General features: G+C 36.5%; 3 protein-coding genes across 12 annotated transcripts; 2 read left to right on the top strand and 1 right to left on the bottom strand.

Moving 5' to 3' along the window:
* The first annotated feature begins 19,899 nt into the window (after positions 1–19,899).
* On the top strand, positions 19,900–30,088 carry LOC104238646 (uncharacterized). The gene is made up of 20 exons (XM_009793066.2): positions 19,900–21,378; positions 22,218–22,421; positions 23,191–23,295; positions 23,394–23,459; positions 23,568–23,732; positions 23,945–24,019; positions 24,098–24,252; positions 24,777–24,912; positions 25,008–25,077; positions 25,169–25,296; positions 25,436–25,492; positions 26,499–26,684; positions 26,789–26,881; positions 26,985–27,070; positions 27,156–27,222; positions 27,310–27,376; positions 27,481–27,617; positions 28,065–28,156; positions 29,071–29,137; positions 29,502–30,088. The coding sequence occupies exons 1-20, from the start codon at positions 20,149–20,151 to the stop codon at positions 29,664–29,666; spliced, it is 3,351 nt and encodes a 1,116-aa protein (XP_009791368.1). The 5' UTR covers positions 19,900–20,148; the 3' UTR covers positions 29,667–30,088.
* Positions 30,089–34,286: 4,198 nt separating this feature from the next.
* Positions 34,287–61,815, top strand: LOC104238647 (uncharacterized). Of its 10 annotated transcripts, none has more exons than XM_070160008.1 (9): positions 34,291–34,375; positions 36,737–36,887; positions 37,991–38,063; positions 38,677–38,782; positions 39,005–39,136; positions 51,776–52,261; positions 52,371–52,439; positions 52,519–52,591; positions 61,474–61,815. In XM_070160008.1, the coding sequence occupies exons 3-8, from the start codon at positions 38,016–38,018 to the stop codon at positions 52,581–52,583; spliced, it is 906 nt and encodes a 301-aa protein (XP_070016109.1). In that variant the 5' UTR covers positions 34,291–34,375; positions 36,737–36,887; positions 37,991–38,015; the 3' UTR covers positions 52,584–52,591; positions 61,474–61,815. The 10 variants fall into 10 exon arrangements, with proteins under 10 accessions (XP_070016111.1, XP_070016106.1, XP_070016109.1 ...); XM_070160011.1 differs by having other exon boundaries at positions 38,954–39,136; positions 52,202–52,261; XM_070160003.1 differs by having other exon boundaries at positions 38,954–39,136.
* Positions 61,816–62,657: 842 nt separating this feature from the next.
* LOC104217593 (tubulin alpha-5 chain) lies at positions 62,658–66,610 on the bottom strand. The gene is made up of 5 exons (XM_009767880.2): positions 66,404–66,610; positions 65,092–65,306; positions 64,796–64,995; positions 64,011–64,519; positions 62,658–63,238 (listed from the first exon to the last, which is right to left on the bottom strand). The coding sequence occupies exons 1-5, from the start codon at positions 66,514–66,516 to the stop codon at positions 62,926–62,928; spliced, it is 1,350 nt and encodes a 449-aa protein (XP_009766182.1). The 5' UTR covers positions 66,517–66,610; the 3' UTR covers positions 62,658–62,925.
* Positions 66,611–71,773: the final 5,163 nt, after the last annotated feature.

Below are 71,773 nucleotides of genomic sequence, written 5' to 3'. Positions count from 1 at the left end.
TTGCGACAAGGAAATAGGACGTTTTTAAGATAAGACAGAGGAATGATGAGATGCTGATGAGATGCTAACGGAGTTCGCATCCCGATTTCAAATGGAGCGAATGGAATTAGTACCGGTCCCGGATGATTGGGCAGTATAAGCTTTTATGCAGGGGTTGAATGAGCGGAGTTCGATCATTTCATGACAGTTGAAGCAAAATCTGGTCGAATATCTAGCCGTGACTTGGGCAGATGTACATAATTGTTACCAGTCGAAGATCAGGGTTGGAGATGACCAGCTGGGAGCCCCCTCGGGCTCAGTTCATCCAAATAGATTGGCGGTTAAGTCCCCAAGGGATACATATAGGGAACCAAGATCAAATAGGGAACGATATCAGCCATATGTCTCGGATCAAAGAAACAACGGTTCGGGGCGCAATCCTCCTTGGAACGATCGGAGAAGCGATCGAGGACAGAATTATCAGGGACTAATAAGTAAGCATGGTTTTGATAAACATACTGATCCCGCAGAAGTACCTCGGTTGTCAGAGTATAATTTCAGTATAGATGCATTGGGGATCGTGTTAGCTATTGGAAGAATCAAAGACACCAAGTGGCCCAGGCCTATACAAACCGATCATTCTTAAAGGAATCTAAACTTGATGTGCAAATATCATGGCACACATGGCCATAGGACTGAAGACTGCAGGCAGCCGAGGGAGGAGGTAGCTTGATTGTTCAATGAAGGTCATCTTCGAGAGTTTCTCAGTGATCGAGCTAAGAACCAATTCAAGGAAAGAGATGCAAACAGAAAAAATGAGCAAGAAGAACCGCAACATGTAATTCATATGATTGTTGGCGGTGTCGATGTCCCACAATAGCCTATATTCAAATGTACCAAGGTGTCGATCACCATAGAAAAACGGACTCGGAGTTATGTGCCCGAGGGCATCCTATCATTCAATGACAAGGAAGCGGAAGGCATATCTCAGTCGCACAATGACGGCCTGGTAATTTCTATTTGTTAAATAAAGTTCAAATCAAACGTGTTCTAGTGGATCCAGGTAGCTCAGCAAACATAATCAGATCGAGGGTCATAGAGCAGCTCGGCCTACAAGACCAAATTGCACCTGCATCTCGAGTCCTAAATGGCTTCAACATGGCAAGCACAACAACAAAGGGGGAGATAATCCTACTAGTGAACGTGGTCGGGACCATCCAAGATACAAAATTTCATGTCATCGAAGGCGACATGAAATACAATGCACTATTCGGGAGGCCGTGGATCCAACACATGAGGGTAGTACCTTCGACCCTTTATCATATGATAAAATTCCCAATAGTGGATGGTGTGAAAACGGTTTACGCAGAACAACACTTTGCAAAGGAGATGTTTGCAGTCGATGAGGTGACACCGATACCAGTTCCTTCGACCTCGAAAAAATCGAGCACCAAAGATAAGCAGGAGGTCAAATAGCAATCATTGCCCTCAGCCTCGACCGAATCGGGTGAACAGGAAATTGAAGAAGAAGAAGAAGAGGATTTCCTTACTCCTCGAACTTTCGTTGTTCCCGAAGAGTCAGATGCAACTAAGTCAACGATCGAGGAACTGGAATAGGTCATACTAATCGAGCACATGCCCGAGAAAAAGGAATACCTGGGAGCGGGGTTAACCTCCCGAACTCAGGAAAAAACTCATTCAATTTCTTATCGATAACATGGATTGTTTTTCTTGGTCCCATTTAGACATCACATGGATCCCACCGGAAATAATAACACACCGACTAAGCCTCGACCCCAGGTTCAAACCAGTAAAATAAAAAAGGAGGCCCCAGTCCGAGGTGAAACATGCATTCATAAAGGATGAGGTAACTAAACTTCTTAAAATAGGGTTTATTCAGGAGGTAAAGTACTCTGAATGGTTAGCCAGCATAGTTGTAGTCCCAAAAAAGGGGAACAAGCTGAGAATGTGCCTAGATTATAAGGATTTGAACAAGGCGTGTTCGAAAGACTCTTTTCCGCTGCCTAACATCGATCGCATGATCGATGCCACGGCTGGCCACGAGATCCTTACCTTTCTCGATGTCTACCCCGGGTACAATCAAATTCAGATGGACCCGGTGGACCAGGAGAAGACCTCGTTTATCACTATGTTTAGAACATACTGTTACAATGTAATGCCCTTCGGGCTAAAAAATACTAGAGCTACATACCAACGCCTGGTTAACAAAACATTCAGGAACAGATAGGTAAATTAATGGAAGTTTACAGTGACGATATGTTGGTTAAGTCCCAGCGCAGAGGACCATTTAACTCATTTGCAGGAAACATTCAAAATCTTTAAGAAGTACACTTAACCCAGAAAAATGTGCATTCGGGGTCGGTTCGGGCAAGTTCCTCGGCTTCATGGCATCAAATCGAGGGATCAAAATCAACCCCCACAAGATCAAGGTTGTTACACCCCCTAAGTTTAACAACCTTTATATATATGATATGGTATTTTGAGTGGAACATTTTTGCAAAAAAATGGTTTAAAAAATATGATTTTATATAGTTATTAATATTACTACTTTCGTATATGTTCTAAATTATACACATAATATGAGAAAAGTTTATGAGATTTTCTTTATTCTAAAGATATGAATTATTTTTTTCACAAGAAAAGAAGGTTATCCTTTTTACCATTTTAAGAACTAAGTGTACGAAAATTTGTACTCTTTATATGAGATTAGGAAAATTATAAGTTGAGAAAATATATATATTTTTACATGGATGTTTTAATAAAATAATAATATATGTATTTATTTTATATGGTACCACATGACCATGATAGTAAGTTATATAAAGTGTATTAAAAATGAGTAGTATTTTAAATAATTTTTGAGATAATTCTTAATTATGCGAGTAATTGATTAATTATCGGATAACTGGATATTACCTAATTAATTAATTGATTATAGGATTAGATTAAAATCCCCACCCCACCCATCCCCACCCCCACGTGGCAGTCTTACCTCATGGGAATAGTGACTCTTAAAGTCATTTTATTATGTGGCAAGCTTAGAGATGAGAATGACATAACTGGAAAGAAATGAATGGTCAATTGAAAGAGGACGTGATTTTTTTTCTCATGCACATATTCTTCTATTTGCATCTATTAACGAGATATGCTTTGGACACATTGCTTTTGGCGATCATTATTAGCAAGGTACTTTTCCAATTGCAAGAGAAATGTTGAATAACACTTGCAAAATATGTGGCCATAGTTATACTATTTCTTCCCAAAGGAAAGAATGCCTTGTTAAGTTTTTCTTCTCTGTACTATATATAGATAGCGCATTTCATAGATGGATGTCTGCTGTAGTTCCTACATAGAAAGAAGCAGTTCCTGACTTCCTGTTGGTAGAGTAGGGTCAGCTGATAGAAATTCATACGAGATTGCACCGCGTAATAACAACGGGATTTTGCAATTCTAAAGGAGTACGTGCAGCCTTTTTCAAGAATATTATATGAATTTTTTCCTACTCCAGATATGTTAAGGCTATTTCTTCTTTCTTTTGGCATGATCCAAGTAACGATACGTAAACGTAATGATATTCCATAAGTGGTTATACTCTTAACAGTTAAGGATGTCTATATTATTTATTCCTATAAAGTGATATTCAAGCATATCTAAATATGTTCCTAAGTCTCTATTGAGGTATGTGATAGAGATGTTAATATTTATAATATAGTGATACATGCATCTTCATGCATTTACCACTGTGCTATGACCGGTTGGGCAGTCATGGCATATTCATTTACCACTATGCTACAGCCGGTTGGGCAGACATGTATCTTCATTTACCACCGTGCTATGGCCGGTTGGGCAGACATGCATCTTCATTTACCACCGAGCTATGGCCGATCAGACAGTTATGCATTTACCACTGGACTATGGCCGGTCGGGCAGTTACCACCGGTTGGGCAGTTATGCAACATTATTTACCACCGGTTGGGCAGTTATGCATCATTATTTACCACCGGTTGGGCAGTTATGCATCATTATTTACCACCGGTTGGGCAATTATGTATTTACCACCGAGCTACGGCCGGTCGGACAGTTACCACTAATCAGTTGGGCAGTCATGCATCATACATATGGATAATAGTCTCAAAGAGAAACATTATATATACGTAAGTATAATACGTATGCATATACGATGATACTTTAGAGATTCAGATTGATTCTTCTATATCTTTAATTAATGTTGAGTTATAGTTTGAACATCACGTTAGCACTAATCCAAAATGAAATTATATGACTTCATAGTCATTTTCTTTGTGGCTCCTCCTCCGTTGCGTTAATATCTATCCAAAAATTAAGGTCTCTTTGCTGCAAAAGTAAGTTTTCCTTTCTCATCAACTTCCTTAAATTGTGAGTTACATAAAGAGTTGTATTATTTTATTTATGGCTGAACTTTATCTTAAGGAATGAGCGGCAACGTTTTTGTGCAAGCTCTTAATTGAAAGAACACTACTATTCATTTCTTTCAAAGTCTAAGAGACCTAAATGAATAAAATGGTCACAAAACCTTTAAGTGTTTTAATGGTGTGGCTCACGTTAGTTGCCACCTTGCAATTTAATTCAAGAGTCATTTACTTTGAATATGGGGCCGCCACATCATACTATTTAACACTTATCCAATATATCTCCAATTAATTAGGTAATGTCTCATTACTCAGTAATTAACTAATTACCCGCATAATTAAGAATTATCTCAACCTACTTAAAATGCTATTCGCTTTTAACGTACCTTGTACACCCTGCTATCATGGTCATGTAGTACCTTGTATGACACTAGTCCATAAATATCGGATATTAACGATCGGCCTGTATTTTATCCCAATATGCCAAACTTGGACGAAAAAATTATTCTCTTTGACTTGCTTCCCCCCTCACCATCACGAATTTACTCATCATTTGTTTAAAAATAGCATAATCCTTATAATCTCCAAATAATCTTTTTCATTGGGCTAATGTCAATTACCTTATGACAATTCAACGTACAATACTATAGGGTGCAACATCATCGTAATTTAATACTACAAAGCACAGACCATTATGCATTTAAATAATATCATGAAATTAACTTACGTATTTTTTGAGACCCATGAACAGACGATAGAATAATAAGACATACGGGAATTCAAGAACATAGGCACCTCTAATACTTCTATGAATAGAGTCATTTATAGAAGTTGTGCATTCAAGAACATATGGGAATTCAAGAACATAGGCATTCTCAACTATAGAAGCTGAATATATAGCAGTTGCCTCTTGATGTGCTCAACTTCTGTGGATTAAACAACAGTTGGAAGACTTTGGAGTATTTCTCAGACTGTGTGCCTCTCTTATGTGATAATACAAGTGCACTCAACATGGCAAAAAATACATTTCAACATAAGAGGACCGAACACATTGATGTACGTCATCACTTCTTCATAGACAATGTTGAAAAGGGGCTTATATGTATGAAATTCTGCAGTACTGAAAATCAAATTGCAGATATATTTACCAAAGCCCTAAGCAGAGAACACTTTGAGCAAAATCGTCTGCCACTGGGTTGATAAGACCCAATTGAGAACTTGGTCCCTCAATGATTGACTATGAAAGAAATGTTTAGGTAAAATTAGCTAAAAGGTATTTTCTGGCAAAGTCTAACTCATCTCTATACCATTACAGGTAGACACGCTTGATAATTACAGCGCAAATAAGCAATTGAGGCCGCATACGCTAGTAAAAAAGGCAAAGCTTACATATACAAGATTAGTCAGGGAACCTGGTTCTCCTCACACAGGTTAGTAGCTTCTTTATTCTCTCATGCACAATTCTGAACGATTAAAACAAATGCCATATCATCAGTATATCAGTTTTTCTTTTTTGGTTTTGTGTCATTTGAACCCAAACGACTCACCCGTTATTAATTGGCCCAACTCCCTAAAAATTGCCGCCTTTTCTAACCGGTCCTTCTTTCATCATAAATACATCTATCACTGTCATCACACTCTTCACATCAACACTTCAAAACCTGTTTCCTCTTCTTTCTCTCTTCAGTTCACCATATCCTCTCTCTTCTTCTCACCATGGCTGAAAATCAAATAATCTCTAGTGTTCCAAGCAACACCCCCACTGAGTCCTCACCAGTTGAAACATCAACACTAGACTCCTCTTTCCATACTACTGCCATCCAAAACCCTAGAACAAAGCCACCCCCAGATTCCATCTCCTCTCCCACTCAATCGAGTTCTGATTCTCAAAGGAGTCTCAAAATATTGACTCCTAAAATATTTGTAGCCTAGAGCTCTTCTCTTTCTTCGTCAGAAAAGAGGGATGAAACGAGTACTGCTGAGAATGAAGAAAATCCGAAAATCTTTTCTCATATGGAAGAAAGGTCAAAGGCAGATCAAACTGAAGGGTTCGAAAACATTGACTCAACAAAGACTACTCTTGATCCCGTGTCCACAGGTAACACTCCTACTTCTCCTGAGTTTCCCATGGATTTACAAGAAAAGGAAGCTATAGAAAATATGATGTCCATAGCTAATGAAGGGGTTTTGTCGAAGAAAGTGAAGATGGTCTTAAGACTCGGGGGAAGAGTCTGAGACTGTTCGAGAGGGTAATCAGCTTGTGCCTGTTGAACTACCAGCACAGGAAAGTGCTACTGAGGAACCTGCTGGAGGACGTGATCCCTCTTCGGATGATCCAGCTCAGGGGCTCTCTCAGGAACCCTAGGTCGGTGCTGACCCTACTCCCTCTCCTCATTTAGATGTTGAGCCTCTAAGTGTGGTTGTGCCTGAGATAAGTCTTGTGTCTGAAGAACAAAAGGAGGATAGTGAAGTAGATTCTGATGATTTACCAATTGCTAGTTTGCCTAGGCGTAGACTAGTTGTTGATGAAGAGACAACTCCTAAGTGACCCACAACAAGGTTGCAAAAGAAGGAGCTCTTGAGTCTGCGCTTAAGAACAGTCAAGCTAAGTCAAGTAGAAGAAAATTAATGAAAGATGGCAAAGTTTAAATGAGAAGATAGTGCCTGTTGTGAATGTGGATGAGGAAGAAGCCGAGGAACCTAGTACTTTGACTAGGAAGTTATCACAAAAGCATGGTCTCCTCAAGCCAAAAAGGGGATATTCTGTGTCTGCTAAAAGACTGACTAAGTCTGATGATGTTGTTGCTACTAAGAATGTGCTGAAAGAATTAGGTGAAAAATCTGTATAGTTTGATAAAAAGGAGAAGAGTGTTCGCAAAACTGCTAAGAGAAAAGCTGATACCGATGAGGAACTTGGTTCTTCAAAGAATGCCAGAGTTGGTGATCCAGAGGTATTGAGAAAGAGAGATGAGAAGTCAAAAGGTGTTGTGGGGATGCACATTTGCTCCTGATGTCTTGGAGGGGGCTGATATAAGACAGTTGGTTGAGATTTGTGAGTTCCAACAATGGACACACTTGTTCACAAGTGATGTTGCTAGGGTATATGAGGAGGAAGTTCAAAGTTTTTATGCCGACTTGTTCAAGGTTGAGGATGATAATTGGTGAATGAAGTTGATATGGTAATGGACTCTGCCTTGTTAGGGTCTATTATTGGTGTGCATGCTAATGGGATGTCTAGTGTTCAGGGAGCTTGTACTCAAAACTTCAGAAACACAATCTTGAAGGACAAAGCAGTTCAGCTGGGGGAACGGGTTCAGAAGAAGGCCCTCCTTCCTGTATGCCAACTGCTATTTGAGATGGGAAACAAAGTCTTGCTACCTCGAGCTGAGAGAAAATATATCACTTCTCGTGCAGACCTGTTCCTCATGGAAGCACTAGACAACTTCACTACCATCAATCTGTATGGGATCATGATAGAGCACATGAATAAAGTGGTAGACTTTAAAGATGGTAATTATGGGTTGCCGTATGGGTTCCTTCTTACCAAGGTCTTTGAGCACATCAAGGTTCCTCTTGGACCAGTTAAAGTGGGAACCAATAAGCAAAAATTTTAAAAAGTCACTCTTGAAGAATGTGAGTGTATAGAGAAATTTGGAGGGGTTCGAAGCACTTCTACCATATCTCAGTTGATAAATGCTCAAAACAGTGCTTCTACTGAGATAAGGCAATTGAAAGCAAGAAATGATATCGTTGAGACTCAGTTAAGTCAGCTGCAAGAGGCACATGATTCCAGTAGCTCTCAAAGCGAAGAGGTTGCTTACCTGTCAAAGGAGAACGCTGAGCTTAGGAATCAAGTAAAGGACCTGAAAGAACTGCTCAATGAGCAAATGTGAGCAATGCTCGAATGGATTTAGTCCTCCAACCCATTTCCTCTAACTCCAAGCATTCTCCTTCCAGTGCTCCTTAACTATTGTCCCCTTAGTATCCAGTCTATAATCTAGTTTGTGGTTAAATCTCTCAGCGTCAGTTCTTATAATGATAACTTGTGGTATTTTTGTTGATTGTTCTAAATTGTGGATGTGGTAGTAACATTGAATCTGCTCCTGCTGTATAATCCAAATTATATTAATGCAAGCTTTTCCCTTTTTGTTGTATATACCTTGTTTTTTTGCTATGTTTTCAGTCATGATTGTGTGCACATAAGTGGCATGAGTTAACTGAAAGCTAGACTTCCTTCTTGCTTAAATTTCCTATTACCAATCTTTTTATAATGCCAAAAGGGGGAATATTCTTGAATAATAAAATAATAAAATACAGATTCAGGGGGAACTCACTCAGGTTCCCGGTGCATTATCAGAATCATGTATAATTGAATAATAATTAAGGGGGAGCGCTGAGATTTAGGGGGAAACTCAAGGTCTTCCTGGTTTATTGTCTGGTTCTATGTGGCTCTTTATGGGATTTTCAATTATGAGTTTGTCATCATCAAAAAAGGAGAAATTGATAGGTTACAAGTATCTTGGTCATAAGTACTTTGTTTTATGTTTTGATGATCTAACAAACTTACTATCAAGAACCAGATAAGGAACCTGTTACACATTCTCAAAACCTTAAGATCACAAGGTTCCAGCTTGGGATATGGTTAAACTCTTCAGAGTAAAAGGAACAGCTGAGGGAATAGGTCCCTACCAGTTCTCGAGGTGACTGTACGAAGTCAACTCTCCAGCTGAAAAGTTGTTGCCTGTACACGCTACAGTACAGGAACAGTGTTGCAGTCAAATTTTTGTGGAAGGTTTTTTACCTACCTTGCTTACCTCATTGCAAGTGATGTCACACATGTATTTATTAACATCAACGAATGTAAAACAATCACTTGAACACTTAGAGATTTCACTTAAGCTCTCAAGTGATCATCCAACAAGCAACTCTCAAGTGCTTAAAGAACAAAGAACAAAACAACTACGGACCAGTTCCCACATCAAGTTATTGTATATCTTTAGTTGAGTTGTAACTTTGTTAATGTTCTTACTTGTAACTCCTACTTAGCTTACTAAAAAGCATTGTGTCGGAAACTCTTTATAAATCTTAAACCTTTGTGTTTGAGTCTTGGCTAGAGTTAGTCGAGTTGTGAAGTCTTTGAAATAGATGTATTACAAAGTGGCTTGTAATAGGTGAGTTACAAGTTATCCAGGGATTAAGAGGTTAATTCCTAGGTTGCATAGATTGTAATCTAAAAGTTGCTCAGTAGTGAAGTTGAAATCCTACAAGGGTAGGTCGTAATTTTTAATCCCGTTGAGCTGGAAATTTTTCACGTAAAATTTCTCTTGTCATTTATTTACTGCAGTGTGCGTGTGTTATGTTGAACCCAATAGAGAACCTGGTTCTCTATAGAGTTTGGTGGACCCTTATATTCTATCAAACTCAATAGTCGGTTAGTCTACTCCAGTACCCCAAGTTATACTTAAATATAACACTTACCTTTCACTTATTATATCTAGACTTATTGACGGGGTAACTTTGCCTATAGACATACCAAGTGAATCGTTATACTAGGCTTAATCGAAATAAAAAAATATAATACGACCGTCATTTCATGGAAAACGAGTGTCGGAAAATATGACAACATCTAATCCAAGCCCAAGATACCTTAAGTAAACCATGTTAAGTTATAACCAGTTTATAAGTGTATTACAACTCTGAATATTACGCATATCCAATAGACTAGTGGACAATAGCAAACTCTCATACTTGGATCGAAACCATAAATGATAGATCAACACTGGCATCTCATTAATATATATATATATTTTTTCCTGTTCCTCAATAATATATTTTATCGAACGCAACGTATGTTAACATAAATATGCAGCTAATTACTTTTCTCGATGACTGTTACGTCATTTTTTTGGGTACTCAAACTTCCTTTATAGTTCATATGTTTTTATCAAGAGTGTGGGACTCTCAATACACCATATCTTACCCTTATTTTAACAACTAATAAGTTTCATACTCAACCTCTTTCTGTATTGGTGCATTAAGCCTTATGCTTAAGTCTTATTTTTCTCTCACAAGCTGAAATTTATCGACACTCACTCACTATAAATTTGTATCACGTAGTGCCACTATCAGGCTTAAACTCAATGTACTTAAATTATATAATCTTACTCTGCAGTCACACTTATAATATCACCATTATAATATCAATAATTCTATCAAATCCCTTTTTTAGGCATTAAAATGAGAACTGTATAAGTATTCTACCAATCCAATAGCCTAGACGTGGCTAAATTGTTACACTTGTTAGTTTTCCGCTCAACTCCTTCCTCTCCTGATCAGTCTGAAAATAGAGAATTGTATCCACAATATCAAATTTTGAATAAGTCACTTTTACGCAAAAATTATAACCTTAGACCACTTTATAATAATGTCCAAAATTTTGACTAACTCCCTATCTTCTTTAAAAAAAATTGGAGGTTTCAATAGAAATAAAGTTATCCCAAGAATAAAATTACAACCTGGACATTCTCAGTTGCAACCAATGCACCGAACATTTCATATACTCAAGGTCGCTCTTAGTCGCACATATGATATTAAAAACTTTCAAGTCAACTATGTCGTCCAGTAGAGGAGGATATTTGTGTCATGGCCTTGTGTGAAAGAGGCATCCAAAGTTTAAACTCGATAAAACTCAACACACAAATAAGGAAAGAAAAAAGGGAAAACATTCTAAATGTTCAGTAGTCTCAGGGTCATAAATATGGACGTCTACATACCCATGAACATGACTCTATCAAACAATGCTCCATGACCCAGAACTTAAAGCATATGCTCTAATACCAGCATTGTCACGTCCCAAACTACCCCCTAGACGTGACTGACACCCAGCTAATACTACCTGCTAGACGAACCATACTTTCATACTTTAGCCATTAATTTGTAATATTTGATTAATTAAATGAGTATCCAAACAATCTGATAATTAATTATGAACAACTAATATCTCAAATATTAAATTAAAACTTTAGCCCAAATCTTATACTAGACCACGGGGCATCTAAGAGAACTATAAAAGGCATCATATGAATAAATGATAAAGACTCCTTTGGCAGCCTCCACGAACAATGAGGCGGCTCTCCTCAATAACCGGATCAACTCTAGAGAACTCGTCAGCTACTAGCTCCGTCTTTACCAATAGTATCTGCATAGACATGCAGGTAAGGAGTGAGTCATATAAATATAACCTAGTAAGATCCTCGACCCGCCGCTCTAAATACCTCTGGAACAAGTGTTAGAAAATACAAATATACTACAACAAAAACGATAGAGTAAATATGATAATTATACAATAACACAATATGTAGGTATCTACAGAGCTAATAATAGTTAACTAACAAGAACACACCTATCTCAACCCACTACACACTAAGGGCTTGTCATAACTAGATCTGTCAAATGGGCTGGATCGACCCTCGAACTGGCCCATATAACCCATTAAAATTGACCTTTTAACTAGCCCATTACCCACGAAACCCTAACCGGACCAACCCATTAATTTAAGAGGCCTGGGTCGGGCTATAATATTTTGACCCACTAAACTGGACCGCACCCGAACCGATAGCTGACCTAAGGGTCAACTGGCCCGGACTAGGTCACGCGCACACACACACACACACAAATATATATATATATATATTCAGACAAGTGGTAGAAAATTGAATCCAAATATTGAAGAAAGAATATATTACCATACACTATGAGGCGTCTTGTCGAAATAGTCGAATTCCATATGTTTCTCAAGTTTTAATATTAATAAAGTATGATTTTTCTTTCATTTTTATTCTAATTGGCTTCAAAGATATGTAGTAATTTCAAGTTCGTATATATGTATAAAGTTTAATTTTTTTATCATTTATTAGTTTTAACCTTTTTTAATTAAATTGAATTTGGCCCATTAGGGCCCGGGTTAAGGGGTTACAGGTTACTGGTCCAGGTCGGGTCAACATGTTTTGATTAATAGGTCAAATTCGGACCAGCCTTTATAAGAAAGTGAATCGGACCAGTTCGGTTATGGACCCACGGTCCAAGAGTCAACGGGTTCGGTTTCGAGTCGGGTCGACCCATTTAATAGGTCTACCATATGCTAAAAGGGAAGTAGACAAGAAAATAAATCTCCAGATTCATTAATATAAATAAACAAATTCATACATCCTTTATTTCTCACTCCCTCTCTCACTATTAGCGTCGGGCTGATCTACTCGGCTGACGACAAAATCTTCAACAGTATTACTTCCATTACAGAAAGGATAATTAGTTCGAGATTCTGTGCTTGCTTATATACACTTTGAGTTTTCCCTTTTGGAGTTCCAAGGGAAAAAGTTGTGACCTCCATTGTAAAAATCCCCTGCAACATTGCTTAGTTTGCTGTAGATTTTGACTGCAAAATTAGTGTTTTGCCGTTTATTGGTTTGGATCGATTCCTCGTCATCAATGGCAATATCTACAAATGTAGAGTTTTTTTCTTCCTCGAACTCTGCGGCGAATGACGTTGGTGCTCTGCCCATCACCTCATTCCACGCTCGGGAATATCCTCAGATTATCTTAAAGTATTGAGAAAATGCAGTAGGTAATCACCGGCGAGAATTTTCGGTGGTCGGAGGTTGTTGAAGAAGCTTTTAAAAATAATAATAATTTCACGTGTCACATTGATTGGTCTTGTTTTGCCATGTGATGTGGTTGAGACTCACGCACAATGTTGTTGTGAGAGGTTCTTAATTAAGTGTTCAATAGATACGTTTTTAACACACATTAAGTGCTCAATAGGAACAAGCTTTAGTTAGAGTGTCCAATTAAGACACAATTTCAAATACTATATCAGCTTGTCTTTATGGTTGTTATGTATCCCTTAAATAATGTATCATATAATATTGTATTGTATTGTACTATATCGTTTGATGTATAAAAATATTTTGATATATTATATTATTTGTCGTTGTTTCATGATGTCATGCACCAACAATATAAAGAATAAATTTGCAATATTATAAAGAAAAAATAGGATACGAGATAGAATTATTATAAAAATAAGTAGGGTAAGGGAAAAAATAAAATAATTTAATAATAAGAAAGAGCAAAATGAGAGGAAAAAAAGGTAACGATACAACTACACCAAATTGATTGTCTTATACGATACAATAAAATTTAAATAACAATCAAAACAAATAATATATTGGTGAAATGACTTTCTGGCCACTTAAACTTGTATTGATTTGTAAAGCCGATACATGAACTTATATTTTTCCCATTTGAACACTTCAACTTGACGGAATGAATACTAATAAATATTTTCTGTTGAACGTGTTCTCCGATCACTCTAACATGAATGCCATGTCACATGTTTGGTCTTTATTATATGACATGTGGATTTGTGGGTCCTTTATTATTAGAAAAAAATTAATCTTTAAAATTTTTAAATTTTTTTCTTTCTCTTTTTTCTCAATAGTCCACTAACAACTCCAAACCTCAGTCATTTTCAACCACCACCATCTTCTTTGTCACGACCCAAATCGGAAGGCCGCAACGGGCACCCGATGCCTTACCCAACCGAGTACCAATATTACGTATCTTTCTTATCATACCATCATGGGTAAATGGGTCGGAAGGGTTGTCATGATATAACTAGAATAAAACATAAGGGAATACTTGACATAAGACGACCCAACATGTAATACAAACTTATACATGTGACATGCTGTCCTATAAGACCAAAATGAACACTGAACATAGGCCGATAAGGCCATACAATCTTTCATATACATGACATCCGTCTACAAGCCTCTAAGAGTACATACACATTATAAATGTCGGGATAGGGCCCCGCCATACCAATCAATACATGTCCAAATCGTACTAACTAAATAGGCAACTCCGGAGCAAGAGGAGTGCACCAACACCTTCTGTTGAGTTGATAGTCTACTATGAGGAATCTCATTCCTTTCATCCTTTTACCACATTCCTCATTTACTATTCCATAGTTACCTCTTCATCTTGGCATTTTTTCACATCTTACTCGCCTTGCGGTAACGTCTCTATACCGGGGATAATTGAATTTATTACGCACAAGGGTGACACTTAGTGTAACTGGCACACTTAGTCCCTTAAGCTTAACTCTGCTCCACGTGCTTCCTTTAGGGAAGCATCTTCCTGAATGATCTTTAAAGGTTATTCTTTTGTTGTCTATTCTATTATTGTCGGAATATCTCTGAAATTCTCATGATATCAACTATTATAAAATCCTTCAGTCCCTAATTCATGTTCGATTTTTATTATCTTATTTACTATCCCATACTAAATTCTATTACTGCAGGGGTCTAATTTTTCCTTCTGGTAATCACGTTCGAGTCACCAACTCAGTTCTCGAATGAGGATATAGCCTTTGGCCTATACTCTTTTATTGTCTCAAGGCTTTTCACCTCTTGTCTTTTCCTTCACTAGACTATAGACTATATCATTCTGTCATAATTTGGTTTACCATTATAATCCATTTATCACATCTTACTCATAATGTTTCAATTACTCTCTTCTTATTCTCCGACTAATATTTATGTCTATCACTTTATTCTGATAACTTAAACAAAACATTATTTCAATTTTAGCTCCCCTTGCTTTATCCACTGACTCTTTAGGTCGCCTAACATTCTCTCTTTACTAGGGACGGGAGCCATACAAAGGTAAATATTTATCCCTTTTAGGATTCCAGTGCCAATCTTCTAAATTTTCCACAGACATTCTAATATTCATATCTAAATGTACTATTCTAGATTGCACCATCGGGGTGATTCACAAGGAGAACTATTAGCACATTTGCAATATCCTTCAGAAATGTTAGCTAATGATAATGATCCATCTACCATTTTAGGTTACTCTAACCCCAACTGGATCTTGCTATCCCTTTCTTCTCTTAAACTATATTTGTCAACTCCCATAGGGCATAACTGAGATGAGTGTGGCCAATTGTACATACCTTTGTTAATGTTGAAGGTAACTCAAAATGCTTATATTTCTCTGCTTGAATTGAAATATGATAATCTTCATTAGCTGGGTACCTCGTACTCTTTTTTCAAGTTCCTTCTTTTACTTATTGAAACTTGTATCCACCTCCTGATTCTCTCGTCTCTCTTTACCATATGGGTGGATAGATATTCATGCCTTGGAGCTCCTTATCAAGAAGCTCACACATCTTAGTACACACATGATTTGCTGAACACCTTACATTTACTCATCATAAGCATGATGCAAAATCGAGTTCCTCTAACTCAGCTATTCCAGAGCCACATTCAATCTCTTATCAACTATCTTTGTGGATGTAGGTATCGTTGTATTACGACTAAAGTCAAATTTAGAAGTTTGAATTCTTACAACTGAGCTTTACCACACGATCTAGAATAAGGAGAAATAGTGACAATCCTAAATGCCCTATAGCCTCCTGCTTATAAGTGCGATGTACAATACACCTATAAATAAGACTTTACTAGACACGGCTTGTAGACTCTCTAGGACAAAATTGCTTTGATACCACTTCTGTCATGACCCAAACCGAAGGGCCGCAACGGGCACCCGATGCCTTACCCAACCGAGTACCAACATTACGTATCTTTCTTATCATACCATCATAGGTAAATGGGCCGGAAGGGCCGTCATGATATAACTAGAATAAAACATAAGAGAATACTTGACATAAGATGATACAACATGTAATACAAACTTATACATGTGACATACGATCCTATAAGACCAAAATGAACACTCGTATACTGAACATAGGCCGACAAGGCCATACAATATTTCATATACATAACATTTATCTACAAGCCTCTAGGAGTACATACACATTATAAAGGTCGGGACATGGTCCCACCATACCAATCAATACATGTCCAAATCATACTGACCATATAGGCAACTCCGGAGTAAGTGAAGTGCACCAACACCTTCCGCTAAGCTGATAGCCTACAGGGAGGAATGTCAGCCTGTCTATCGAGACCTGCGGGCATGAAGCGCAGCGTCCCTGGTTAAAAGGGACATTAGTACGAATAAAGTACTGAGTATGCAAGGCAGAAAAGCATAAACAAAAACAACAATGTAAATGAGAGATAGAGGAGATACAACCTTAATATATGAGTGCCTTTAGGGCTACTGACGCGAAATGCATAATACATATATATACGTAAACTTTTAAAAACATATGCATATGTGCGCATCATCATCATCATATCGTATCGGGCCTTAAAGAGGACTCAGTAAAAACATACCCGGGCATCATAAGTCTCGGTAGAATCGTACTCAGCCATGTGGAGCTCGGTCAACCCAACTGATCAGTGGTTGCACAATAGGTGTCATACCCGGCCGAATATAGCGCGACTTGGTAGAGTAAAATAGATACTACTCCCTCCGGTTCACAATAAGTGACCAATTTGCTTTTAGCACACCCATTAAGAAAATACTAAAATTCTATACAAAAATACCTACTATGACTAAACTATCCCTAATTAAACATTTAATGTGAGGAGTAAGAATTTTGTTTAGGGATATGTACATAGGGGTTATTTTTTAAAAAAAAATCGAATTCTTTCTTGATTACATAACTGGACACTTATTTTGAACCAAAATAAAAAAATAAATCGGTCACTTATTGTGAAACGGAGGGAGTATATATAATGCATGCTAGACTCATAGAATCATGTTCTAAAACCTTTCGGAGTAATTTAAGGTTGTTGCACCTTCGATTAACATTACGGACATCCATACCCTCAATATGAACCTCAGTAGGATTCAAGAATCATACACACCTGCTTAGAATAACTTTATAAGGAAAGAACAACATGGACAACCTTAGTTGCTAGGAGTAGATCCGTTATGAAATAGCGTATTCATTTCACTTTAGATCATGCCAAAAGAAAGAAGGAAGCGCCTTAACATACCTTAAACCCGTTGGGTCCTTAATACCTTCCAAGCAACTCTGCAAACAAGTCAACTCAATCTATCATAGTATACGGAGATTCAAAATCAGTGCTGAGCCAAGGCTAAGTCTGTAACTTAAGCTAGTAGCTCATTTATGTAAATTCGAGCAGCATATCCCCTATAACAAGGGTCTCCTCCAATACCATATACCAACAACAACAACCAGAGAAATCCATCAATATATAAATATCAATAACAAGACACCATATAACAACAACAAGTCACAACTACTTCACGACGAGCGTCAAACTCCGATTGTAATCCTTATAACCCATATCACCCTTTATAGATTACTTACATTAACTTAACAGTATCATTAACATGAAAATGAAGTCATTCATCAATGATTCCATCCTTATACCATATATATATAACAAAGGAAACATCCCTAAACTCCAACTATCTTCAATTAGTAACTTTATTCACTAGTTCATGTCTTCTCCATCCATTTAACTTAATCAACATCAAGATAACCTTAAGCACATGAAAGAACACAATACACATACCTCGTACAGTAACTTCAAGTCTAAATTCAAGTTATATTTAGCTTACAACAACCCTCAATGGCAATACAACACCATAGAAGTGACTTAAGCTAATCCAAGTATTATCTTGTAGTTTATCATCCTAACAACTTAACCAACATACAAGCAAGCTTAAGCAAAATTAGTAGGCTGTTATACTCACCTTATCCAGTAACAACAACTTGGAATTTCAGCCAAACACAGGCCACAACAATCCTCAATGACAACACAACTTCTCCACTAGAACTAAGTTTTGATGTTGAAATATGGTGTAATCACTTTGCTATCACTTGAAACACTTGTGGTATATGTTTAGAAGGGTTAAGAGAAGTTTGGAGATGGAGTTGAGTTGAAAATGAGTTAAAAATAGGCGTCCAAATCATTTATAAAGTGAAGTAGGTCAACCACCGCCTAAGTGGGTCCCATTGGGAACTGCTTGCGTGGTATCGCGAAAACACAAATATCTCTCTACTCTAACATCATATCGATGAACGGTTTAATGCATTAGAAACTAGATTCGTAGATCTTCAATTTGGTAGGTAGATCACCCCATAATTCCAAGTATGTTTGGAGAAAAGCTCAGCTACATTTGACCTAATTTTCAGCAAATCTACGAATGTAACTTGTGATGACCTTTGCCAACTCTTGTTCCACAACTTGCTTGCCTTCAAAACGTAGCAAATGACTATCATACGACTAAAATAACTCATAGCATAACCTCCTTATTATGTTAAGAATCCGAGTCTCACCCCAAAGTACATGTTATAAAATTTCAAACTTGTTGACTTTCGACGAAACTTATTTTCTTCAATTGGTTTAGCTTCTAAGCTTTCCAACCCTCTTAGTACTCGTTATTCATGATCTTAAATATGTGTAACCTCCCAGGTAACATGATTAACTTACTGTATTTGCTTCCAAATATAATCTCATTTCCGAGCTTACATCAATGGCTCATGATGTATTCTCACATATGAAAACGTCGGGTGTAACATTCTTCCTCCTATATGAAAGCTTCGTCCAAACAACAATATAACCTACTGCTCTTTTCTGCTTTGACAGCCTGTGTATATAGCATGTGTTATACAGACATTATTCACAAGGTAGCAATGGATGACAACTTCAGAGTACGGGTGGGCATGGTCGTCGCCTCTTTGACTTTGACGGCGACGACGCCCTCCTCCAATTTGAGTTCTCTCTGGTGTTTAACCAACGACGAGATTCACAAAAGGGAATGGGACAAGTCCAGTCTGATCTGGAAGAGCTCAGTGAAGACCAAGAAGAACCAGATGATGCTGATGAATCGAATATCCGGTCTTGCGTTTCTTTTTCCAGTAAATCAACGCATAACAATTTGGACTATTTTTCGATTTGTGCTTGCCATCCTTGTGCATGAGCCATTTAGTGAATGAGGAAGAGAAAGGAAAAAAGAAGCGGGAAGAAGAGGGAAAGTAGGATAGAAAATGAAAAAAAATTATAGGATTGAGGAGTTGCTTGGGAAGATGAAAGAGGTGGGAGGGGAGGGGAAAAGAGAAGGTGAGAGAGAAAGGTAATTTTTTTTCTTTTTTCTTTTCCTTTCTTATTTATATTTTATTCTATTTTTAATATTTTTAAATAAAAGTAAAACTATTCATGCGCCTTGGCAGCACGATTTGCATATAATTTAGCCATGTCAGCCGTGCCACTTCCACATAGGCTTGGTCAATGGTTTAATGTGTTTATTAGTATTCATTCCGTCAAGTTGAAGTGTTCAAATGAAAAAAATATAAGTTCATATATTGGCTTTACAAATCGAGCAGAAAATTACTACACCTAATATATTTAAAGTAACAATATGATATAATACAACATGTACCAACCATCCAAATTACGTATTCATATTACGTACAAAACCCTTAATATAGTAACTCAAAAATTCATATTAAAGAATAAGAGAAAGAAAAAGAAGTAAAAGAATTCAAAGGCAAAAACCCTCCAAATTCTCCCTCTCCAATTACGAGCTGTTCGCCGCTATATATCCATTGCGACACACACATCTCCGCGTGCGAGTGTGTGAGAGAGAAACCCCGAATTTCACAGAGAAGAGCGCCACCACTCCTCCATAGCCATTTCCATAGCCATAGCCCATTGGCTGTAGCTCTCTCTCCTTCTCCCTCTCACTCTCTATTCCATCATCTCCGTCAGATAAACCCTAATTCTCTCTACCTACAGCCTGCGAAGTCATGGATTCCGAGTCAACTCAGTATCAACAAGCCCAGCTGGCGGCCATACTGGGAGCCGACCCGGCACCATTCGAGACCCTAATCTCCCACCTCATGTCCACCTCCAACGAGCAACGATCCCAAGCTGAGTCAATCTTCAACCTCATCAAGCAGAACGATCCTAACTCACTTGCTCTCAAACTCGCCAATCTTCTCACTTCCTCCCCACACATCGAGCCCCGTGCTATGTCCGCTATCCTCCTTCGTAAACTGCTAACTCGTGACGACTCCTTCATCTGGCCCAAACTCACCGAGTCTACTCGGTCCGGTATTAAGACTGTCCTCCTCACATGTATCCAGCGCGAAGAATCCAAATCGATTATCAAGAAATTATGCGACACCGTTTCCGAGCTCGCTTCGTCCATTCTGCCGGAAAATCAATGGCCTGAAATGCTGCCATTCATGTTTCAGTGTGTTACCAGCGATTCACCAAAGTTACAGGAGTCTGCATTTCTGATATTTGCTCAATTAGCACAATATATCGGTGAGATTTTGGTTCCATATATAAAGGATTTGCATTCGGTGTTCCTGCAGACACTGAATAATTCCCCGAATCCGGATGTGAGGATTGCGGCATTAAGTGCTGTCATCAATTTCATACAGTGTTTATCCAGCTCAAGCGAGAGGGATAGATTTCAGGATCTATTGCCTTCTATGATGAAAACGTTAACCGAGGCCTTGAACAGTGGTCAAGAGGCTACAGCACAAGAAGCATTGGAGTTGTTGATTGAATTAGCAGGGACTGAACCTAGGTTCTTGAGGAGACAGCTGGTGGATGTCGTAGGGGCTATGTTGCAGGTAGCTGAGGCGGAGAGCCTAGAGGAGGGGACAAGGCATTTGGCAATTGAATTTGTGATTACCTTGGCCGAGGCGAGGGAACGTGCTCCAGGAATGATGAGGAAATTGCCGCAGTTTATTAGTAGGTTGTTTGCTATTTTGATGAAGATGTTACTAGATGTTGAGGATGAAGCTGTTTGGCATAGTGCTGAAGCTGAGCATGAGGATGCAGGGGAAACGAGTAACTATAGTGTGGGGCAGGAGTGTTTGGATAGGTTAGCTATTGCATTGGGCGGTAACACTATTGTTCCTGTTGCTTCAGAACAGTTACCTTCTTACTTGGCTGCACCCGAGTGGCAGAAGCACCATGCTGCTCTCATTGCCCTTGCTCAGATTGCTGAAGGTTGTTCTAAGGTACTGATGAGATATTTGTTTCCATTGTTTATTTATCTTAAAAAGAGTTAGTCTAAATGAAACGGGCCTGAATATGTACTCTACATTCTGAGAAATATTTATCCTCAGTATATGAGGGATGAGAAAAGAAAGATATATTCATATACCCGACTAGTTGATTGATATTTATTGAGGACCTTGTCTTAATGACCTTAAAAACATTTTCACTGAATTTGTGGCAGAGTTTTGGTGCTTTTTGATGCACTCTAAGTGTATGCGTGCATCTACATTTTTGTTGTCCTACATACCCTATTATCATTACTGAATGATCTGCTTCATGTCATTTATTGCTTTCACTCATTGGCCATTGTTGGTATTCTTCTCATTACTGCCTAAAGCTAATCCTGTAAAGAATTGCGTTTTACTTTGCGTGTCAAAATGGTTTTTCTTTGACTTATACTTTTTAAAACATTTTAAACTTTTTTCAACCATGAAAAACTGTGCTTTGAAGAACTTTTTTTGATTGGTATATGCTTTGGAGTATTTTAAATGTAGTTTCCAGATACCTAACCTTTTTTAAGAGAAAAAAGAGAAGTCAAATAAGTTATGTCTGAAATTAAGCAATGTTGACCTTGTACTCCAAAGCCTGCCATTCTTTTTGGGACGAGTGGAGTATTTTTTATAATCTAACTACTGTTGGTTTGTTGGACTGTTACCTGCTGTGGTGCTCGTCCAAGTGTTTATTTACAATTGCTGGATTGCATACTCAAGCATTGTTTGTTTGTTGGACTGAACACTTCTGCTTACTCTTTTATGGTTTTTAACTTGTTATCTTTGACGCTGTGCCTTTCCTGTAATAGGTGATGATTAAGAATTTGGAGCAAGTGGTCAACATGGTTCTCAATTCTTTCCAGGATCCTCATCCTCGAGTGAGGTGGGCAGCTATTAATGCAATTGGCCAGTTGTCAACCGACTTGGGTCCAGATTTGCAAGTTCAGTATCATAACCGTGTATTGCCAGCACTAGCGGCAGCTATGGATGATTTCCAAAATCCACGAGTACAGGTTTGTGTTGGTGGCATGGTGACCCCGTATTAGATTCTGTAGCTTTTGTGAAAATGGGTCTTCAGCAGTAGCAGAACATAATATTTGACACATGGGAATTGTTTTTTGTTTCACATGTGGTTGGAGGTCTTCAAATGGTTTGATTTCATCCCTGTTTGGTTTTCAATTGTGTTGCTACATCTACTTAAGAAAGAGATATTACTTTAGCCCCGGGCTTTGGTCTAGTGGTAAGAGCACATCACATCATGTGTGGGTTAGGCACATGTCTTGAGTTCGCACCCTTCCACAGACAAAAGCATGGTATTTAAGTGGAACTGTGTCGGGGATTTCTCGGTTATAAAAAAAGAGATATTACTTGAGTATATTTGGTTGATCATTAGCGTGGTCATTTTTTTGGTTTGATCAAATTTAGAATGATAGATTACTTTGTTATTTATATGTTAACCTTCCTGATTAATTATTGAGGATGATCATTTCTTTTCTCCAAAAATATATCTTCCTACACCCAACTATGGGAAATGTGGATCAATCACTCAACTTTGTGATGCGTATATCTTTACACATCTAGAATGTTAGATGATGCTTTTAAATAAACTTCTGAAATAATGTAGTTTTTGGTCTTGGCTTTTTAATGGTACACTGCATTTCCAATTATTTAGATATTTACTCTGAAGTGACAAGGGTGTTTAAGGTACTATGTTAAGTGTTTGGCTTAGATGCATGCAACACGAGCACTAATTTTTCCTTTTGCAATTTGGGATATTCACAGGCACATGCTGCATCAGCTGTCCTCAACTTCAGTGAGAACTGCACGCCAGAAATTCTGACACCTTATCTAGATGGAATAGTTAGCAAACTTCTTGTGCTTCTGCAGGTATGACAAACAAGAGAACATCATATTATATACTCGCTATTGAAAAGTTCAAGAGATTCATGATTTCTTTTTCCTTTTTAATATCTTCTGAAACACAGAATGGCAATCAAATGGTGCAAGAGGGAGCATTAACTGCTTTGGCTTCCGTAGCTGATTCATCCCAGGTGTTACCTTGTTGTGTTTTTTTTATGAGTACCTTGTTGCAGTTACTCTGTCCATTATATCTTGAGTTCAGTTTGGATGATAATGGCTAATACATGATGTTTTAATAGGAGCACTTCCAGAAGTACTATGATGCTGTAATGCCGTATTTGAAAACTATCCTTGTAAATGCAACTGATAAATCTAATCGCATGCTTCGAGCCAAAGCCATGGAGTGCATAAGTCTGGTAGGGATGGCTGTAGGCAAAGATAAATTCAGAGATGACGCAAAGCAGGTCAGTATGAGAATATGAACGTATGGCCATGATAAGCTTCCTGCCATGTTCTCCAGTTTTAACTTGAGATAGAACTTTCTAGTTTTATATGGTTAGACACATCTGTTAGTGCCCTTATAGATATGTGGCTTCATTCGTTTTTTATCCAGATTGGTCCAATTTTCAAAGCATTATACCATAGAGCTTATTCTTAAAACTTTGTATTCATTAAGGTTATGGAAGTGCTTATGTCATTGCAAGGATCACAAATGGAGACAGATGACCCTACTACTAGTTACATGCTACAGGTATGGGTACATCACTTGGTTTTAAATCTGGGAGCTTCATCTTAACGTGGTCACACTACATTTTTTGTTACATTGTAGGCTTGGGCCAGACTTTGCAAGTGCTTGGGACAGGATTTCCTTCCATACATGAGTGTAGTCATGCCTCCTTTGCTTCAATCTGCTCAACTAAAGCCTGATGTGACCATATCATCTGCAGATTCAGACAATGAACTTGATGATTCAGATGACGATAGGTAAATCTTTTAGAATGAAGTTTGCCTCCTATTTAATTTAGAAAGTTATTGACATTCCTCTAAGTTCTGGTAATTATTATATTCAATCTTGTATAGATTTTTTTTTTTGGGGGGGGGGGGGGTTAGAAGTGGGAATTGGCAAATAATGTGCCATATGATACTTTGGGCTTATGACTTTCTCATGTAAAATTGCTAATTACTTCCCCATGCCACTAAATATGGTATATGCATATCCCACGTTTAGTATAGTTACCACGAGGGTTATTCGCACCAGTTTGTTAAAAGGTAACAGAGTCACTGTAATACTAAGATGTGATGCTACTGGTGGATTCTTTTGCATCAAATGATGTTTTCTTATGGAATTCGATTACAACTGTGACCTTTTCTTACTTTCATTAGTTTTATATAGAATAAACTTTGAGGACATTGTTTGCTATGTTAGAACTTTGGTTTTATGGATGGCCATGTAGTGGTTTAGACAATTAGAGTTTCCCAAGACTTTGTCTAAGTTTAATGTGATGCAGCATGGAGACCATAACTCTTGGGGATAAAAGGATAGGCATCAAAACAAGTGTCCTAGAGGAGAAGGCTACAGCTTGTAATATGCTATGCTGCTATGCTGATGAGCTAAAGGAAGGTTTCTACCCGTGGATTGACCAGGTTGGCATCATTAATTACTTGGATGTTTTATATGGCATTGAGTGAAGTCTTTTGTTGCATTTCGAGTTAAACAAGTATGCTGATTCTTGAAACAGGTCGCTCCTACATTAGTTCCGCTTCTGAAATTCTATTTCCATGAGGAAGTCAGGAAAGCTGCAGTTTCGGGTGGGATTCTGTTATATCTTTTTTATTCTGCTCTAGTTTGGTTATCTGTAATTTTTCCAATTACTGAAATGATACTGTATATTGGTTATAGCTATGCCGGAGCTGTTACGGTCTGCTAAACTGGCTGTAGAGAAAGGGATTGCTCAGGGCCGAAATGAGTCCTACGTCAAGCAGTTATCCGACTACATAGTACCAGCTTTGGTGGAGGCTTTGCATAAGGTTGACTTGAACTTGTTAATTTTTTTTTATTTTTTTTTTGAGATTTGTTGTGTTGCTTTTATTTTTGCTCTCGGAAATGATTATGGTACTTTGGGTTTGGATTGCTAGTTAGTAACAATTCTGCTTCTATCCATTACAGGAGCCTGATACCGAAATATGTGCAAGTATGTTGGACGCATTGAATGAGTGCCTACAGGTTGGTTATTTTAAGATTGTTCTTTCTTTGATGCCAGTAACTGTAACTTCTATCGAATTATTGGTTTGCTTTCATTGAACTTTTTCTTTTTTCTTTAAATACTCAATATAATAATTTAGTTAACCATTACAGCTTAAGTTCTCGTCAGATCCATGCTTGATATAGCCTTTTTTCCGATTTCAGTGGCTTTACGAAAATCCCAAAAAAATGGCGCTCACACAGTAAATTATATATTCATTGTGTATCATTCTAACCTACTAGTACACCTTTTCCCGAGATTTGAAATGAGGCAGTTAGCAAGGTTTAATTGGGATATTGTACTTCAAGCAAAAGAAAACCACTTCAACTCTTACAGAAGAGGGCTTCTGTTCCAGCAGAGCCTCCTTTTTGAGTAAATCTGGAGTTATCTAGCAGACTAGCACAACAGCTGTTGCACTTGAAAACTACGTTAGTCTGGTCACAACTAGAAGTTGGTGGCATTAGCAGAAGGCATGGTGGAGCAATGTTGATAGACTTCCACTGGTCTTTTCTGGATTATTTGGAATGAAAGAAATAGAAGGTTATCTGATCGATCTATCAACTATTAAAAGATATCTATTCCAGTTATACTTATGGTGTAAAGAAAGAAACACTTGTTAGTTAGGTTGATCTAATGAATGACTGGTTGAACCATCTCAGCAATTTGTACATATTTTTGACACCATTTTGGCGCGTGATTACTTGAAGATTCTGCTTTGTCAAAAGAATGATGTAGACTTAACAAATTTCCTGTTTATTGATAGTCTACTTTGTATAAAGTGAGTTATAGTTTATATGAGTTGGTCATAAAACTTGAGAGAGCTATAAGACGTCTTGGGGAACAATTAATTACTAGAAGCCTGGAAATGGTTGTTGAACTTGCACTTCCAGGACCTAATTATGTCTTGAAACATATATGAATTTGCTCTTACTCCTTGGATGCTTTATATTTCAATCTTATTATGAATTTTTCTCTGGACTTCTTCAGATATCTGGACCACTCCTGGATGAAGGGCAGGTCCGAAGCATTGTGGATGAGATAAAGCAGGTCATCACGGCCAGTTCAAGTCGAAAGAGAGAACGGGCAGAGAGAGCAAAAGCTGAAGACTTTGATGCTGAGGAGAGTGAACTGCTCAGGGAGGAAAATGAGCAAGAAGAAGAAGTATTTGACCAAGTATGTTTGACATAAGATTGAAGCTCAAGAATGAGTGGTAGATAAGTTTATCGCTATACATGTCTTTCACATTTATCAGGCTTATCTTATTGAAATCTGTATAGGTTGGTGAAATATTGGGTACACTGATCAAAACATTCAAGGCAGCTTTCTTACCCTTCTTTGATGAGCTCTCATCATATCTAATGCCTATGTGGGTAAGTATCTTGCATGGTTTCCAATGTAACACTTGCAAAGTAATTTCTTTTAATTTGGTTAAATATCTCATTTGTATTAACTTCCCCTCCTGCATCTATTAAGGGCAAGGATAAAACAGCCGAAGAACGGAGAATAGCAATTTGTATCTTTGATGATGTTGCAGAGCAGTGCCATGAAGCAGCTTTAAAGTAAGTCTATTTTCTGCAGGTTGTCTTTAATTGGAGCTATTATGATGTGAATTTAGACGCAACTGTTTCCTCCTTTGCGATCTAGGTATTATGACACATATCTTCCTTTCCTTTTGGAAGCATGCAATGATGAGAGCCCGGATGTCAGACAGGTTTGTGTATGCTAAATGGTTGTGGCCTACTTTAGACAATTTGAAATGCTAATTCATTTATCTGAACCCCATTAATGTCATATCCAGGCTGCTGTATATGGACTTGGTGTATGTGCAGAATATGGTGGCTCTGTTTTCAAGTCTCTAGTAGGAGGTATTGTATGGTGTTGGAAACCTTTCCTTTTTTTCCTGGAGCAGTAGGGAGGGCGGCATGTGTAATGTGCTCTATTTTAACTTCATTTCATTACCTTAATTCAGAGGCTCTGTCAAGGCTCAATGTTGTTTTAAGGCATCCGAATGCTCTACATCCTGAGAATGTAATGGCATATGACAACGCTGTTTCAGCATTAGGGAAGATATGTAATTTTCATCGTGATAGCATTGACTCGGCCCAGGTATTTTTTCTGTAAATCCTAACTTTATTTTGTCAATGTGCGTGCAAATCCTACAATTTTAGCTAGGTTATGCTTGAAACAAATTGTGCTTGGATTGAATGGGTGAGGCGTTATTATTCCATTTTGCAATGTGTCAATGTTCAAGCGTTCGGAACACTTCTAATAACTATTTCAGTAAGAGTAGAAACTTTAAATCTAATCTAATTGGTGATTGGACGGCACATAACTTTTTTTTATAAACAATTTATGTTGCTTTTTAGTGAGAATGGAAAGCAAGCAACTTCTATGTTCCATCAATCACATACTTTATAGTTTCTTTAGTCTTATTCGCTTAACTTTATACAAATTTCTTTAATTTTTCTATAACACCAGCCTTTGCTTGTTGTTGGAGAACCTTGTAATGTTATTGTGATTTTTTTGATTCTCACACCAGAGACTTTTTGGCAGGTTATTCCTGCTTGGTTGAATTCCCTGCCGATAAAAGGTGACCTGATCGAAGCCAAGGTTGTTCACGACCAACTTTGTTCAATGGTCGAAAGGTATTGGATCGGTTTGCTGTAACTTGTATCCTGTTCATAGGTCATGGATCAAAGATGTCAATCAATTTGTTGGTGGTGTTAAGCTATAGTTGTCTTGGGTTCTGTGAACTGATGGGTTGTTTCACTTATTTTCAGCAATTGTTTAATTGCTCCACATATTATCATTAGTTCCATCTGATCCAAATGTGCATATATGCAAATGAATTGAATACAAAGTCATGGGGCACTTGGTCGGAAAACTGGTGTAACTTTTTTTTGCAATTCTGTAGTTTGTTTTTCAGGCTTCAAAAAAATAATTCTAATTTGAAAACCCTGAAAGGCTACTTTCAACCAATTCTCCAACCAAATGCCAATAATCTAGTTTTAGCCAAACATAAGATTTGAGCAGCATTTTAATAATGGTTAGGAGTTTAGCATTCTAGTGGAGCTGCAAAGACATTTTTAGTTTGTTTGTTACTTTGTTTAGGTCCTATGAAGCTTCTAAATACATTGAATAGCTACTCAATTTTTTTTTCTTAGTTGCTCTGGATTCTATTCTAGATGCTACTCACATATGATGTTTTATTTCACAAGTAGCATAGTGGAAAGCGGACAAAACGAGCTGTTCCCATAGCGTTACATAGGTTTAGCTTAGCCCTTGCTAAGGATTCAATCCAGGGACGCTTGGGACCATCTCTGCTAATAAGGTTTAGTTTTGATGATAAAATATTTGTCAAAGAAAATATTCCCTCTAATAAAGTTGGAGTATATTAACCCTTTCCTCATAACATTTGTAAGTCTCTTTGAGCTATGGCTGTTTTATCGGTCAAGGTTATCTTGACCTGCTTTGACAGCAGTCAATCTACTGTTCCTCTCTGTGTCAGGTAGCTTGTCATCTAATTCTTTATGTTTTTATCATATTTTCCTGCTTGCAGGTCAGACAGAGAGCTTCTGGGTGCCAACAACGAGTACCTCCCAAAAATTGTTTCCGTTTTTGCTGAGGTTAGCTATTTACATTACCCGTTTAGGTTGATACTTGTCATCAGAAAATAGCATTCTTCAAACAACCCCAATTCTGAACCAGTAGTTGTTGGATCAATTGTTCATTTGAAATTCAAGGATGATGCTTATCCTATTTTGTTTTCTTTTTTCTCTTTTGGATTCTTGTTTTCTTTGTTTCGGTTGGTAGTGGAGCGATGGAAACATCTTTTTCAGTCTCTCTTTTGATACTTCACCGATAGTTGTCTTTTGTTCAAGTTGTCTTTCACCCTCTGTCTATGCCCATTTTTTAGATAGATGATTGAAAATCAAGAATTTTGTTTTTATTGGCCATTGCCATGTTGTAATGTGATTTTTTTCCATGTAGGTTCTATGTGCCGGTAAGGATCTGGCGACAGAGCAGACTGGTAGTAGGATGATTACTCTGTTGAGGCAGCTTCAGCAAACACTACCACCAGCCACCCTGGCTTCAATATGGTCATCCTTGCAGCCTCAACAGCAGGTAGCACTGCAATCAATGCTATCGTCGTAATGCTGTGGAAGCTAACAAGCTTTTCTCCAATACGATGAAGCTGCCGGACCTGTAGCTACGTGTGAATCAAATATTTGATACTCCATTCTTTCTCATTAATGTCATTCATTTGGGCTTGAGTCTGTGTCGACTTGCTGTTGGTTTGGCAAAGTATGCGAGCAAAGTTGGAAACCTTTATATTTTGTCTGTAGAATGTGTATATTAAAAGTTTTGCGGTTGAGTCTTGCTTCAGTAAGGATAGGAGCATTAATGAACATGGTTTGCGAGAGGTTTTATTGGTCAAATGTGTAAGGTTCAAGGGCTGTCAGGGAGACTGCACTTGTCACAGTTTTGGTCCAGTCATCTTGTTTTCATTATACATTTTGATATTATGAAAGAGTACATTATAAATGGTGATTCATTTGTTGCTTTGTTTGTGATTATTTCATGCCTTTATCAATCTGTTTATTCTTCCTAAAGTTATATGTGAATACCACTTCAGCTGTACTCCTGTTACAGTGCCTTGCATTGCTGTTGTAATACATGTGAGACAATCGGATCATTTGCAGCCTGCCCTACGTGTGAGAAATTGAAGGCAGTGATTGGAATTGCAGAGGTGGTTACTTGCCATAAAACTCCCTATCAACTACCGTCTCGACTCTTTAGTTTTAAATCCTTTACACAGTGCATTGTTGTGTAAAAAATGTGTAGTTATGTCATTGGCTATTTGGCTTGTAATAGGCAGTAGGCTGTGTGAGGGCAATGTTGAGGGGACTGGGAAACACTGCACCATTTTGGTGCAGTCAAAGGCTTATTTAATTTGCATAAAAATCTGTCCCTCTAGTCTATTTGACGTTATAGGCTTCACCTGCTATTATTTTAGGCATCTACTCTTAAATTCTTGCGTTTGTCATATGAAGGGTTACTACATGTTTACTAGAAGGGTTAAGATATGTATGCTTCTTAAAGTACCATAGAACCTTCAGTATCCTATGGTTGAAGGCTTAGCCTTCAGAATTGTAATATTTTTTGGTATGTTGGAAATTAGACTCGTTTCATCCTTGTATAAGATACGAACTTTTCTTAAAACATGAATAGTAGAAATAGACAAATACTAACTATATCTGTTGAGAGCTACCTTGGAAGCCAATTAAATTTGTCACCACATGTGCTCTAAATTTCATAATTCACATTGAATTCTTCATTTTCACTCACCAAAATTACTGTATAGCGTCTTTGAGAGCGTCAACCTTTTATTTTCACTCTTCGTTGTCAGTTCATAATTTATTAAAGGCAGCCCACTAATCAAGCAAGTCATTATACGAATTTTTACCTCATATAACAAAGGTTAACACCTCATTTATTTTAAATAAATATTATTTTAAAAAAATTATATTCTATAGATACCTTTTAAGGTTTATAGCAAAATATTTAATTTTGGTTACCTCCTAATCCTAAGCCACTAAATACACTAATCAGTTACACTAATTTCTTTCTCTCTCTACTTTGATACATCCCATTCTCTTCCCCATCCCATTAAAATTTTCGATCTCCTCCTCCTTCCACCGGATTTGTAAAAAACCCACTTCAGAAATTGCTCCGGCTCCCGCATCCGACGACCGCAACGGCATATTCCTACAGTACGTTTTTACTTCCGGATCCAAAATCAAACCCTCCAATCTTAAAAATCAACCCTACAAGTTTCAGTCCATTTTAAGCATAATAAACAAATGGGCTTGACGAACTAAAGTTATGGAGAGTCTTTGTTAGATTTCAACACGATGAGCTTTTGGTCTCTGCTTCTAATGTTGTTCTTGCTGATGGGTCTTCTTTTCCTGTTAATATATGTTAAGGCTTGTCACTGTCGTTTTCCTTCCAATTCTCCTCCTAAACTCGTTCCTCACTGCTGTATAAATTTGTTCCACTAGCCTCGTGAATATCGTCCCTGTTAATTGAAAATATTGAGATATGGATGTTGTAGGATGATTTTCTGTTAATATATGTCAATGTATTTTCATGTATTTCATTGTATTAATTGTAATTCAATGTATCTTGTTGTATTCCATGTATTTCATTGTATTCACTGTCTTTTTTCTCATTGCATTTCAATGTATCCCGTTGTATTTTATGTATTTCATTGTATTCACTGTCTCGCTATATGCCATAAATGTATTCATAATTATTTTTAATTAATATAATTTATGTATTCAGATGTACTATATAATTTCTCTGAAGATTGCTATATTTTTGGGGTATTTTTCGGTTGAAAAACTTTTTTATAACTGAAAATACAAAATTTGTGTGTTATAATTGAGTTTGTTGAGTTATATTAAGAGTCTATTATATTAATTGATTCACTTTCCCTTTTAAAAACAGTGTAATCCCCTATTTCACGTCGTCAATACAGTCGAATACACTCGAATACAACAACTGATTAGCTGGACTTCCCTGATTCACTCCTATTTTTGCTATTGTATTCATGAATACAATAGCTTAAATACATCAAATACATCTTATAACCACATAAAAGGTATCTATAATCCGTAATATAACAAATGATATCTATAGATGGTTAATTACTACTAAAAGATAGTGCTTTATGAAAATTTTCCGTCATTATATCATGATGTGGTTTGGCGTGGAAATGACACTAGGTAGCCACTTTTAGGCATGTTGTTTAAAATATATCCACAGTTTACAATGTATTTAAAGATTAGCTAATTTCGCTCAAATTTCAGAATACAACGTCCAAGATTAAACCTCAAAGTTCAAACTTCAGAACATCGTGTCCTAAAGTTCGAAAATTGTGTCGAGAAGTTCGAATTTTATGTCCTGAATTTTAAATTAGCAGCTCAAAAATTCAGGCTACTAAGTCGTGAATTTCCAAATTCAGGATACTTAGGGTGTGTTTGGTATAAAGGAAAATATTTTTCAAAAAATGAATAAGATTACTACTTGTTTTCCAAGAAAATATTCTGTTATACCAAACACACTCTTAGTCCTGAAGTTTGGATGAAATAACTAATCTTTAAATACATAAAAAATTATGAATATATTTTAAATAGCGGGCTAAAAAGTAGTTATTGCTGTACTTCGCAGGCACTCGTTGTCAATATTATGCTCTACTAAGATGCCAATTTGCCTTCTTTGGATGATGAATAATGCCATTATCATTAGTAACTAAAATTCTAAAGCATAAAATCATCTTTCCGTTTAAGACTAGTTTGAAAAGGAAGAAAGATTGTGCGTTTTTCACAATTACTCTATTATTTTCTCCCATTTCATTCCCTTTGTTCAAACTAGTGGACATCTTGATCTTAAAAAACGTGGAATAATAAATTTCTATATCCCATCAAATATCTATTACTAATGTGAAAATAAGAACAAGGTAAAGAATTTTCATACTACTATTATACTTGAGCAAGTTGTAGTAATTAATATGCCTAATTTAAGTTACTAATCCACAGACCATTATTTGTAATTATCTTTTAAGTGATTTAATTATGAATTTTTTTTAAACATCTATACAAAGTAAACTCTGATGTTACTAATGGAACTATTTCAATGCAATTCCTATGCTATTTTTTTCTCCAATAGTAACAATCACAATAAATTTGATAAAATAGTTTATATAGTGGAGTAGTAAAGAAGCAAATGTGTGTCTGTAATGTGTATTCTCGACCAACAAATTCATAAAAGTTAGTAAAATTATTCTATAATTTGGTAGGAAAAGAAAAATTCTCTTTACCTTTTGTTATTTATTTCCTATTCTAAACTCACGAAGATATTTTCAAAAGTTAGTAATCAGAAAAGGAAAAGAAAAAATCAGAATGACATTAATAACCTGTTTGGCCAAGCTTCTCAAGACAAAAAAAATGTTTTTTTTCCCAAAAACACTTTTTTCCCCTAATTTGAGGTGTTTGGCCAAGCTTATTTGGAAAAAAAAGTGCTTTTGGGAAGAAGCATAAGCAGTTTCAGAGAAGCAGAAAAAAGTAGCTTCTTTCCAAAAGTAGAAGCAGAAGCAGTTTTGACTTTTCTTCTTACCTAAAATACCCTTAACAAAATATAGTATATACCAAAATAACCCTTAAACCTAATACTTAGGATATTAATTTATAAATATTTCTTCTTATTTTTAGGAAACTTTCTAATATATAGTGACTTTAGGGATGAATGCTTTTATATTTGTTGAAGGAATTTTAATATATTTAACTTATATTAAAAGAATTAAGTATTTTTTAATTTTATTTTCATATTTTACTTAAATAAAATGATTTTTTTAATTATTGCATGTAATAACAAAATTTTGATATTATTTATTTACTTATAATATTAATTATTAAGTAAATCTATTCATGTCCTTATTCGTAATTTAACACTTAAAAACACTTTCTAAAAAGCTTGGTCAAACACAAATTATTTCTCAAAATTGCTTTTCAGATTGATTAGCCACACATAAACTGATTCTTCAAAAGTACTTTTAAAAAATAAGTTGATTTCTCCAGCTTGGCCAAACAGGCTATAAGTAGCGACTTTAAAAGACTAGAATTAGTCCGTACCGTATACCTGAATTTTAGTTTTAAATTTTTTAGATAAAAAAATATTTTTAATTAAATTTTAGAATAAAAACAAATATTGACAAGAGGAATAAACTCAATCCAACACCTGTTTCCGCAATACTGAGGAACTACAACCACTTCAATCGCATCGCTCCTTTTCTTCTTCATCAAGTAAGAAATAATTTCTGAATTTCAACTCAACTTATGGTTGATATGTCCAGTTCAATGCTATAAGTTTTCTGGGTTTTTGTTTTCTCGGAGCGTTGTCGCCGACCCGACTAGTCTAGTATTACTGTATTAGGAATAATTGTTATTGTAACTGGGTGGACCGACTGCGGAGTTTAGCTTTGGTTATCCTTTCGAGTTGTTCAACTCTTTGAGCTCTTTCCTAAGAAAGGATTAGTATTTGTCGCTGATCTTACAATCCTAAGGTTGCTGCACTTTCCGTTTGCTCTCTTAGCTCAAGATTAAGAGCCCAAATGTAAGAAACAACTAGTCTTTATGGCTGATTGTACAAGTCTAATCCGTTTGGTTTCTACTGTCAGCTCAAATATAAGAAAAGATTAGTTTTTTTGTGACCCTAAAATGCTATGCTCTCTGTTTGGTTGCTTAGAGCTCAAATATAAGCAAGAATTGTCTTTATTACTGATTTCATAATCATAAGCTGCTATTTTCTCCTTGTGATTTCTTGGCCAAAGATTATGGGCTCATATATAAGAAAGGATTAGTTTTTATGGCTGTGCTTAAAATCCTGTTTACTTTTCTCTCTCCATTTGATTTTATTGGCCCAAGATTATGAGCTCACTTATAAAAATTAATTAGTCTTTATGAGTTGACAAACCTTGAGCAGTTATGCCCTCGTTTTGGCTTCTGGCTGTGAGGTTTTGTGTGGGTTTTTGCAGTTGGGACTAGGGTGTGGAGCAGGTATACTAAGAAATGGAGAAAGACACTATTTTTTATTCATGTGTAATGAGGCTATAGTCAGAAAAACATGATGGCATACTGGGGGTGGTAATTTTTTTTTTATTTTTTATTTTTATTTTTATGATAATTAGGGGTGTGCATGTGGATTTTGATTATGACCATAGTAGTGGTTTGGTTTCATGTTGATGGCTTATTTATTGGTTTCTATTTCGTCGTTCTTAGGAGGCGATCCATCTAGGATTCTAGATTTCTTCTGGTTTCACACTTTCAGACTATCTTTAATTACTTTTAATCAAAATTTATCTTTACTTTTTGTTATCAGTTATTATTATTTTGTATTCCACTGCTTTGTATGTCTCAGATCAATATCAATATACCAATCTTACAAAGCATAGACCTGCAGTAAATATGCTAACATGTCTAAAACGTATTCTCAACTAGTAATATGTGTCGCATATACAATTTTTATTCCATTGCGTCCTATTTTCGCTAAGTTTGCATAGATCCCTAGAGATTGTGGGTCCTTTAAGACAATTTCCTTCCTTGTGGTTTTAGGTATATCTGGTCCTCTTTTAACACTTTCGCTCATTATTGTGTCACACCTATGACCGGTGCATCTAGAGGTCGACGAGTGACATGATTGAACCATCTTAAGTGACTTTCTCTTGGTTTATCCTTGACGTGCCCTACTTGAACTTTTTGACGAACGTGATCATTTCTAATCTTGTTAATCTTGTATGAACATACATCCATCTTAGCATCCGCATCTCTGCAACATTGACTCCTTTCACTTTGGTAGGCATCCTTCTATCACATATCACTCCTGTAGCACTTTTCTATCTTAACCACTCGATTTTGATTCTATGTGTAACATTTTTATCTATCACTCCATTATGTCGGAACAACGAGCCTATAGATCTGAATTGTTTTCATTTAGGCACTAATCCCATCTAATTTCACCTCAATTCATTGTTCTAATGTTGTCTATAATTTGCAATGCATATGTTTTATCTTACTTCTACTTATCCTAAAATTCTTACTCTCTAGAGTGCTTCTCCATAGTTCAATCCTTTGGTTGACAACCTTGTTTTCATCAATTAGCACAAATATCGTCAGCAAATAACATACCTCATGGGACCGCATCTTGTATTTTGTTAGTTAGTTCATCTATAGCTAGGGTAAACAAGTACGGTTCAATGCCGATCCCTTGAGTAAACCCACGGTTATGAGAAACTCTTTTGTATCTCCTACAACTGTTCTCACACTAGTATTATTTACTATTATTTCCAATTCCTCTCTTCATGTGTAACCCGGGTATATGAAGAATGATGGCATAGGATACTTGGAGTTAGGATCTTTGCTACTCTAGTGATTTGATTTATGTTTTGATTGTCTTGAATTTTTGGTAGTGCTGTTTCATTTTGGTTTGCTTTGCTTCAGATTGAGATGGTCTACACCCAATTAATGAGCAATTTTGAGTGTACTAGGTGCTTTGCTCGATTTTGGTGGGGATAGTTCTATAAACTGATTTTACATTGGATCTTTTAGTGTTTTCTCATTAAGGTCATTGCCTTGTGTGTTTAATAAAGTAATATGTGCTTATAACAGGGTCATGGTCTAAATACAACGGCAGCCACTTGCATGGACATACTTTAACAAATCATATATTGAAGGATATAAAATCAAAAAGCTGTCTTCAAATCCTAGATTAAGGGCCTTACGACAATACCTGAGAGGAACAGGGAAAAACTCTTGATTGGTGAGTAAGGGAAGATCTGTTTATGGTTCATGAAAGACTTGGTTCATTTGTTTGCTTTTCTTTCTAGTTCATCCACTTCAAGTGCGCTTCTGAAATTTTCTTCAACCAATGTCTGCTAACATCCTTTTGGGTTTTCCTCTCACATCAATGACGCTGTAGTTCTATTCTATCTCTGCCATGGAGGTTTCACCAAGAGTGGATAGAACTCGCTAAGATGTGGACACTCTGAACATTATTTTGTCAATTTTCTTAACCTCAGTGATTTTTTCCTTTTGGTCTCCATACCTCTTCAAGTCATATTTTCTCAAGGTTCTAAAGTTAGCTCATAGGCCTACTATTTTTATATGTTGTTTATTGGTCTGACGAATAAGTAAGACATACAGCTGGAAATCATCATAAACATGTAGTCCCTAGAGAGGGTAAATGAGGGAAAATGAGTGATATTAAAAATCTTCCACCTTAGAATGAATCGTTTCCCTGTTTTGGAGCTTGAGAAGTTCTTGGCTTAAAATAGCAAAATATAGCTCTATTTCTTAATTGCTTTTGCACCTTCTGCAAGGCTGTTTTTGCATGACGTGAGAGTTATGCTTTTAATTAACCGTCGGGCACAATAGTCTAACGTTTCATTATGCTTCACACGATTAAAACTGTGGGATTACTGGGCTTTCGTGGGGTCCTGAATTGAGTAGATCAGGTTCTGTATAGTATTTTTTTGGTTTGTGGGCGGGGATGGGGGTGGGGGGACTTGTATTATAACACACATTCTGACAGCAGAGTTCTCAAAGCCCTGTTTCCATCAGGAACGTGGCCTGAAGAATTTTTTGCATCACTTGAACTCGTTATGTTTTTATTTCATATATAACCACACATCGTTCCTCTCGTCAATGACCTTTTGACTGCATTGGAAATTTGGTATATCTCTGCTCCCAGTTCTTCTCTTCCAACTCTCTCTATGCATATTGAAACATTAAATGCTGATTCGGAGTTTGTTCTTTCCAAATTTTAATAATAGGTGCCATTGACTAGCTTTTGAGATATACGATGATTCACAGAAGCTCTGCGGTGTAGACTACTACTGACAAATTCCAAATCCTGTATTGCAGTAATATTTGGTTTGAAGCCGCAAAAATGTCCAGTGGAGATGGAAGAATAGTCACTTCTGAAGATATAGAAATGGTATGCTTTTGATTTTTTTTTTTTACCTATTATGATCTCTTCATAGAAAAAAAGGAAAAAAGAAGAGTTATTCACGCGATTCTGTTTAAGTATCCATTCTGATCTATTTGAGCCCAGTTCATCCCCCCCCCCCCCAAGAAAAGAAATTGCTATATAGTCAATTATTAGAGACTAAGTTGTTGTGAACAACTTATTATTTGATGCCAGAGTGCTCCTTAGCTAGCTGCCCAGAAAACTTAATTTGATTTTTTTTGCAAATATTTCTTTTTCTTCTTCTTTCCTTCAATCTGCTTGTTTGTTCAAATTCTTGTTGCTCTTGGGCTTTGACTGGATCAAATACAAGTAACAATATTTCAGCTATAGAGAGATTGGTGTGACACTGAGTCACAGAGGAAAACTTTGATTGAAATGGTAAATTAGTTGTTACTGAACTGAATTTTGCTCATTGTCATCTTAAACCGGCTTGTCTAAGTGAGATTATGATGATTGACGGTATCTTAAACCGGCTTGTCTAAGTGAGATTATGATGATTGACGGTGTTCCTAAATGAATAATCATGATAGCTGCACAACTGCAGGGGAAAATATTTATTGACTGTTTAAGCTAATTTCAGGTGCAAAATCGAATAGAGCAGTGTCTTCGGCATTACATGAGTCAGAAAGAAGTTCTGGAAACTCTCTTCATTCAGGAAAAGATAGAGCCGGGATTTACTGAACTTGGTATGTTATCTAAATTTCAAGGAATACAGTTTTCCTCCATCTTGGTGTCTTCAACCATTGAACAATAGCTGAAGTTAGGTTAGTGGTTCTGCAATCTGATAGTTATATAATGTTGCTCTCATCATTTAGCAGTGTTGCACGTGTGAATTTAGTGATTTACCAATTTCGCAGGTTATGTGATCATTTCTTACTCTATCGTTACAATCATCTCATGGCTTGCAGTTTGGCTGAAACTTGAAGAAGAAAATCAAGAATTTTTCCAGGCGTATCACCTGAAACTGATGGTTAAAGAGCAAATAATGGAATTCAACAGGTTGCTTGCAGAACAGGTTAAGATGACACATCAATTACCAAGTACAATTCCTTCTCTACCTATGAATAATGGGTATCATATTTATGGATGTGGTCATTTTACCTGGTTGATACTTGGAGTGTATTGATTTCTTGTCTATCCTTGAACATCTTAGCTCATTTCTGCTTTAAGATTTTGAGACTCTCCTACAGGTCTAGCTTTTCAATACTTTTGCAATAACAACAACAACAACAACAAACCCTGTGTAATCCCACAAATGGGGTCTGAGGAGGGTAGTGTGTATGCAGACCATTGCTACCTTGTGAAGGTAGAGAGTCTGTTTCCAACTTTTCAATACTTTTGCACTTGAGAAAAAATATTTGTTGAAAGCATTAGCAAATCGCATTTTTCTGCTAAGCTGGAAACTTCAGTATTGACCAAATGCTTAATCCCAGTGCCTAAGTTTTAATCACTGTCAGGCGGTTAATGTTTCATAGGTACTGCGAGGGAGAGGGGGCTAGTGAAGCCAAGAGGGACCAATATTTAATCTATAATTATAGTGTTACTCAGAAAAATGAGCGAACTCTACTCTTATGGAAATAAGAGAAGGGGAGAGTGACCTACATGTATAGTGATACTAAATCAAATCTATTCCAAAATGCACCAATTTAGTTGAGATATATACTTCTAAGGCTGTATTGTGGGCCGGGCCCGGGCCTAAATGGGCTAAACGGGCCGGGCCAGACGGTCCCGGGCTTAGCGGTCTTGGAGGATGGAACCAACCCACTACGGGCCTAAGCCTACATGGTCCCAGGCTAAATGGGCCGGGCCTAAACGGGCCTAAGTGTTCTGGGCTATTTTTTTGAATTTTTTTTTATCTAAAGCAATTTCTTGTAAATTATATATATATACAAAATATTTATATCTATATCTATACTATATAATTTAGATAATTTACAAGAAATTGTCGTATATAGTATATTGCCTTATATAAGATTGTATACATTGGCTATATTAAGACACACACACATACACACACACACATATATATATATATATGAACTCGGTATCAAAATAAAGAAGGTTTGAAAGAAGGAGAATAAAGGCAAAATAAAAAATTAAGGTAAAAAAGGCAAAATAAAGGGGGATTAAAAACAATAAAATGGAAAGGTTTTTTTTTTTGTTACAGGTAAAATAAATATTGTCTAGTAGTATATTCTTCTCCTTCTTTGAAACCTTCTTCTCTGATAGTGTGAGTAAATTGACTGATGATATCTGAATATTTCCGATATTAGGTATAGTTGTTTTCTATATTTATCTAAACAAATTCTGTTATTTTCTTCTAGGTAGATAAAATGTACTGCTAGATCTATTATAGAATAGAATCCACTATCTATGTCTATTATAAATTCTTCTAAATTTTGAGTAAGGCTTCTAGCAAAACTTTCTGGATGGGTGTAGTTGTTGCGGTTATTGGACATTAATAGTAAAAAATCTTTGCAGTTAAATCTTATATTTGTGAAAATCCTACTCGGTACTGTCTCTCTTTTATTCTATAGACTTGTAAAGTTAACATATTAGCTAAATTATGAACTGATATTACCCCGTAACTTTTTTTTTTTACTCTGTTCATCTCTTCTTCCCAATCGTTTAAAGATTTTACTCTTTTCTTAACTTCTATTTCTTTAACCTCACCCCGGCCATGGTTAAACACGTATACCCTTCTTTATCAATTGGGTTTTTTAACCAGTTTTTCCTAGGAATTTACAGGTTAATCCATCATATTTGTTAAGAAATTGGGAAGCTAACCATATACTAAGGGTGTTATATAATAATTTAATGTACAGACATAGTGTTAACTAACTAATAATCATAAGAACAGTAAAATACAAACGAATTAACAATCATAAAATTAGTAAAATACAAACTGGGTTAATGTTTATCAGAAACATAATTTAGATAAAGATGAATAACTTATATGCTTATAGGAGAGAGATTTCCCTTTCGGGAAACTCGAAAACCTTACTAAAAATTTGAAAATTACTACGTACAAGCTGATGAACTTATTTTTCTTACAAGCTTAGAGGAGGAGGGAAAATTACTATATTATACATAGAGATATTTTACAAAGATGGTTGAGAGTTTTTGGATAGTTTTTGATGAGAGGATGGGTTTTTTGAATGGTTCCTTTTCTCTTTCTTCTTCTCCTTTTATAGATAGAGAGTTTGAGTCGGACTTGAAAATTGGATTTCAAAATGTGTTAGGAATCCGTCTATCAAGCTTCGCAGGGTACAACTTTGGGCCCCATCTGCACGTTGCTTTGTCGAAGATTCCTTTTTTATGCGCCCTTTTAGTCCACTCAACTTTTTTGGCTTGTCTTTTAGTATCATTGTCTTGTCACATCTTATGTCTTCTTTTTATCTCCGTCTTTTAGCACAGCTGTCTTCTTTTCTGGTACCAGTCTTTTCTTCGTCTTGTCTTTCTTTCCACGTTTTCATTATCGGTCTGGTCTTCTTTTTGTATTGTTGGTCTCGTTCTTGGCCCTGTTCTGATGGTTTTATGTATCTAGATTATGGATGGCTTCTGAGTCGAAACTCATACCAGAATCATAATCATTCGGGTCTTGGGCATCTTGATAATTTAGATAGTCATTAGTTTCTTCAGAACTTTGCTCCCTTCCTGAATTTAATCTCGGACTTGGACTTCTTGGACTGAGACTTGGATTTTTAACTATATGCTTGTCTTGTTCTTCTTTTTCTTGGAAAAAATTCTCTAATGTCTGTTTAATTATTTTTTCTATTTTCTCATTTTTCTTCTTTTTTGATATCACTCCCTTTTTCTTTAGCATTTCTCCTTGCGTTAAGGTCTTTTGTAATCTTCTTCTTGATGGTCCTTCATCTTCACTTTTTGGCAAAGTGACAGCCATCCACGGATTTGATTTGTCTTTACCGGTTACCGTTTGAACCGGACTAGCTGTATCACTATCCGATACAGTGGATCTTACTGCATTCATTGGGGAATGCACACTCGTCTCATCCATTTTTGTTTGAGATGGAGAACCCTTTGGACTGTTCATTTTTGAATCTGGTTGTGGTATAATCTGAGTCTGCGAGGTTGTCTGTGATTGTGTTAACTCGAACCTCAATGCTTGTATCCTGTGTTCTAATACCTTTACTTGCTCGATGAGCTTCGTCTTTTCTTGTGTCAAGATGTCGTTCTTTTGGTTTAACCGTTTGAAGGCTTCTGTCATTGTCGAGCAGTGATCGCAAAATATTATTTTACCATCGTCTTTTCGGATGTTGTATTGAGGGTTTTTTTCTGGATTTTGTCTTAGAGCCGGGGTAATATAGTAATTTGGTCCTAATACTCCTCTTGCATAATCTAATGCTTCAGTAAAATCATTAAATCCTTTAAAAAGAGGTTTTTCCACGCCTTTAATGGAATCTAATACTTCTAACCATGTCTGAAAAATACCTTTTGTTTTTCCATGTATAACTACATAATACTTAAACCTTTTGTCTTGATTTTTGCCTGTAAAATATTGACCCAAAGCGTTAAGTGCTGCTATAAAATATTTAGTGTCTTTCTTATTATATGATATCCATAAGTTATCAATTAAGCACCTTTGGGGTCTGTCTATGACACATTCTGGTATTATTTTCCCAATGTTTTAAAGGTTTTTCTCCTATTATTTTTATTTCATCTAATATCTTTATTATATTATCTAAATCCTTTTCGTTTTTTATTATTCCTATTTTTTGTAGTCCTGTTTTAAAATTGTATAGTTCTGTTTCTATGTCTATTAAGGTATAATCTTTTTCTAGTATATCTCTATTTTCATCTTCTTCTAATATTAAGGTTTTAGATTCTTTTAGGTCTTTACAACATGTATTTTTATCTTTGCAATCTTTACAACATTCTTCTTGGTTTTCTAAGTTGTTCTGGCTTGCATTTAGTCTTGTTCGGTTTTCTAAGTTGTTGTGGCTTGCATTTAGTCTTGTTCTTATTCTAGTTGCAGTTTCTATTGTTTGTACTGGTGTTTGTGTAAGATTTTTAAAGAATATTACTCCATCCCTACTTATTAGACAACTACCATTATTATGTAATATAAAACTTAATCCTAATACAAAATCTACATTTATATTTAAATCTCTTACCCAAATTTTATCTACTTTATAACTAGGTTTATAAAAATCTAAACATGTATTTATAAAACTAATATATGATTTATCTATATAATGCTTATATATATTATGAGTTCCATCCATTTGCATGGCTGCAACTGGTTTGTCTAAAGTTTTTATCAGATTTGGGGGAACTATCCTTTTATTTATTATGCATCTTGTGCATCCAGAATCTACTAGAGGTTAAGTACTCATATGTAAAAACCTTTAAAAGGTTAAGTAGAATAAAAATCCTAGCAAGGATCAAAATAGAAGATTATGATGCACTCATATGTAAAAACCTTTAAAAGGTTAAGTACAATTAAAATCCTAGCAAGGATCAAAATAGAAGATTATGAAATAGAAACCTTAGCTCTAGTAGATTCTGGATGCACAAGATGCATAATAAATAAAAGGATAGTTCCCCCAAATCTGATAAAAACTTTAGACAAACCAGTTGCAGCCATGCAAATGGATGGAACTCATAATATATATAAGCATTATATAGATAAATCACAGATTAGTTTTATAAATATATGCTTAGATTTTTATAAACCTAGCTATAAAGTAGATAAAATTTGGGTAAGAGATTTAAATATAAATGTAGATTTTGTATTAGGATTAAATTTTATATTACATAATAATGGTAGTTGTCTAATAAGTAGGGATGGAGTAATATTCTTTAAAATTTTTACACAAACATCAGTACAAACAATAGAAACTGCAATTAGAATAAGAACAAGATTAAATGCAAGCCACAACAACTTAGAAAACCGAACAAGACTAAATGCAAGCCAGAACAACTTAGAAAACCAAGAAGAATGTTGTAAAGATTGCAAAGATAAAAATACATGTTGTAACGACCTATAAGAATCTAAAACCTTAATATTAGAAGAAGATGAAAATAGAGATATATTAGAAAAAGATTATACCTTAATAGACATAGAAACAGAACTATACAATTTTAAAACAGGACTACAAAAAATAGGAATAATAAAAAACGAAAAGGATTTAGATAATATAATAAAGATATTAGATGAAATAGAAATAATAGGAGAAAAACCTTTAAAACATTGGGAAAATAATAAAGTAATGTGTAAATTAGATATAATTAATCCAGAATATATAATAAAAACAGCATCAATAGAAGCTACAAACCAAGATTTAGAAGACTTTAAAATCCAGATTAAAGAACTTATGAATTTGGGAGTAATAAGAAGATCTACCTCTAAGCATAGGTCGGCAGCTTTTATGGTCAGAAATCATAGCGAAATAATAAGAGGAAAAGCAAGAATGGTAATAAATTACAAAAACTTAATGATAACACTAGAACAGATGGATATAAGCTACCAGATAAGACAGAATTAATAAATAGAATACAAGGAAAAAAGATATTTAGTAAATTTGACTGTAAATCAGGATACTGGCAAGTAAAAATGCACGAAGAAAGTATTGAATGGACAACATTTACTTGTCCAGAAGGACATTTTGAATGGTTAGTAATGCCATTTGGATTAAAGACAGCTCCACCAATTTTCCAACGAAAAATGGATAATATATTTGGAGAATATAAGAGATTTGTCTTGGTATATGTAGATGATATATTAGTATTTAGTAAAGATATTAAAGAACATTTAGGACATCTACAGACTGTATTTAGATTATTGGTAGATAATGGAATAATAATTAGTAAAAAAAAAAATGGAATTATGCAAAAATTATATAAACTTTCTAGGAGTATTTTAGGGGATGGAAAAATAAAATTACAACCCCATATCGCTAAAAAGGCCCTAGAAATGCCAGATAAACTAGATAACACCAAAGAATTACAAAAATTCTTAGGTATAGTAAACTATGCGAGAAATTTTATAAAAGATTTAGGAAAAATAGCGGGGCCATTATATGCTAAGACAGACTCTACAGGACAAAAACACTTTAACACAGAAGACATTAAACTAGTACAAAAAGTTAAAGAAAAGATAAGGAATATCCCCGACTTAAACATGCCATTAGAAACAGACTATTTAATTATAGAAACAGACAGTAGTTTTGAAGGATGGGGAGCAGTTTTAAAAGTAAAACCAAATAAATATAGTGACAAAAATACAGAAAAAATATGTGCTTATCAAAGTGGAAAATATAAAGAAAAGGGAAATATGAGTAGCATAGATGCAGAGATATTAGCAGTAATCTATGGATTGAATAGTTTTAAATTATACATATTAAACAAAAAAGAAGTAACAATTAGAACTGATTGTGAAGCAATAGTAAAGTTTCATCAAAAAAATAAATACAAAAAATAGCAGTAGAAGAAGATGGTTAAATTTTATAGATACTATATCAATATATAACTTAGTTTTTGAACATATTAAAGGAAAAGATAATAATTTAGCAGATCAATTAAGTAGACTTAAAATTATGATCAATTAACAAAGCATATTTTGTATGTACAGCATGAGACCAGCAGTTTCAAAGACTACAGACAAAGGGAAGGGCATTCAAGCTTCACCCTCAGACAAATATTTACAGACAGTTTTAGGTAATCTCCATTTTAAGCCACAACCTTTCTTAGAACAGACTAATTTAGAAAGAATAAATTTTGAAAAACATAGTCTTATATTTTTTCCACCATCAAATATGTCTTTTAGAATTTTACCAGAATGTGTTATAGACAGACCCCAAAGGTGCTTAATTGATAACTTATGGATATCATATAATAAGAAAGACACTAAATATTTTATAGCAGCACTTAACGCTTTGGGTCAATATTTTACAAGCAAAAATCAAGACAAAAGGTTTAAGTATTATGTAGTTATACATGGAAAAACAAAAGGTATTTTTCAGACATGGTTAGAAGTATTAGATTCCATTAAAGACGTGGAAAAACCTCTTTTTAATGGATTTAATGATTTTACTGAAGCATTAGATTATGCAAGAGGAGTATTAGGACCAAATTACTATATTACCCCAGCTCTAAGACAAAATCCAGAAAAAACCCCTCAATACAACATCCGAAAAGACGATGGTAAAATAATATTTTGCGATCACTGCTCGACAATGACAGAAGCCTTCAAACGGTTAAACCAAAAGAACGACATCTTGACACAAGAAAAGACGAAGCTCATCGAGCAAGTAAAGGTATTAGAACACAGGATACAAGCATTGAGGTTCGAGTTAACACAATCACAGACAACTTCGCAGACTCAGATTATACCACAACCAGATTCAGAAATGAACAGTCCAAAGAGTTCTCCATCTCAAACAAAAATGGATGAGACGGGTGTGCATTCCCCAATGAATGCAGTAAGATCCACTGTATCGGATAGTGATACAGCTAGTCCGGTTCAAACGGTAACCGGTAAAGACAAATCAAATCCGTTGATGGCTGTCACTTTGCCAAAAAGTGAAGATGAAGGACCATCAAGAAGAAGATTACCAAAGACCTTAACGCAAGGAGAAATGCTAAAGAAAAAGGGAGTGATATCAAAAAAGAAGAAAAATGAGAAAATAGAAAAAATAATTAAACAGACATTAGAGAATTTTTTCCAAGAAAAAGAAGAACAAGACAAGCATATAGTTAAAAATCCAAGTCTCAGTCCAAGTCCGAGATTAAATTCAGGAAGGGAGCAAAGTTTTGAAGAAACTAATGACTATCTAAATTATCAAGATGCCCAAGACCCGAATGATTATGATTCTGGTATGAGTTTCGACTCAGAAGCCATCCATAATCTAGATACATAAAACCATCAGAACAGGGCCAAGAACGAGACCAACAATACAAAAAGAAGACCAGACCAATAATGAAAACGTGGAAAGAAAGACAAGACGAAGAAAAGACTGGTACCAGAAAAGAAGACAGCTGTGCTAAAAGACGGAGATAAAAAGATGACATAAGATGTGACAAGACAATGATACTAAAAGACAAGCCAAAAAAGTTGAGTGGACTAAAAGGGTGCATAAAAAAGGAATCTTCGACAAAGCAACGTGCAGATGGAGCCCAAAGTTGTACCCTGCGAAGCTTGATAGACGGATTCCTAACACATTTTGAAATCCAATTTTCAAGTCCGACGCAAACTCTCTATCTATAAAAGGAGAAGAAGAAAGAGAAAATGAACCATTCGAAAAACCCATCCTCTCATCAAAAACTATCCAAAAACTCTCAACCATCTTTGTAAAATATCTCTATTTATAATATAATAATTTTCCCTCCTCCTCTAAGCTTGTAAGAAAAATAAGTTCATCAGCTTGTACGTAGTAATTTTCAAAGTTTTCAGTAAGGTTTTCGGGTTTCCCGAAAGGGAAATCTCTCTCCTATAAGCATGTAAGTTATTCATCTTTATCTAAATTATGTTTCTGATAAACATTACCCCAATTTGTATTTTACTAATTTTATGATTGTTAATTAGTTTGTATTTTACTGTTCTTATGATTATTAGTTAGTTAACACTATGTCTGTACATTAAATTATTATATAACACCCTTAGTATATGGTTAGCTTCCCAATTTCTTAACAAATATGATGGATTAACCTGTAAATTCCTAGGAAAAACTGGTTAAAAAACCCAATTGATAAAGAAGGGTATAAGTGTTTAACCATGGCCGGGGTGAGGTTAAAGAAATAGAAGTTAAGAAAAGAGTAAAATCTTTAAACGATTGGGAAGAAGAGATGAACAGAGTAAAAAAAAAAAGTTACGGGGCAATATCAGTTCATAATTTAGCTAATATGTTAACTTTACAAGTCTATAGAATAAAAGAGAGAGTACCGAGTAGTATTTTCACAAATATAAGATTTAACTGCAAAGATTTTTTACTATTAATGTCCAATAACCACAACAACTACACCCATCCAGAAAGTTTTGCTAGAAGCCTTACTCAAAATTTGGAAGAATTTATAATAGACATAGATAGTGGATTCTATTCTATAATAGATCTAGCAGTACATTTTATCTACCTAGAAGAAAATAACAGAATCTGTTTAGATAAATATAGAAAACAACTATACCTAATATCGGAAATATTCAGATATCATCAGTCAATTTACTCACACTATCAGAGAAGAAGGTTTCAAAGAAGGAGAAGAATATACTACTAGACAATATTTATTTTACCTGTAACAAAAAAAACCCCCTTTCCATTTTATTGTTTTTAATCCCCCTTTATTTTGCCTTTTTTATCTTAATTTTTTATTTTGCCAAGTTTACATCCTTTACACTGAAAAGTCTGAGTTTTATTTTTCTTAACTAGCTTCTTTGCTCTTTCTAGTGCTATATCTACTTCAAATTCGTCTTGTATTACTTCTATGTTCATAAGCTCAGTATCAGTATCTTTTACTGTGCTTTCCGTTGTATCATCTATTTCCTTTTGGGTAGAATAATTATAATCAGTAAATCTAATTGAGGTTTCTCCTTTTGAGTTTGTGTACATTAAATGCGATTCTAGCTTAAATATTTTTGGTTTTGCAAAGTCTTCTAAATTCCATTCTAATAGAATATTTAGATTTAAAAATATATCCAGAAAAGAAGTATAGAATAGTAAAAGATAATACGGTAATTAAGTGTAATTTTAGCAGTGGAGAACATATATTACATAGCGAAGACAAACAATATAATACAATAGTAGATCTAATAATAAATTTTGGAGAAAAAACACAAGAAAATAATAAAAATTTAATAAGAACACTAGAACTAGTAGAAGCGTTACAAATTAAACAGAAAAAGACTCTAGAGAAACTAGAACAAAATTTAGACTTCATAAAATCACAAGAACTAGAAATAGACAGAAAAATACAATACTTAAATGATAAGTTTAATCTAGAAAAAATACCTACGAAAAACGAAATAGAAAAATTAATTAAAGCTATTACGGAAAAACCTAAAGAATTAGAAATACAAACGACCAGGCTAATAGAAAGAATAACAGATCAAGTAGAAGTACTAAAAAGTGAGATAAGTGTTTTAAAAGAAGAAATAGACAAAATAAAGGAAATCACTCTTTCATGCGTGATATAGAATTATATATATATATATATATATATATATGAACTCGGTATCAAAGATGCAAATTAAAGTTTACATTTAATACTTCAAATTAAAGTTCAATGTCTTCAACATAATACTTCAAATTAATCCAACAAACTAAAACATTAAGCATAATACGTCTAATAATTTTAAAATAACACAAATTGTCTCAAATCAACTTAAAATCTTAAATACAAATGTCTGGAGAACGCGCAAGACAACTCTTTATATGCCCCCTTAAACAGCCTATGCCCTCCTTTGGACGACGAGTGTAGACTCGACCACAGTTCTTTCACTTTATTATGTAAACTTCTTCGTTTTCTTCTACCACATTAAAGTGTTCCAAAACAAATGGGTGCAATCTAGAATCACCGGGCATGATTTAACTTGAATTAAGAATTTGAGTTTGAGAAATGAGAGATGAGTGAAGACTTACTTGAATACTTCAATTTGAGTTTGAGAAATGAGAGAGATTGATGATTTTGTGAGTAAAAATTAAAGAATGAGAGGGTATTTATAGTTGAGAGTAGGGAAAAAGTGTAATAAAAAGTTTGGGGTTAAAACAAAGTTTGGGGGCCAAATGGCTATTTTTTTAAAAAGCCAAACGGCTAAATTGGCTAGCCAATGGCTAGTTTTTAAACTTCTAACTGTTGGCCCGGTTGAACCGACCCAGACCCGCCTGCTGGTCCCGGGCTCGCGGTCTATTTTGGGAGGACCGGCCCACAGTTGGCTTTTAGGACCATTAGGGACCGGCCCGTTTGGCCCGTTTGCTAGCGGTCCCGGCCAACAATATAGCCTTATATACTTCTCCCACATGGGTTGGCTAAAGTCTTCTAGAGGAGTTTATATAGGTTTTGGGCTATACAACTCTTTGTCTTTTAAGGTTTTGGGTTAGATGCTCAAATTCTTCATATGGTATCAGAGCCAACCTTTGGCAAGTCCATTTCACTTGTAAATTAAGATTATGTGTGGACTCAAAATCAGGTGACATGCGCAAGAGTACTTGTCCCATATGTATTTTATAAGGGCTTCCAAAGAGGGTTTATCAAGGTCTTGGGTTACTCAAATAAAAGTCGCGTGTTTCACATGGACAGTGAGCAATGAAGCTTGCCACACACATGAAAATTTGCGTAAAAGAGGTATCATTTTATCCAGCAGATGTTTTCTCCGCGGGATACAAGCAGAAAGTACTCGTCAGTTGTTTTTGCATTGTCAAGTGACTGCTCAACTGTGGCTGCTTTTCTTGAATATGATTGGGTTGAAGTGGGTTATGCCAAGGTCCACGACTGACTTGTTGAGATGCTGGTACAGGAAGAAAGTCAGGAAGAGGAAGCTACTTTGGTGGATTACTATACCTGAAATAGTTCTAGAATCATTACAGGGTTAGTTTTGGGGGCTTATTTTGCTTTTTGGTGCCTCTGCTAATTATAAAAGGTTACAACTGCACTTTCTTGGTACTGGATTTGTAAATTTACCTAACCTTTACAAGAAAAGGTCTTGGGTTACTCCACCATCGGCCTAACGTTTTGGGTGCTCAAATTCTTTTGAACAAATAAACATTTTTCTTTTCCTTTCACATCCCGAACAATGTAATGTACTGCTCGAGGAATTCATTTTTCATGTTAGTATCTGGGATAATCTGGTGTAAAAGTGGGAATGTGATATATGGTGGCTTAGGGTGGTAAGGGTCTGGGTTGAATTTGGGAATCATACAGTTTTTTCGTTAGCACAGTTCATAATTGGCTTGCTGAGTCTGAATTTTTTATTGCATGATTTCATGAGTTATTCAAATTCCAAGTCAGGATTTTCACTTTTGCACCCTTATCTAATGTGCTCTATAATGTCTTCTTCAAAAGCATAGACATGTTTAAATGTTTTCAGTAGTTTCTCCATGTTAATTTTTTTGTTTATAAAGTAAATGGTATAGGGATTTTGTTTGAGCTATTGGGGGAGGTCAATGGTGCCGGTTATCTTGAGGTTACATATTATGTGGGTGTGGGTGTGTGCAGAGGATGAGTTTACCTGCTAGAGGGGAGGATCGTTTCAGAAGAATCTCTAATTATACCTGAAGAAATCTTATTGCTCGTCCCATTTTCTTTTCTTCCTTGTATCACAGCAAGCTTGCTTCCTAATCTGGTAGTTCACCAGAAATGCAGAAAGCTGTCAAGAAGTGACGTATTTAGCTTGTTATGTCCTGCGATATCTCTGCTGATCCACTGAGTTTACTATTATGCAAAACTCTGATACATGTGGAATTTTGAGCAGCTGTTTGTGTGTCAATTGTTTCAATAATGTGCAACAAGCATGGAGAGTACTGTTCTCTACTGGAGTGGACTGCTGCTGTTCCTGTCTAAACATACCTAGTTGATTTCTTTAATAGATAAGATTAAACATATCCAAGTTGATGTCCATTTTTTATGTACTTTTTTTTGCTTATTTGTGCTGCTAAATGTGTTCTCACAAAACCTGCATTTAAGTAGCTGTCTCCTTCTAATGTGAAATTATACCCGCCTTACTACAGTTCATCAAAATTTGGCATGCCGTGCTGTAGAAAATGTTGGATATACTTCAAAGGCTGAACACATGCATGAGTCAATTCCTACCAGCTTACCCAACACTTTCAGTAATTGCAGTTCGGCAGTTCTTTCCTGCATGCAAACAGCAGATGATGCTTCTGCACAAAGCAGGAAGATTAATGTCACTCCAAATATCTTGTCGGCCCAAACCTCGAATATGGGGATGAGACGAACATTGGAGGGAAAGATTATTAAGACAGAACCGAACTATGCTAACAATTCTCATTTCAATATTGGTGCTCATAGCAGTTTCTTGGAGTCACATTCTGCACTGGGTGGTGCATCTATTTCGTCAGTTAATAGCATGCAGTCGAACTCACAACCTCTTAACAGACATCCAGATGCTGACACCACTTCATTTGGATTTTTAGGGGAAATTCCTCAAAATTTTGGTCTCTCAGACTTGTCAGCTGACTTCTCTAATAGTTCTGGTAAATCTACATCTCCCCTGCTCTTTGTAACTTTTCCAGTCATTTTTTTTTTGTTTCCATTTTCCAAGTTCCGGGTCTAATCATCTTAATCTCTTCCCACCATGTTCAGATATACTAGAGAGCTACTCTAGGACTCCCTTTCTAGCAACAGACACAGGCAACTTGCTTGATCCAAATGGTAGGTACAGCATCAAGGTCAGATTACTGGTATTTTATTTATTGTTTTGGGTTACTAATGCTGCATGTCTTGCTTTCAGGAGACATTGAGAGGTTAACCAATGTATCAGATAGCTTGCAGTATGAAGGTTTTGCTGGCGATTGATTCTATTGGTAACCTTTTTCCATCTCTTGGAATTCAATTATAAAATTTGCTTTGGGTCTCAGGTGGCATTTTTGTGCATTGGGCACGAAAGAACCCGTGATATGTTGTAAGATACCTTTGCTACTTTTTGGGGATTGCATGCGGTTCTGTTTCCTGAAGAGTGAACAATTGAGCTTTTGCATTTTGCCTTTAGAATATGTGTCTTGTTTTATTTGGGTTCTTTTTAGAGGAGGGCTCTGTTAAGTAACTTGGTATCTAATTAGGAAATATGGTAGTAAGAAATTGAAAGGGAAAATATCAAAAAGAGATTCTAGGTGACATTGTTCTGCCACGAGGCCAATGATGGTTATTTTGGGAAAATCATCTGCAAGCTTCCACAACTTAAATTTCAGGTTGAACGAAGTGGTCATAAGAATCCACTCTAGCTAAATGATATACAAATGAAAACTTGAGGCAAAAACTAAGATAAACCATTTAGTCATCAATTACGAGGACATAAATTAACATCCAGTAAGCTAGCTTTACTTCCATGGAATATCCATTTCCCCCCTTGCTTTATGATTCATTTTCCTAGAAGTTTTATAGAAAGGAGCTACAGACAAAACTGAAAAGTAAGTCGAAGAAGAAAGATTATGGAGTATAAACAGTTATATCGTATTAATTTTACTTATTTGAAAGGTATCTGAAATAATCTCATAGATTAACAGAAAGAAACAAATGCAGAAGGATGATTATTTTCATGGTAAGAAGATGCGCAGGTATATAAATTGATTCAATTTAAAAAGGGTAACGCAAAGCCACAGGGTTTTGGTTCAACAGTAAAGGTAGTACAATGCATGATGTATCAGAGGCGCATGTCACGAATTCTAATCCTGCTGGTGAACCAAGTCTGGTCTATTTAAGTGGAGAAGGGTAGAGTGGCCTAGTGTCCAACTGTCACGACCCTAAACCCAGACTCGGTCGTGATGGCGCCTCTTGTGAAGACAAGGCCAGCCGACACATTCCCATTTCAATTTTAAGCAATTAAAATAATAAGTATTGAAGGTGTTGGTTTATGTTTAGTCAACAATGGCATGCCAATTGGAAGAGTTGGTGGAAAGAGTTGGTGTGGATGCTAGGAGGAAGCTTCCTCCTTTGATGTCACCCATGACATCAAGAGGAGGTCTTTACCTCTATAAATAGATGCACTCCTTCATTTGTAGAAACCATCCCAAAAATAATACAACACATTGTAGTGAGTAGAGAATTAAGAGAGAAATTCTCTTAAGTGTAATTGGGAACTCTCCCCTTCCTTTTTTAATATTAAAAAGGCAACTGTTCTCTGGTGGACATAGGATTATTTTGATCCGAACCACGTTAAATCTTGTGTTCTTTCTTTTACGTTTCCGCTAACAATTGGTATCAGAGCAACAAGATTCTTTAACGATCCAAGGAGGAAGAACAAGCAAAGATGAGTTCCATGAAGTTTGAAATTGATAGATTCAGTGGACGCAACAACTTCAATATCTGGAAGATCCAGATGATGGCGTTACTGCGGAGGGAAGGTTCAATCCATGCTATTGACGGAAAGTATCCTAAGGATATATCAGCTCCCGACAAGGAGAAGATTGAAGGGGATGCATTGAGTGCAATCCAACTATCCCTTGCACCTAACGTGCTTTGTGAAGTGAGTACGGGTACCGAAGAGACGGCCAAACAGTTGTGGGAAAAGCTAGAAAGGCTATACCAAGACCGATCAGTGACAACAAGGATGTTGTTACAACGGCGTCTTCACACATTTAAGATGGGGTCAGGTACTTCGTTACAAGATCATTTAGATGCGTTCAATAAACTTGTCATGGACTTACAGATTGCAGGAATTAAAAAGGAGGAGGAGACGCTTGCATGTGCTTTGCTATTTTCATTGACTTCAGGATATCGTGATATTGAGAATTCAATGATGTATAGCAAGGAGCCTATCAAGCTTGAGCAAGTGCGGCAGGCACTTAACTCTAGTGATGTGCGGAGGCACATTGAAGGAGATAGAGATGACCAGGCAAGTGGCCTCTTTGTAAGAGGCCGGACTAGCCAACAGGGAAAGACCAAATCAAAGCACAGATCAAAGTCTCGTGTGAACAAGAAGAATACAGAGTGTTGGGGTTGTGGCAAGAAGGGGCACTTTGAACGAGATTGCCCAATGTCAAAGTCCAAGGAAAAGGCGAGTGCATCTACAGTTGAACAGGTACATGATTTTGATAATGATTATGTACTAACAACATCGTGTAATAATAATAGTAGTTATGGAAACAAATGGGTGTTAGACTCTGCTTGCACTCTGCATATGACGTTCCGAAAAGACTGGTTTAGCAGCTATGAGAAAAGTGGAGGAACCGTAGTAATGGGCAATAATGCAACTTGTGCAATAGTTGGCATTGGCTCAGTTCGGGTTCGCTGCCATGATGGAGTCGTGAGGACTATTACACAAGTCCGTCATGTTCCTGATCTGAAGAAGAATTTGATCTCCCTGAGTACTCTGGATGAACAAGGCTACAGGTACATGAGCGAAGCAGGAACTATAAAGGTGACTAAAGGTTCTTTAGTCATGCTGAAAGGCAAGCTGGAGAACGGCCTTTACACATTGGCCGGAAGCACCATTGTTGGCTCTGCAAATGCATCTACAGTGCAGTTATCTAATGATGACAAGGCAAGACTATGGCACATGAGACTGGGTCATATGAGCGCACGTGGACTGGAGATGTTGAGCAATCGTAACCTTTTGGAAGGTGAGAAGATCAGCACACTTGACTTCTGTGAGCACTTGCGTTCTAGGGAAGCAAAAGAAGGTCAGCTTCAGCACTGGCAAACACAAGACAAGAGGAGTGCTAGACTACATCCATTCAGATTTATGGGGTCCCTCTAAACTTCCATCGAAGGGCAAAAAGAGGTATCTTCTCACTTTTATTGATGATTTCTCACGAAAGGTTTGGGTGCATTTTTTGAAGGCAAAAAGTGATGCTTTTGAAGCATTTAAAGAGTGGAAGATTTTGGTTGAAAATCAAATGGAGCGGAAAATCAAGTATCTTCGCACAGACAATGGCTTGGAGTTTTGCAATGAAGAGTTTAATGAATTCTGCAAGGTTCATGGGATCTCAAGACATAGGACTGTCAGGCATACCCCACAGCAGAATGGAGTTGCCGAGAGAATGAACAGAACTCTTCTTGAAAAGGCTCGTTGTATGCTCCTACAAGCCAAAATGTCCAAAGTATTTTGGGCTGAAGCAGTTCACACTGCTGCTCATATTGTCAATCGATCTCCAGCATCGGCAATTGACTTTAAGACTCCGAATGAGGTATGGTCAGGTGAACCCTCTAACTATTCATACTTACGAGTATTTGGGTGTCCAGCTTATTATCACGTTAATGAAGGAAAGCTTGAACCAAGGGCTAAGAAGGTCATATTCGTAGGGTATGTGGATGGAGTAAAAGGGTACAAACTTTGGTGTTTGTCTTTACTCAAATTTATAGTTAGTAGAGATGTCACCTTTGATGAATCCTCTATACTTGATCCCCGTAAAGTTTCTGTGGAGTTTTCAGGAAACAAGAACGACGAACAGGTGGAGCTTCCGGTGGAGCTTGCCAAGGAAAAGGATCAAGAGACTCAGGTTAAAGATGAGTCAGAAGATGTAGACCTTGAAGAACTTGTTGTCAATGAACCATACACAATTGCAAAGGGGAGGGAGAAGAGGCAGACACGAGAACCGGAACGCCTTATAGATCAAGCAAACTTGATTGCATATGCGTTCGTAGCTGCACAAGAAGAGATTAAGGATCTGGAGCCCTCCTCGTATATTGAAGCAACTTCTTGCAAGGATGTTGTACAATGGCGGTTAGCCATGACTGAAGAGATGGAGTCTCTTCACAAGAATCAGACATGGGTCTTAGTGAAAAGACAAAAGGGGAAGAGGACAGTTGGATGCAAGTGGGTCTACCGAAAGAAAGAGGGAATTCCTGAAGTGGAAGATGCTAGGTTCAAGGCGAGATTGGTTGCAAAAGGATTCAGTCAGAAGGAGGGAATTGACTACAATGAGATTTTCTCTCCAGTCGTGAAGCATAGCTCAATTCGCGTGCTACTAGCATTGGTTGCCCAATTTGACTTGGAGCTTCAACAGCTTGATGTCAAAACTGCTTTCTTACACGGTGATCTAGAAGAGACAATCTATATGGATCAGCCTGAAGGTTTCCTAGCTGAGGGAAAAGAAGATCACGTATGCCAACTAAAGAAGTCTTTGTATGGTTTGAAGCAATCCCCTAGACAGTGGTACAAGAGGTTTGATGCATTCATGACTACACATGAATTCTCAAGGAGTGCATTTGATAGCTGTGTGTATCACAAGAAGATGTCTGGTAACTCAATGATTTATTTACTGTTGTATGTTGATGATATGCTTATTGCTGCTAACAACATTACAGAGATAAATGCTTTGAAGAAACTGTTGAGTAAGGAATTTGACATGAAGGATTTAGGAGCTGCAAAGAAAATCCTTGGTATGGAGATTTCAAGAGAAGACGGTGTTGTACATCTTTCTCAGAAGAGGTATATATGCCTCAGTCCGAGGATGAGGTGGAGCATATGTCAAAGATTCCTTATGCCAGTGCAGTTGGTAGTATTATGTATGCTATGGTATGCACACGTCCAGATATTGCTCAATCTGTAAGTGTGGTAAGTAGATACATGTCCAACCCAGGAAAGAGGCATTGGGAAGCTGTCAAGTGGATATTGAGATATCTCAAAGGAGCTTCTGGTGTTGGTCTTACCTTTCGAAAAAGTGGTACAGGTATTTCAATTCTCGGTTATGTGGATTCTGACTATGCAGGAGATCTTGACAGAAGAAGGTCCACAACTGGATACATCTTTACCCTCGTTGGCAGTGCCGTCAGTTGGAAGTCGACTTTGCAGTCGATTGTCGCTTTGTCTACGACAGAAGCAGAATACATGGCAGCAGCGGAGGCGGTAAAGGAAGCTATCTGGTTGAAAAGTTTAGTAGCGGAATTGAGTTTGGTTCAGCTGGAATCAACTCTTAGATGTGATAGTCAGAGTGCTATTCATCTAATGAAAAATCAGAGATTTCATGAGCGCACTAAACACATTGATGTCAGATTTCATTTTATTCGAGATGTTGTTGAAGAGGGAACTATCAAGGTCGTGAAGGTTATCACAGACGATAATGCTGCAGATATGTTGACCAAGATAGTCCCACTCGCTAAGTTTGCACACTGCAAGGACTTGGCGGGGGTGTGCATCAACTGATGCAACTCCGAAGAGAACAGTTGTTAGGTGGAGGTGGTATGTTCAACAATGGTTTGATTCTTCTTGTTTCTTACAACGGGGTTGCCCAGTAAGCTTAGAAGTTTTGGCCAGAGTTGTTCACACGCACGCTCGAAACGCAAACCAAGGTGGAGATTGAAGGTGTTGGTTTATGTTTAGTCAACAATGGCATGCCAATTGGAAGAGTTGGTGGAAAGAGTTGGTGTGGATGCTAGGAGGAAGCTTCCTCCTTTGATGTCACCCATGACATCAAGAGGAGGTCTTTACCTCTATAAATAGATGCACTCCTTCATTTGTAGAAACCATCCCAAAAATAATACAACACATTGTAGTGAGTAGAGAATTAAGAGAGAAATTCTCTTAAGTGTAATTGGGAACTCTCCCTTCCTTTGTTAATATTAAAAAGGCAACTGTTCTCTGGTGGACATAGGATTATTTTGATCCGAACCACGTTAAATCTTGTGTTCTTTCTTTTACGTTTCCGCTAACAAGTATTGAGTGTTAAACATGATAAAATCCCAAAATAAGCAGTGCACACTACAATTTGCGGAAAACAAACCCCACACACCCCGATACCGGGGCGTCACCAGTCATGAGCATGTACAATCCGGATAATACAAGAAAGGTCTACATAGTCTAATACAAATCTAAAACAGAGGAAGATAAGATAAAGGAAGAAGCTCCGGGCTGCGAACGCCGACAGCTACCTAGAGATTCTTCGAATCCGCCTGAGCTGGAAAGATCAACACTCGTTAGCGGGACCTGATGCGCCTGAATCTGCACACGGGGTGCAGGGAGTAAAGTGAGTACTCCAACTCAGTAAGTAATCATAAATAAAGGCTGAGAAGTAGGAAATCATGTAAGGCACATAACGGGCTATAAGGAAGCAGTAAAAGCCAGTAAAAACAGTGAAGCAGTAAAGATGTGTAAAATCACTGAGTTCAATTTAAACTTCATAAAATGCCTTTTTAACAATTAAGCGAGCAAATGACAGGCAAATAGGAAAGATAAACACATAAAGGATCGCCCCTCGGGCATAATGTCAACAAATCCGCCCCTCGGGCAATATCTCATAAACAATACCAACCCCTCGGGCTATTTCTCACATCACAATGGGTAACCGCGCTCACTAGGGGTGTGCAGACTTCTGGAGGGGCCCTTTAAGGCTCAAGCGCAATATCGAGCCATCCCGTGGCATAATCACTAAGCTCTCGGCCTCGTATCAATAAACCACCTCGTGGCGTATAAATCTTAGGCCCTTGGCCTCATAATCATAATCAGGTGTTTCCTCACAACATAGGCCCTTTGCCTTACTCAGTCGGAATCTCAAAAGCCACTTGGGCAACAGTAAAACATGATGCTCAGCCCAAAATATCATTTCAAGTGTTAAAGCAGAGTAAACATGGCTGAGTTATGAAAAACAGTAGAATATAGCATGACTGAGTTCAAGTATAAAGTCAAAACAGTGAGGACATATCAACAAAAATCCCCTAAGGGTTCAAATAGTTGTGGCATTCAGCCCAAAACATGATGATAGCAAATAGTTTTCAGTCAAATACACGGTAAAATAGTCATTCGGGACGGACTAAGTCACAGTCCCCAACAGTGCACGACCCCACGCTCATCATCTAGCGTGTGCGTCACCTCCATATAGCACAACGATGTGCAATCCGGGGTTTCATACTCTCAGGACAACATTTACAATCATTACTCAACTCTACCCGGTCTAAATCTCTAGCTTGCGATGCCTTTGCCCTTTGAATCGGCCTCCGGATGCTCCAAATCTAACCAAAATCAGTGCAAAACCATCAAAATATGCTAAGGGAACAAAGCCCACTCGAAAGAAATCAAATTACGATCCAAAATCCCGAAATTGGCCAAACCCGACCCCCGGGCCCACGTCTCGGATTCCGGTAAAAATCACATCAATGGATATCTTATCACTCCCCGAGTTCATTCATACCAAAAGCATCAAAATCCAACCACAAACGACCCCTCAAATCCCAAATTCTAGGTCTCCAATTACAAGCTCTAGTTCTTCAATTTTAGGCTTAATTTCCATGATTAATTAGGTATATTTCACATTAGAATCAAGTATTAAGTCCATGAATCTTACCTCCAAGTGTTTCCCCTTGAATCCCTCTTCAATCCTCTTCAAAAAGCTCCAAAATCGCTCAAAAATGGTGGAAATAAATCCCAAAATTGCGGACAAGATGACTATTTAAACATTTTGCCCGGGTCTAAATTCCTTCTTAGCGAACACGGTCAACGCCTCGCGTTCGCGAAGCACAAATTAACTTTGACCAAAAATCCTCTTACGCGAACGCGTCCACTCCCTCGCGAACGCGATGGTTTCCTCAGCTGACCTTCGCGAACGCACTTCCTGTCTCGCGATCGCGATGAACAAAGCACCCTGAAACCCAGCTGCCCAACTTCCTATACGCGAATGCGCTCCACTTCTCGCGAACGTGATGCATAATCACCCAGCCTTCGCGTTCTCCTCAACTAATCCTTCGTGAACGCGAGGGCTTACTCGCGAACGCGATTGTCATTTCTCTGCAACACTGAACAACAATTTTCTGCAACTCTCAACATCTAGAAATGATCCGATTGACCACCCGAAACTCACCCGAGGCCCCCGGGACCTTAACCAAACATGCCAACATATCCCATAACATCATTAAAACTTGTTCCAACCTTCGGAACACTCAAAACAACATCAAAACACCAAATTCGCATCGGATTCAAGCCTAAGAATTCCAAAATTTTCTAAATTACGTTTTTGATAAAAAACCCAACCTAACCACGTCCGAATGACCTGAAATTTTGCACACACATCCCAAATGACACAACGGAACTACTGCAACTCTCGGAATTCTATTCCGACCCCTATATCAAAATCTCACCTATTAACCAGAAAACGCCAAAAATCTCATTTCGCCAATTCAAGCCTAAATCTACTCCAGACCTCCAAAACACATTCCGATCACGCTCCTAAGTTCCAAATCTCCTCCCGAAGCTATCCGAACCATCGAAATTCACATACGAGTCCTCTAACACATAAGTCAACATCCGGTTGACTTTTCCAACTTAAACTTCCTCAAAAGAGACTAAGTGTTTCAAACTTTATCAAATCCTTTCCGAACCCGAACCAACCAACCCGATCACATATAGAACGGATAGACAAAGCAATAAGAAGCAGAAATGGGGGAAACAGAGTGGTAACTCATGAGACGACTGACCGGGTCATCACACCACTGAGTTACGCAACTGCAAACAACAAATCTCTCACTTCTAAAAAAAAGAAGGTTAACGTCTATTACATGTAATGATTGGCTAAAATTACGCCGCGCAATTTAAAGAACACCACCTGTGTTGCATGATTAAAAGAGAATTAGCTATGTCTGAATAGAATTTCGGTTACATTCATAGATGACTACAAAGAACTTCTGTTAGAATCCTTTTTTTTTTTTTTGGGGGGGGGGGGGGAGGGGGATACTACTTTAGTATTACTTTCTACTTCACTGCAATCTTTCATTTGTGAGAGTTCTGTATAATTGATTCATTTTTATGTTTTTGCTGCAGATCCAGCTTCACACGTTCAGGACAATAATTTTTGTAAATGCTTTTGAAGTGGTTCAGGATTTTTCACTTTTAATATTATGGATTGAGGTTTTCGGATATTATAATCTAAAATGATTAGTTTCATGAACATGCTTGTACAAAGTTGAATGTGAATTAGCTGGTTGATACTTAAGCAAGTGATAGTATAAATGTCACTCAATGCCCATTACAGCCGTAGTTATGACTTGATTTTAATGGTAATAGTGAAGTAGATGTGCATTGTGGACTAAAAAAGTTCCACCATTTGCTTTCGTTGTTTGGATGATAAAGGTAAAGTACTACTTAAAATATAGTATTACGTTACTTATTCGCTTCTTATTACGAAAATGAATTTTGGTCGTTGTATTTTCTGAATCCATGATTCAGTGGCCTATTAATGTTTCCAAAACAAATCTAACGACCCCAGAGAGTCGCTTTTGCTAAAACTTGAACAGCTTCTTGAGAACTCGCTTCAGATATGGAATATTGAGTATTGCGAGATGCTGACTTGCCAGAAGAAAACTGACGTGAATAAGTTCTTTCCCACCGCAAGTAAAGTTGAGTTAGATATGCTGGATTTAGTCAAATATAAATACTGTAGAACATCCATCCTTTGCAAATATTCAGCAAAAATAGAGTCGACAGATTTTTGGTTAGCTGCATTTCTTTAATGATAGTCGTCAGGTAATGTCACTTAAGAGTTCAGAAGAAGCCTAATTCTCTACATTGTCTATATGAGGAGGATACTGTGTTTAATTTTGTCGATGTAGAATGGATATCTATATATTTTTTATGTGAGATCAGTCGTCCTCGTAAACTTGCTATTTACTAATGTTTGATGGTACCTCTCCCTGTTTACTCTACTATCCGAGGAAACTACCAGACAAAATCAAGTTTTGGTAACAGATGTTTTGAAGATAAGCAAGCACAGTCCAATAGATCAAGTTAATTGTATACTTTTGTTCTCTTTTTGGTGTAGGGAGGAGTTTGTAAATGATGCAGAATCAATTCTTAGCATCTTAGAACCCCTCTATAAGATGTGAAAGGGACTCCTTTTTTAGGTTTTGCTCAATCTGTAATTACATCAGCACTTAGTGCTGTTTTTATAATACAATCTCTCTTCAATAAACCACCTCTCTCTCGAATAAATTAGTGAAGACTTGAGGTTTCAAGGTTACTGCATCAAGAATCTCATATCTTTGTTGAACATCTACAAATTACTTGATGAAGGATCAGAATGGAGAGATCATACGATCATATGAACAATCGCTGTTCAGCACAGTAAAAATATTTGGACATGAATGCAAAGGAATGGCAAACTACAATGTAGACAACTGATATGAGAAGTTATACAAGACAGCAAACTACAACAAAAACACATGCAAGGCACTAGGCCGACACTCTGAACCCTGTCTTCAAAGATGTTGGTCTACATCAATATTCATCACCGTCTTCCTCGTCATCAACTCCTTCAGCACCCACTTCTTCGTAATCCTTTTCAAGCGCAGCTAAATCTTCACGGGCTTCAGAGAACTCTCCCTCTTCCATGCCTTCACCAACATACCAGTGGACAAATGCCCTCTTAGCATACATGAGATCAAATTTGTGGTCAATGCGTGAGAACACCTCAGCAACAGCAGTATTGTTACTGATCATGCAGACAGCTCGTTGCACCTTGGCCAGATCACCCCCAGGTACTACTGTTGGAGGCTGGTAGTTGATTCCACATTTGAAGCCAGTTGGGCACCTGTTCAGATCCAAAACCAAAAAATTACGATTTGGTGGCGTCATTAGAGAAGGGATGGACAGGAATTTGGCAGTAAAAGAAATTACTAACAGAACGTTAACATGCAGCGAGAGCATTCTGCCTTGGAGATAAAAAGAAACATGCAAAGAGTGAACCTCACATGGTTTAGACACATCATGCCTAGGCTGTAAAGGTACAAGTCAATAGGATATTCAACAGCACCAGTAAGTCCAGCGTGGACCACATGCTCATGCAATGATGGACCAGGACACTAAATCATGCTAAATAACAATATCATTGCCAGGTACCAGCTAAATATCTGTTACTCTCAAACTAAGCAGTATTAACCACACTCCCAACCATTGATCACATGTATTATCAATATACTCCCATTAGTGCACTTGATTACGACTAAATAATTATGCATATCAGACAATTGTTTCTTGAGATGAAAAAAACATGTTGCTACCAGGATAAAAATCGAAATCTAATGCATAATGGGTTCCGAATCATGTAACTCTAGCTATAAAGGGTGTCAATGGAACAAGACGGGGGAACAAACAGGATCAGAATTAAAAACTTGTTTACAAATGTAGTTTTTGGCTCACTGTGTCCGAAGAATGCTGATTAAAGGCCTTTCCTTTTTACCGTCAAATTCTAATCAAAGGCTCTATTTTAGATCAAATTACTTATAAGGCCACTAAACAGCTAGTGTCAAGTAGTTTATTATAACAAGAAAAGCTCATGCTTGCAACTAGTGCGAAATACTTACCAGTCAACAAACTGAACAGTCCTCTTCGTTTTAATAGTAGCCACAGCAGCATTGACATCCTTGGGAACAACATCTCCACGGTACATGAGGCAGCAAGCCATATATTTTCCATGCCTTGGATCACACTTAGCCATCATGCTTGAGGGCTCAAAAACTGCATTTGTTATCTCAGGGACAGATAGCTGTTCATGGAATGCCTTTTCTGCTGAGATCACAGGGGCATAGGATGAAAGCATAAAGTGGATGCGAGGATATGGTACCAGGTTTGTCTGGAACTCAGTAATATCCACATTAATGGCTCCATCAAACCGTAATGAAGTGGTCAAGGATGATATGATTTGAGAGATCAGTCTATTCAAATTGGTGTATGTAGGCCTCTCAATGTCTAGGGATCTCCTACAGATATCATAAATGGCTTCATTGTCCAACATGACAACAACATCGGTGTGTTCAAGAAGGGAATGAGTTGAAAGAACACTGTTATAAGGCTCAACAACAGCAGTCGATACCTGAAATTAACAAGAAAACTCAAGTTAGTAAGTAGAGAAATAACCTACAGATTAGTGTCAAAGGTTACATATGCTGTTAGTAAAAACATCATCAAACATTATGGAACATGAGCTAAAGATAATACCTAAGAGTTAGCCATAATGTCATTTATCGTAAAAGCTACTACTATAACAACCTATATGGAGAAGTCTCATCTAAAATTAAAGTCTTAATCTTGTGCTTTATTGCTATGCTAAACAAATGTAATAGTACTTTGCTAAAGCATGACTCTGCACCTGGGGAGAAGGATAGATAGTAAATCCAAGCTTAGACTTTTTTCCATAATCCACAGATAGACGTTCCAGCAACAATGACCCCAATCCAGAACCAGTACCACCACCAACAGCATTAAACACCAAAAACCCTTGCAAACCCGTGCAATTGTCAGCCAATTTCCTTACTCGATCAAGGCATAGATCGACAATCTCTTTCCCAACTGCGAAGAAAGTTAATACAACCAAAAATTAGGTGCATCTAACAAAAATCATTCATAAAACAAAGAAATGGCACCTGAGTTCTCCAGAATAACTACCTGTATAATGCCCTCTGGCAAAATTATTTGCAGCATCTTCCTTTCCTGAAATGAGCTGCTCAGGATGGAAAAGCTGGCGATAAGTCCCAGTTCTCACCTCATCAATAACAGTGGGTTCGAGATCGACAAATATAGCTCTTGGGACATGCTTCCCTGCACTGGTTTCACTAAAGAAGGTATTGAAAGCATCATGTCCTACACCAGGGGAGTTGTCACTGCAAGTAAAACAAAGAACTTACTCATCAGCATGCACTAGAACTCCACCCTTTAGCTAAAAGGAGGAGAAAAGAGAAACCACACCAACTTCCAACTCAAATAATTTACAGGCGGAAGTTGACTTGCTTGTCAATCATAAACTTGTGGGTCTTGTGACCATTGATATTGCCATGACAAAACTTTGCACGTATCAAACAAAAACAACCTTTGGTTAGAAGGTTCCTTTTCATTTTGCATGATTAGAAGAAAGTATCACAAAACAACAAAGAAAAGAATGCACAAAATTGCATCAATATAACAAATTGTTACCATTCATCAAATCAATCAACTATCCATCAATCCCAAACATAGTAGAGGTCAGGCTGTATTAATCCTCTATATCCATTTTGCTCTATCCGGCTCATGTATCATAAACGAAAAACATATATATCATCACAAACCCTCCAAAGGAACACCACAACAAACGCCAATTATGCAATCCATGTTCTTAACTACACCAGAAAATGTCAATTGAAGACAAAGCATAGCATAAGCACGGCCTAAACCAATCTTTCCATCATTAGTATTACTGGGATGAGACTTGGCACATCTTAAGTCAAACTACAGATGATCCTTTTCATTTTCCATGAATAAAAAGGTGAATCACAAAACAATCAGCAAATAATTGAATCATGAAATTGCTAAATTAGAGCATTTGAATGGGTTTGGGTATTGGACAAATCGAATGGCCAAGTGTACCCATTTTTACATGTGTTCACAAATACCCTCCATAACAACAACAACAACAACATACCCAGTCTTATATTACACCGTGGGGACCTTAGACACTCATCTCAGGAAAGCATAGCAAAGCCAAATATGTTAATGGGTATCCAAAATTACATATGAAAAATGTTTGATGAACACACGATATAAACCAACCAATCCATCATACATAAACCAATGGAATTATCAATTAATCAATCAACTAGACCTTGATCCCAAATTAGTTAAGGATCGGGGATATAGATCAGCTATATATTTATACAACACAGATAGATAGATAGATAGATATAACAATATTGATATACATAGATATATATATATATATATATACCTAGGCATCATGCCATCAGGGTGGATGTCATGTTCAAGGCAATAGAGCTCCCAACATGAATTTCCCACCTGAATCCCAGCTTGACCAATGTGTATGCTTATTATTTCTCTCATTTTCCCCAATTTCAATATTTCTCTTCACAATCACAACCAGCCTCTTTTCTCTTTCTAGGTTTGTGATTGTGAAGAATAAGAAGAAATGTAACTATCTTTCCTCACTCTATATGATATTAATATATGGAGGTGGGGTGGGTGGTGGGGGTGGGGGTGGGTGGGTTTTTTCGAATTCTCTTAAAGGGTAAGGACAACTTGATAAGTGTTTGGAATCCGCCCATTTGCTGCCAGCTTTTCTCTGGGCCCGCCCTTTCCGCCAATCGTTTTGCCGCCCATTTTTATATGACCTTTTTACCCCTTCAGATATTTTTTCCCGTGCGAGCCGATCATCACGCAAATACGCAACACCCATTAGATGTGCATTTTTTCACCCAAATGAGAAAATTAATTCAAACAAAAAAGATATATTACCTCCGTTCCATTTTATGTGAATCTTTTTTTTTTATCCGTTTTAAAAAGAATGACTTTTTTCTTAGATTTAAAAATAATTTAGTTTAAACTTTCAATTCTACCTTTAATGAAAAACTTTTATAACCATACAAATATTTTTGTTTAAGATCACAAATTCAAAAAAATTTCATTTTTTCTTAAACGACGTGCCTAGTAAAATAGTTTCATGTAAATTAGAATAGAGGGAATATCATGTATGGGACATTTGCAGTTCTGATTTTATTTTTGTTGTCTATATATATGAAGCACACTGTTCAAAGTTTTGTTTCTATTCTATTCAGTCAGTTGAACATTTTTTTTTTTTACTATTTTTTTGTTAAAATTTACCACTATTAACAACGTGAGAAAAATAAGACCGTTCAGTGGCTAAAACAAAATTATTCAGTTAAATCTCTTCTTTTAATAACTGAATCTTCTTTTTGGAAATTCTTTCTGTATGTTGAACCTTCTATTTTACTATATCAATTATGTGGGGGAAAAGTGATGTTTGCAAGTATCTCTATGCATTTTTTAACCAAAAAAGTAAATGTAAAACAGAAGAAGAAAATGGGATGGATTGGAGCTTTTAGGGTGCGTTTGGTATAACGGAAAATGTTTTCTTGAAAAACAAGTAGTAATTTTATTCATTTTCTGGTGTTTGGTACGCAAATTAAGGAAAATAACTTCTCAAGAGTATTCATAAATAATTTTAGATATAATAAACATGAAGCCATAAACTTTCAAACCAACAACCTTCCGAATCCACAAATTTCATAAACTTTCTAACCGGTAACTTTCGAAATCGCGGAATTTCAAACCCGTAAACCTCCAAACACATAAAGCCCCGAACTCATAACTTTGGTACTTATAAAATTTTGAACATTTAAATCGATAAATAAAAAAAATTAAAACTGAAAATATATTTACAAAATATTTTTTTTCGGAGTGGTGGTGGTGGTGGTGGGGGAGGCAGAAAAATGAAAAAAGCAAAAAAGTTGAAATTACAAAAAAAAAAGTAAATTTTTTTTTCCTTTTGTGTGGGGGGGGGGGGGTTGAAGGTAGGGGCTAGGGGAGAGAGTAAGAGTGGGTGGTGCTGAAAAACGAAAAAATAAAAATTTGAAATTGCAAAAAAAAAAGGTAATTTTTTTTGCGAGGGGGGGAGGTGGAGGGGTAGTAGGGTGGGTGGTAACAAAAAAACTTGAAATTTGAAAAAAAAAAAAAAAGAGGCCTTTTTTGGAGAGAGGAGATAGGGTGGGTTGGTGAGGGTGGAGAATGTTGAGAAGGAGTTTTGGAAAATGTTTTCCCATAAGGAAAACATTGAGTTGATAAGGAAAACGTTTTCCAAAACATTTAAGTCAACCAAACATGGAAAAATTGGAAAACATTCATACCAAACACACCCTTAATTTTATGTCTTTGTACCACTCATGCATACGATTTCTTTATTCTATGTACGCCATAGCAGATGCGGATATAGCATTATAGGTACGGATTCGATTAAATTTGTAATTTTTGATGCGGAACATAAATTTAAACATAAAATCTATTTAAATAAAAATAAATAGTAGATATAAACTCATAACTTTAAATATATAATACTCCAATACTAAATATCTTAGAAGTAGAACCCATATGGTCTAAATCTTGAATTCACTTCTACGTTATAAGATTTGAGAGTATAAAAGATAATACTGTACGGAGCGCATGTTTGCAGTAATTTGGTACAATCTCGTGCATTAAGAATGTAGTGTATTTATTACTTATTTATATGATAAGCCTTTGCTTATTCTTGATACCATGCATGGTAGTATATGTGAAGTCAAAGTAATAAATGTTAGAAATTACCTTCTCTTCTAGAAATTTCTAGTGTGGTCCACATATAAGGTAATAAATTATTTACCTTATTTTTCAAAGGAAATAATATATAAGATAATTTTTTGTAGTTATGCATATATGGTAGTTTCTTTGATGGAAAGAAATTACCATTTATTAGGAGTCCTAGGGTAATTATAATTTATGGAGAAGTCCCTAAGGCTAAAGTATTTGCCTAAGAGTCCCTAGCCTACCTATAAATATGTTTGTGACTCCATCAGTCTGGCATCTTACGATAGACACAGGCTAGAAGGCTCTCTAGGTTTTTTGCTAAAGGTTTCAAAGGCAATTCCCTACATCAATTGAACAACCATGGCTAAAGGTATGTTTCTATTAATATTCCGCTGCATTGGCTCTGTGTTTGTATTCGAACTACAATAATAAAGTGCTCACTAAGTGTATTTGTAGGTAATAATATGTCATGAAATTTTTATCTGAATAATATGTTTTTGTTGTTAATAATGTCAAGATTAACTAATTCTTTTGTTTGGAGAAGATATATAAATGCTAAATGTTGTAGAAATTAGTGGCATTCGATTTTTCTACGGACAACAACAACAACATACTCAGTATTATTCCATACTATGGGGTCTGTGAAGGATAGTATGTATGCAGATCTTACCCCTACCTTGTGAGGATAGAAATGTTGTTTCCAATAGACCCCCAGCTCAGGAAAGTATAAGCACCACATTAATGAAAATATAGACAAGAAGGGACAGTACCAAAAAGTCATATAAAAGCAGTATAAAAACAACAAGATAGTAAGGTGATCAACAATGAAAGAAAACAACGGTTCGTCATAAAAACCTATTACCAATAGAAAGTGAGACCGCGTGCCTATACTATTGTTATGAACACTCTAGACTACCTACTCTACTACCCTAATCCTCGACCTCCATACATTCCTATCAAGGGGCGTGTCCTCGGTCAGCTGAAGCTGCGCCACGTCTTGCTTAATCACATCTCCCCACTTCTTCTCTGGCCTGCCTCTACCTTTCCGTAGGCCCTCCAGTGTCAACCTCTCACATCTCCTCACCGGGTCGTCTGTGCTCCTCCTCATCACACAAACCACCTAATCCGCGCTTCCCGCATCTTGTTTTCAATAGAGACCACATCCACCTTGTCGCGAATAACCTCATTTCTGATCCTATTTAATTAACATGGTGTGCCTGCACATCCATCTCAACATCCTCATCTCTGCTACCTTCATCTTCTGGACATGAGCGATCTTGACTGCCCAACACTCGGCCCTATACAACATTATTGGTCTGACCACCACTCCTATAAGGTCTGACCACCACTCCTATAAAACTTACCCTTAAGTTTCGGTGGCACCTTCTTATCTCACAAAGCACCGGAAGCGAGTCTTCATTTCATCCATCCCACCCCAATACGATGTGTGACATATTCATTAATCTCCCCACCTCGTTGAATAATAGACTCAAGGTACTTAAAACTTCCTCTCCTAGGGATGACCTGCGATTTCAGCCTCCTCCCCTTCCCCTCCTTGAGTCTTACCACTGAACTTACACTCCAAGTATTCTGTCTTCGTCCTGCTCAACTTGAAACCTTTAGATTCCAGGGTCTACCTCCATACCTCTAATTGCGCGTTCACCCCGTCTCGCATATTGTCAATCAATACAATATTATTTGCAAATAGCATGCACCACGATACCTCCCCTTAGATGTGGCGCGTCAATACGTCAATCGCCAGATCAAACCAACAAGGGCTTATCAGAATTTTGAGTAAAATGAGAGTATTTTATAATTTATTGCCTGTTTGGTCAAGCTTCTCCAGTCCCAAAAGCTTTATTTTTTTCAATTTTTTTTTCAAAGTTGTAGTGTTTGACCAAGCTTTTAGAAGAAAAAAATTACTTTTGAGTAGAAGCAGAAAAAATTAGTTTCTCTCCAAAAGCACTCTTGAGAAAAATTATACTTAGAGCTTATTTGGCCAAGCTTCTGGGAGGTCAAAAATATCTTTTCCCCCGAAAAGTACTTTTAAAAAAATTCAAGCTGTTTGGCAAAGACAGAAAAATATTTTAGGCCAACAGTAGAAGCAATTTTTTCTGCTTTTGGGAGGAAGTAGAAAATTCTAGCTTCTTCCAAGAAGCAAAAGCAAAAGCAAAAGCAAAAGCAAAAAATTAACTTATTTAAGACAAAACTATCCTCGCCATAAATTTACACTTTTCAAATTATCCCTTACTAATTTAAGCTTTTTCTTTTATTTTTTATTTCTAGTTTCTACCATTCTTTTAAAATTAGAGATTTCATATATATGAATATATTGTAACTTTCAAATTTTTTTTTGACTTTTCTTGTTTTTGACTTTTTCTTTGTGTAATGTCTAGTAACTTTCCAAATTATCTTCTTCTTTTTACACACTAAAGCAAATTATCGACATCCTTCTTTGGATAATCAATTATCTTCCTACAAATAATCATTTATAATTTCTTCTGTTATAGACTATTAATTCCCGAATCTTTAAAATAGTTATCAAATCTAATTTGTGAAAATTACCTACAAATATGTAATAAATTTACAATTGTATCGCATAATTCATATATTATTAAAAGAAGAAGAAAAAGCCTTCACATTAAGCCAAGTGACAGTCTCACAATAGGTCACTTGGCAATTTAAGGCAAAGTTAGTTAGGTTAAATAATAATTAGTTTCTTTTTGAATTTAAAGTTTTAAGAAATTAAATTATGCATTATGTGTTGTTTATAGTTAGTTACTCTTTTTGAATTTGAATTTAAACATACTTAACTATTTTATTTTTTTACAAAAAGATTTTTTTTTATATATTTAAAATTATTTTTATTTAGCGGGCAATGCCATCTTTCAAGTTTGGCACTCGAGAATCATATTGTTACAACCACCATAGCTATATATAATTTTATCTGACGACATTCTATTACCAATAATTAAGGAATTCAATTATTATGCTAATGAAGACA

Source organism: Nicotiana sylvestris, chromosome 10, assembly GCF_000393655.2.
Source record: "Nicotiana sylvestris chromosome 10, ASM39365v2, whole genome shotgun sequence".
Classification (NCBI taxonomy): Eukaryota; Viridiplantae; Streptophyta; class Magnoliopsida; order Solanales; family Solanaceae; genus Nicotiana; species Nicotiana sylvestris.
Note: the sequence above shows the minus strand (reverse complement) of the source record. Positions and strands in the feature narration are given on the sequence as shown.

Excerpts from the sequence above, each read along its gene's own strand:
- LOC104238646 (XM_009793066.2), top strand. The coding sequence starts at position 20,149 with ATGGATTCCGAGTCAACTCAGTATCAACAAGCCCAGCTGGCGGCCATA. Across the intron at positions 25,297-25,435 it reads TGGTGGAGGCTTTGCATAAG|GAGCCTGATACCGAAATATG; the intron begins GTTGACTTGAAC and ends TATCCATTACAG. Across the intron at positions 25,493-26,498 it reads CATTGAATGAGTGCCTACAG|ATATCTGGACCACTCCTGGA; the intron begins GTTGGTTATTTT and ends GGACTTCTTCAG.
- LOC104238647 (XM_070160002.1), top strand. The coding sequence starts at position 50,267 with ATGTATTTTATAAGGGCTTCCAAAGAGGGTTTATCAAGGTCTTGGGTT. Across the intron at positions 52,262-52,370 it reads TGACTTCTCTAATAGTTCTG|ATATACTAGAGAGCTACTCT; the intron begins GTAAATCTACAT and ends CACCATGTTCAG. Across the intron at positions 52,440-52,518 it reads CAACTTGCTTGATCCAAATG|GAGACATTGAGAGGTTAACC; the intron begins GTAGGTACAGCA and ends TCTTGCTTTCAG.
- LOC104217593 (XM_009767880.2), bottom strand. The coding sequence starts at position 66,516 with ATGAGAGAAATAATAAGCATACACATTGGTCAAGCTGGGATTCAGGTG. Across the intron at positions 65,307-66,403 it reads CCTGATGGCATGATGCCTAG|TGACAACTCCCCTGGTGTAG; the intron begins GTATATATATAT and ends TTTTACTTGCAG. Across the intron at positions 64,520-64,795 it reads CTATCTATCCTTCTCCCCAG|GTATCGACTGCTGTTGTTGA; the intron begins GTGCAGAGTCAT and ends TGTTAATTTCAG.